At 51.2% G+C, this 65,969-nt stretch overlaps 1 protein-coding gene across 1 annotated transcript; it reads right to left on the bottom strand.

Annotated features, from left to right (window-relative positions):
• Positions 1-11,964: 11,964 nt before the first annotated feature.
• VSTM2L (V-set and transmembrane domain containing 2 like) lies at positions 11,965-51,456 on the bottom strand. Its single transcript, XM_069546952.1, has 4 exons — positions 51,047-51,456; positions 25,272-25,441; positions 23,380-23,430; positions 11,965-13,925 (listed from the first exon to the last, which is right to left on the bottom strand). The coding sequence occupies exons 1-4, from the start codon at positions 51,165-51,167 to the stop codon at positions 13,653-13,655; spliced, it is 615 nt and encodes a 204-aa protein (XP_069403053.1). The 5' UTR covers positions 51,168-51,456; the 3' UTR covers positions 11,965-13,652.
• Between the last annotated feature and the right edge of the window lie 14,513 nt (positions 51,457-65,969).

Here is a 65,969-nt window from a genome sequence, read left to right as displayed (position 1 = left end):
GGATGGGGTGCTAAAGAATGTTATCCATCAAAATTCAAAAAAGAAGAAAAACAATTAAAGTAACCCTATGTGTTCCCCTCCCCCCAAAAGTGTCATGTTAATAGAAAACACACACAAAAATACACTGAAAATAAGATGGTAGAAAATGAGTCTAAATAAGTCAGTAATCACAATAAATGTAAGAGGATTAAAGTGTCTTTACCTATTAAAGACAGAGACTATGAGATTTTTAAAAGAATCAAAATCAAAAAAAAAAAAAAAAAAGAATCAAAATCCAGCATCAGCTTTGTATAAGAAATATACCTAAGACAATGACACAGAAATATCCAAAAAGAAACATATCATAGGCAAATAGTAACCAAAGAAAACTTATCTAAGAACGCTAATATCAGCAAAATAGAATATAATGCAAAAAAGGACTACTAGGGATAAACTGAGTCAGGACATTTATGATAAAATGAAGAATCCCACCAAGAAAGTGAAAACTCATGAACTTTTCCTAGCATTTCAAGGGAGTCTTTTTGCCACTACACTTACTCAAGGATTCATTGTTCATTAAACTAAATCTGCACGCAGGCCTAAGTCCCTTAATGTAAAAAAGGGTGAAGCATGAGGACAAAGGGAGATTGAAAAATAAGGTTGCTTACTAAATTATTAAGTATACAGCTCTGGGCTAAATCAACATAACTGCAAGTAGAACAATAAAGGCCCAGCACATACTAAATCACTTGTGGTACATTTGCATATTAAATTGGAACATTTATGTAGCTGTAGCCTAGAAAATGGCCTTTATTTAAATGTGCCCACAGTTAACACTTTCAGAAGCAAAACTCATATGGCTCCAAATACAACTCAGCAAACCTCCTTCTCTTTGTAGGAAGTGAGGGCAATCAAAGGGCTGAGTTGTAGGTAAAGGAGATATTGGAGGCTCAAGAAACCTGGGGCATTTGACAAAAATCACATTTGACGACCATGTAGACAAGAAAGAGAAATGTGCTAGGTGAGGCAAAATTAGGTAAATTTGTCTTGGGCCCCAAAGGGCAGCTGATTAATTGATGCTGTTAAGCAGGAGAGTTCTTAATTGTAGAGTTCTATAGCCCAGCCTCAAATACTAGGTCCCTCATTTATTTACCAGCTAGGTGATCTCGGGAATTGTTTTTATTTATTTCTCTGAGCATCAGTTGCCCCAAAAGAAATAGCTGCCTGTTTCAAGGGTTGTCGTGAGAATTAAATAACTCCTTAAAGTATTTGGCATACAATAGGCATTCGACAAAGAATAGGGAGAGATTTTAGAAGCCAGACAGTAAAGAATTTGCCTGCAATGCAGGAGACCCAGGTTCGATCCCTGGGTTGGGAAGATTCTCTGGAGAAGGAAATGGCAATCCACTCCAATATTCTTGCCTGGAGAATCCCATGGACAGAGGATCCTTGCAGGCTATAGTTCATGGGGTTGCAAAGAGTCGGACACAACTGAGCAATAACACTCAGTTTCACTTTAGGAGTCAGACAAAAGACACAAGTTTCAGAGTTTTGATGACACAGAGTTCAACAGTATGAAAAAGCAGTTTGTAATTTGGGCTGCAATAATGGGAGTGTGCTACTGGTATTGAGGGAGATAACAGCTCTGCTCTGTTAGCACTAACCACATCCCACCTTGAGTAGCAGTTTCACTTTTGAAAGCCATGTTTTTACAGCAAACTAGATCAGTGGTTCTCAAACTGTGGTCCCCAAGTCCAGCAGCATCAGCATCATCTGGGAATTTTTTAGAAAATGCCAATTATTGGAATCCACTCTAGCCCTACTGAATCTGAAACTCTGGGGAGTGGAAGCTAGAAATGAATGTTTTAGTAAGTTAATGTTCCCTGATGGCTCAGATGGTACAAGAATCTACCTGCAATGCAGGAGACCCGGGTTCATTTCCTAGGTTGGGAAGATACCCTGGAGAAGCACGTGGCTACCCACTCTAGTATTCCTGCCTGGAGAATTCCATGGACAGAGGAGTCTGGTGGGCTATGGGGTAGCAAAGAATTGGACTTGACCGAGCAACTAGCAAACCTCAGAATGATTCCAACACGTGCCAAAGTTTGAGAACCAGTGATCTGGATAGACATACCTGTTAGTGATATATAAAGGTCTCAAAACTACACACATGAGTTCCATTGAAGGACTTGAAGATGTTCAGCCTCGAGGAAAGAAGATCTGACCAGTCTAAAAATAGGGATCAGATGGAATATCTGATCCTCCATGTTACCTCAGTGATGGTTAGGAGCAAGTGTGGGAAACGTGGCGGAACAAAGATAGCATGTAGATTAGAGAACGTGCCCTTATCTGCAAGTAAAGCACAACTAACTGACGCAAGGGCCTGAATCAGGAGGGATTTATTGATTGGTAACAGGAGCCTAGAGGTAGAGGGTTCCTACCTGGCTAATCCCTGGGATCAAAGACCCAGTCTTCTCCCATCAGCCGTTTGCCTCTCAAGTGTATCGGCTGCTCTCCACCTGGCTGCCCAGTGGTGGGACAAGTTCCCAGCTTACATGCTCAGAAGCTAAGTAGCAGAGGAAGAAAGTGTGACTTCTTTGTGTCTCCTCTTAAGAAACCTTTCCACAGAGGGACTTCCCTCTCCCTCCAACAGGTGGCCGCTTGCATCTCATTGTGAATGTGACATACCAGGTCACACGACCCTTCCTAAACTAGTCTCCAGCTCAGATAATGGAACTGCCAGCAATGGCGTAGGCCAGAGTTAATCCACCTCTTCTGTGTCCCTTTGGTGAAACCTAGGGACCCCTTTCCAGAATACTCTACTTAACCTCATAGAATAAAAATGACAGGATTACAAAAGAAATCAATTGTATTGAAATACACTTTTACAAATTATGTTTTTAAAGTGACTTAAGAATAAAACTGCTTCTTTACTAGTGCACTAAATAACAAAATCTAGCAGCAAATCTAATAACAACCATAATTTTTAAGTAGCGATGAAGGTAAACAATTTTCTGAGGTACCTGTAATAACTGTTTTGTGATACGAAAACATTTGTGATTTCCATTGGTGGCAAAGTCACAAGTTACTGCTCTGATACTGCGGTTTGTTGCTTACATTCGTTAATAGAAGGAAATGCTAAATTTCAGTTGGAGTTTAATGCAAAGAAAGACATAGTTTTTTTTCTTTTTTTCCCAGTGCAAGAGTGTGAATCTCAAGCATTCCATCCACAGACGCTTAACAGGAGAGGTCTGTGGACTCCACATTAAGAGTTTGTAGCTTGGATTAAGTAAGAGTTGTATTCTGAGACATGCTCTTGCTGTTGTTCAGTCGCTCAGTCGTGTCCAACCCTTCATGACCCCATGGACTGCAGCACACCAGGCTTCCCTGTCCTTCACTATCTCCCGGAATTTGCTCAAAACTCATGTCCATTGAGTCAATGAAGCCATCCAACCAACTCATCCTCTGTCGCCCCTTTTCCTCCTGCCCTCATCCTTCCCAGCTTCAGGGTTTTTTTTCAATGAGTTGGCTCTTCACATTAGGTAGTCAAAGTATTGGAGCTTCAGCTTCAGCATCAGTCCTTCCAGTGAATATTCAGGGTTGATTTCCTTTAGCATTGACTGGTTTCATCTTATTGCTGTCCAAAGGACTCTCAAGAGTCTTCTTCAGCACCATAATTTGAAAGCATCAATTCTTCAGTGCTCAGCTTTCTTTATGGTCCAACTCCCACATCCATACATGACTACTGGAAAAACCATAGCTTTGACTATAGGGACCTTTGTCGGCAAAATGATGTCTCTACTTTTTACTGAGTCTGGGAATGGGCAAGTCTTTACTGAGAGAAGTGGCTTCAGAGGAGTGTGAATATCTGCACTAAATCTGGAAAAGGGACTTCCCTGGCGGTCCAGGGGTTAAGAATCCACCTTCCAATGCAGGGAACGTGGGTTCAATCCCTGGTTGGGGAACTAAGATTCCACATGCTGCGGAACAACTAAACCCCACATTGCAACTACTGAGCCCGAGTGGCAACTAGGGAAGCTGCCGGGCCTCAGTGAAGATCCGACACAGCCAAATAAATAGGTAAATAGTTTTAAAAATGGAAAATAAACTAAATCAGGACTAACAAGCAAAGAAAAGAAGTGAAAGTAGGAAGAGGGTGGGAGAATAAAGTAGAGGAGTGAGTGTGAACCTGACTCCAGGGTCTGCTCCACGTAGAGTCGGCAAGGGCTTCTTCCGGAAGTATAACACTGGAGGAAGAAATGTTGTCAAGGGGACTCAGATATACTAGGATAGCTGTCAACCTTGACATCTTACATTCCCCTCATTTTATTTACTTTTGTTTCTGGGTCAGTTTTCTTTAAATATTTGTATGTATTTCAAGGTACAGCTATTCAGCCCTCTGGAATATATCCCTTTTATCCCAATCCTTAGAAGTGACCACAGCTCTCAGCTAAGTGGATGTCTTCAGACCACTTGCTACACACACGTGATATCCCACCAGCTTACACATTTTTATTTATTTATTTTTGGCTGCACTGGGTCTTCATTGAGGCCCTCGGGCTTTCTCTAGTTGCAGTATGCAGGCTTCTTATCTCGGCAGCTTCTCTTGTTGCAAAGCACAGGCTCTAGACCCACGGGCTTCAGTAGTTGCAGCGTGTGGGCTCAGTAGCTATGGCGCATGGGCTTTGTTGCTCTGCGGGATGTGGAATGTTTTTGGGCTAGGCACAGAACCTATGTCCCCTGCACTGGCAGGCGGAAAAATCCTTTAGTTTTTAAGCGGTCTTTATAAAAGCAGACAAAAGAAGTCCTAGACAAAATGAGAAGATATTACCAGGGAGAGGAGTATTTTTTTATTATTGTTTTTAAAAAGTTTTTTTTTGATGCGGACCATTTTTAAGCTTTTTGTTGAATTTGTGACAATATTGCTTCTGTTTTCTGTCTTGGTTTTTGGGCAGAGAGGCATGTGGGATCTGGAATTTTAGCTCCTCCACCAGGGAGCCAACCCGCACCCTCTGCATTGGAAGGCAAAGCCCTAACCACTGGACCATCGGGGAAGTCTTGGTGAGGAGAGTTGAGATACTATAGGAAGATGTTGTCATAAAATGTAAGTTCTGGTCATGTTAATTTATAAATTTTCCTGATCCAACTAAAATAACAATCAAATTCTTTTTAACTAGACAAGTTGGTTCTAAAGTTCACATGGAAAAGCAAAGAAGAATCCATGGAAGTTCTAGAAACAAAAATTAAACAAAAAGGGAAGTAGGAAACAGGCTTAGAATATATCAAAATATGTTATAAAGCTATAATAATTGAAACAGTTAAGTATTGACCCATGAATGAGATCAGGGGGTAGAAAAGAAAGTTGTGAAACGGTCCATATATATGTGGGAGTTTGAAATATGATAATGATGGCACTTCAAATTAGTGGAGGAAAAATAGTGTTGAGATAAGTGATAGACATCTAGAGGAAAATAAAACGGGAACCTTACCTCATACTTTGAAGCAATTTGAATTCCTGAAGGGTAAAATTTACATTTATAGACATGAAACAATACAGAAATGACAAAATGATGCTTCATAGATATAAAGATTAATAGACTAATCTTATTAATAGATTGATAAAGATTAACAAATATAAGGTACTTGGCAAATTTTTAAAAATTTTAGTTGAAGAAAAAAACAGTGAGAACAAAGCCAAAAGATAAATAAATAAAGACTGAGAAAAATATTTGCCAATCATCGCACAAAGAACTCCTACAAATCCATAGTATGACAACCAACAAAAAAAAAATAGAAAAATGGGCAAGGATTATGAACTGTCGGTTCACAGAAAGGGAGTACAAATGGTTCTTAAGCAAAAAGATGCTCAGTTTCACTCATAAGGAAAATGAAAATTTAAACCACCATGAGATCCTATTTTAGCCAACAGATTGATCAGGATCAAAATATTTGATAAAAGTGTTGGTGACAGTGGGGGGAATCAGGAAATAGGGCCTCTCTCTCACATATACAGCTTGTGGGTGTGTAAGTTGGCCCAGCTTCTGCAGAGATCAATTTTGCAATATTTACCAAAATTAAAAATGCAGAAACTCTTTGAATCAGCAATTCTAACTTCTAAATATTTATCCTACAGATATATTTGCATATGGATGCACAGATTTATACTCTGGGAAATTCACAATAAACATTGTTTATGATAGCACAAGATTGAAAGCAACCTCAACGTTCCATGCAAGGGGACTGACTACATAAATCATGGTTCATCCACATAATGGGCTATTCTACAGCCAATAAAAAACCCATGTGGAACCGTCTTGAAGGTAGATTGTTAGGTGGAAAAAGCAAGATTCAGAATTGTGTATATCATACTATATCATTCAAGTATTTTAACATACACACATGCACACAGAATATAACTGGAAGGAGAGTAAGAAATTCCTAATGGGGGGACTTCCTTGGAGGTTCAGTGGTTTAGAATCTGCCTTCCAAAGCAGGGGACTCGGATTCCATCCCTGATCAGAGAACTAAGATCCCACATGTCTAGGGGCAACTGAGCCCATGGGCTGAAACTAGAGAAACCCATGAATCGCAATAAAGAGCCCAAGCAATGAAAGATCCCACATGCCACAACTGAGATCCAACTCAGTGAAATAAACAAATATTTTCTTAAAAAAGAGCTTCCTAATGGTAATTGTTCCCAGGAAGAATTGGGAAATGGATAAATGGAAATAGAATGTAATTCCTTATAAATACTCTTGAACTTTTAACATTCATATCATGTGCCCTTATTACTTATTCCCCCCCAAAATTTTTTAAGATAGTCAAGGTTGCTTGGGGGGAGCAATTTGATAGAATATCTGGTGCTAGCAATTTCATGTTTAAGGATTTCCCACACACTCTGAAATACCCTGAGAGTGCCACGCTGTTCACAGGGCCGTACTTGGTTGATCATTACCTGTAATAGTAAATCATTAGAAATAACTTAGATGCCCATCAGGAGGAGAGTGGTCAGGGTAACTGTGGTACATCCTCTGCTGAAATACCCTCCAGCGAGCAGCAAAAATGAGATAGGTCTGTATATAGCATGCGGTCAAGTGAAACAAACCCACCCTTATAAAAAAAAGTATTATTTTTTAAGTTATACATGTTTGTTTCTTTAAAGAATCGTATAGCGGATTACTTCCCCAACTATACTCCTCTGGCCACCTCCATCAGAATCCTGTCGGATGAGGACTTCCCTGGTGGTCCAGTGGTTAAAAATCTGCCTGCCAGTGCAGGGGACTCCAGTTTGATCCTTTGATCCCTGGTCCAGGAAGATCCCACATGCTGCAGGGTGGCTAAGCCCCTGCACCACAGCTACTGAGCCTGTACTCTGGAGCTTGTGAACCGCAACTACTGAAGCTTGTGCTCCATAAGAGAAGCCACGACGATGAGAAGCCCCTGTACCACCCCTGGAGAAAGTCTGCTCCCACCAACGAAGACCCAGCATAGCCAAAAATAAATAACCCCTCCAAACTCTCTGTTGGACATACAGATTCCTGGACTCCACTCTAGAATTACTCACTCCCAATCCTGGATGGTTTACAATCTCCCGTGACTCAGATGGCCCTGGGTTTAGGTGATGTGTGGGCCCCAAGACGGCAGGGCACCTCGCCCATTCTCTGGGTCCCTAACAGGGGTCCTGAGTTCCTTCCTCCTCCCCCTGGACCAGGCCTCCAGCAGGGCTGCCCCCACACTGGTTCTTCACTGAACTGCTCGGATGGTTCTATGAGGTCCCTGGCTGTTTGGTTAGCTGATTTCACAGCCAGCACTTACTAGGGACTCAGAGGGCAGTCAGTCCTGCCCTGTGCTGGGAGGGTCCAATCCCTGGCTGAAATTCACTGAACTCTCTCTAGCCTTCTGAAATGGAGCATCCGTGCCTCCCACTCTGAATCCTGGGGTGAAGGAGCGAGAACTGGGGTCGGGGCACAGAGGCCTGATACTTCGCTGTCAGTTTCTCCCATTCCCACCCAGCAGGGAGCAGAAAGGGAGGTTCTGAAGTAGAGTTGACAGGGGAGCCTGACAGGGTCATCCCTGAGGGCAGCTGGGCAGGCAGGATGTGTGGGGACTGGGCCAGGATTCAGGGCCTCGGAGACCGAGGGAGCTGGGCCAGGGCTAGAGTCGCCCAGGAGCATGAGAACCACCGGGGGCACCAGCCATCATGGTGGGTGCCGTGGATCGGAAGGCCAAGGGGGGTTTGGAGTTCTGAGTTTACAACAAGCACCCACCCCGGGCTACTCTTACACTAGGGAGCAACTAACTTTGGGATGCGAGGGGAAGTTTCTGAGCATTCAGGATAGGGCCTGGGGACCCCGTTTAAGAACTTCTCTCTCCGGACTTCCCCAGTGGCCCACTGGTTAAGAATCCACCTGCCAAAGCAGTCCCTGGTGCGGGAAGATTCCACAGGCCACCGCAACTCCTGAGTCCATGTGCCCTGGAGTTAGTGTTCCACAAGAGAAGCCACTGCGATGAGCAGCTTATGCGCTGCAAGTAGAGAGTAGCCCCCGCTTGCTGGAACTAGAGAAATCAGCAGCAAAGACCCAGCACAGCAGAGGGAAAAAAAAAAAAAACAAAGAAAGAAAACTTCCCTCTCTCAGGCCTGCTGTTTCTCTGCTACCACCGCACCCTGCCCAACCTGAGTTCCAATCCTGGGCTGCAGCTTTCAGCTCTGCTCTGAGGTCAGCACGATTTGGCTGTGGCTTCTACATAAAAAATCACAGCAATATTAACAGAAGCCAGAATTTTCCAAGTGCCTCCCAAGTGTCTGTTGTGGGCACGTGGGTGCTTTGCTATCATTAAGAGGATCCCATTTCCCTCAACAGCTTTATTGAGATGTCATTTACATACCATACAATTCACCCATGGAAAGTGAAAAGTGAAAAAGTGAAAGTGAAAAAGTGAAAGTGAAAGTCACTCAGTCGTGTCCAACTCTTTGTGACCCCATAGACTATACAGTCCAGGGAATTCTCCAGGCCAGAATACTGGAGTGGGTTGCCATTCCCTCCTCCAGGGGGTCTTCCCAAGCCAGAGATCAAACCCAGGTCTCCTGCATTGCAGGCAGATTCTTTACCATCTGAGCCACAAGGGGTGATATATTTTTTTTTCCTTTATTTTAATTTACAATACTGTATTGGTTTTGCCATACATTGACATGAATCCACCACGGGTGTACATGTGTTCCCAAACTTGAACCCCTCACCCACCTCCCTCCCCATAACGTCTCTCTGGGTCATCACCGGTGACGGTGATGACCCAGAGACACAAGGGGTGACATTAAAATTTCATTTTTTTGTTGTTTATTTACAGAGTTGTGTGTCCATGACCCAAATATTTCCATCCCCCCCCAAAATAATCACATACCCAATCAATCCCTACTTTCCTTTCACCCAGCCTGGGCGACCACCAGTCTGCTTTCTGTTTCTATAGACTTTTCTATTCTAGACATTACATAGAAATGGAATTCTACAATATGTAGCTTTTTGTGTCTGGCTTCTTTCACTTAGAGTAACATTTTGATTACCACTTAGAATAATCCATGGTGTAACAGGTGTCAGTACTTGATTCTTTTTTATTGCCAAATCTCAGTAATATTCCACTGTCTGGACACACCACATTCCATTCATCCATTCATCGGTTGCTGGGTATTAAGGTTGTTTCCACTTTGGGGCTAGCATTTATGAATGAATAAATAATATGAGTGAGTATTCACGCACAGGTTTTGGTGTGGACATATGTTTTCAGTTCTCTCGGGTACATACCTAGGTGTAGAATCGCTGGGTCATATGGTAACTCTACTTTTAACATTCTGAGAAACTTCCAGACTGTTTCCCCAAGGAGCTGCATCATTTTATCACCCCACCAGCAGTGTATGAGCGTTCCAGTTTCTCCACAGCTTTGCCAGTGTTTGTTATTCTGTCTTTTTTTATCAGGTATTTTTATTTTTAGCTAATTAATTTTTGTGGCTGTGCTGATCTTTTTTGAGGTATATGGGCTCTTTGTGGTACCACGTGGGGTTTCTCAAACTGCAGCACACAGGCGTTTCTGGTTGTGGCTCAGGCTTAGTTGCCCTGCACCATGTGGGATCTTAGTTCCCCCATCAGGGATCAAGCCTGCATGCCTTGCATTACAAAGCAGATTATTAGCCACTAGACCACCAGGGAGAAGGCAATGGCAACCCACTCCAGTATTCTTGCCTGCAAAATCCCATGGATGGAGGAGCCTGGTGTGCTACAGTTCATGGGGTCGCAAAGAGTCGGACACGACTGAGCAACTTCACTCACTCACTCAGACCACCAGGGAAGTCCTTCTCTGTGTTTTTGATCCTTGCCAGCTTAGCGTGTACCAAGTGGTACTTCATTATGATTTTGATATACACTTCCCTGGGAGTGTTCCCATTTTACAGAAAAGGAAACTGAGACTCAGAGAGGTGAAGAACCTTCCCTGGGGTCCTGAAACAGTCATGGGCAGAGGCAGAATTCTGTCCCAGGCACTATCTCTCCCCTGAGCTGTATTCCCAGCGGAGCAAGAAAAAGCCGTCCAAGGAGGTGGGGATTCCCCTAAAGAGTGAGAGGACGGTAGATGAGACACAGGCTCTTGGGAAGGTAAAATGAGGTCCCGTGAAGCCTCAGGATTTCCTATGGAAAAGTCCTCCCCTGGCACAGTATAGGCACTCAGCTCCTGTAAGAATTGTTACCGCGCTAGCTGGGGGTTGAGCCTGTAACCCTCAGAACCTGCCCAAAGGGACCTGGGCTTTTCAGGCCTGCCTTGCACTTGGGGATTTCTGGAAGGGACCAAGTTCATTGAATAAAGGGACCATGTTCACTGACTGCTGGCCTGACAGGACTATAGGTCACAGACCATCCAGACCAGGGATCCTGCAACCAGTCCGAGCCCTGCCGGCTTCACAGCCTTGTTGATACACATTCTCATCCAACCAGCCATCCTCCAGCCTGCTCTTCTCTGAACTTCAGCTTCCTCATCTCAAAACTGAGGATATGTGCCTCCCTTTGGGACTGCTGTGGCGGTCAGCACAGTGCCCGGAGCATACTTAGTGCTCAGCCAACGTCAGTCATCATTCCAGCAGCTCCCAGACCCTGCCCTTGAGGAAGCTCACTCAGTCTGGCTGGCAGGGGAGCTCGGGGACAGGCAGATGCCCCAAGCTCCGTATGGGTGATGCCAATGGTTTCTGTAGGGGCACAAAGTGGGTGCCATCTGTGCATGCTGGCTACAAAGGCTTGACTGATACACCCCCAGGCAGATTCTCAGCAGGACCGAAGTGGGCAGGACTCTTGGCTGGGATGAGCAAAGGGGAGTCCAGAGCCCAGGGCATGATGGAAGCAACAGTCAAGCTTGGCAAAACAGATTTCAATAGCTTAGCCTCCCTGAGCCCATTTACTCAACTGTAATACGGGAGTGTTGATACCTGGGGAGAAAATGAGATCCCTAAAGGGATGCCTAAACCTCCCAACTGACCAGCCCACATGCTCACATGCAGGGCTATTAATTATGGTGCACCCAAATGGGACCACAGATTCTTGTCAACAGTATTAATGGATGCATACATTGATATGTTGTAGGATAGTCAAACAGGAGAAGGCAATGGCACCCCACTCCAGTACTCTTGCCTGGAAAACCTCACGGATGGAGGAGCCTGGTAGGATACAGTCCATGGGATCACGAAGAGTTGACACGACTGAGCGACTTCACTTTCACTTTTCACTTTCATGCATTGGAGAAGGAAATGGCAACCCACTCCAGTGTTCTTGCCTGGAGAATCCCAGGGACAGCGGAGCCTGGTGGGCTGCCATCTCTGGGGTCGCACAGAGTCGGACATGACTGAAGTGATTTAGCAGTAGCAGCAGTAGCAGGATAGTCAAACAGTAATAAAATGGACACATTATGGACACATGAAACAATCTAGGTGAATCTCACAAACACCAGTGTATGAAAGAGCAGATAGGGTATAATTCCATGCATATAACATTCTAAAAATGTAAACAAAACTCAACTATATTGTTTAAGATGACATACATATAGGTAGTAACACTGTAAAAAAAAAAGAACACAGAATGGGATTACCTTAAAAATTAGAGTGGTGGTTCCCTCTGGGAGTGAGGAGGGGGTAATCTGGAAGACACACGGGCCGGGCAGGGGGGTTCTTTTCTGGGGTTGCCTGGTGAGCTGGTAACTCACCCTTACTTCATTTATAAGTTATTTATTCACAAAATAGTGTAAACATGTTATTGTTCGCTTCTGTATGGGTAATGATCTCAAAATCAGAATAATTCAAGCGCCTGGTAATTGGATTGGTGCTGGACGAGGGCTGGTTTTCTTTCTCCCTGAGCCCCCACTGGAGTTCGTCCTGTGCTTGGGGGGCCGAGAGCGGGGGTGAGAAGGGATTGAGTGAGGCGCGGGTGTGGGCTGGCCTCCCCTTCCCCATTTCACCCTCCCTGGCGGCACCTCCCAGACGTGAATGGTCCAGAAAGACTCTGCCCAGAGGTTTTTTTTAAACCGCTTTATTCAGGTTGGCTGGTAGTCACAGACTGGATCGTGTGTACAGGGTAACCCACACCCTCCCAGGCAAAGCCTAGGCCTCTCCCACATCCCCGACTCCATCGCTGAGGGGTGGCCAGAGGTTCCAGCCAGTTTTGAGGGGGAGTGGGGCTCAATAGAAATATTTACAAATCACCAAGGGGGTGGGTGCCCTCCTGCTCAGGAATTGTGAAAGGATTTGGTATGGGGGGGGGGGGCCCTTGGCTCCCAACAGCCCCAGGCCCTTGCGGGGGGGGTGGGTTGGCATGGGTCCTGGGAGGGGGCTGGGACGGTAGGAACTGGCAGAGGGGGCTCCTGTGGAGCCTCAAAGACCCTCCAAAGGGTCCCGCTGGTGCAAGACTCTGCCTGGGGCCGAGGGGTCAGAGGGGAAAGGCCCTCCTTCTGACTTGCTATGTGAAGGGTCAGATCCGGGGTCCCCTGCCTCCCAGCTGGGTGGGACAAGGGGCTGATTCTTAGTAGGAGGAGGCTGAACATGAAGGACCCACCTGGAGGCAGTGGGAGGGGTCTCCCTGTCCTCCCAGGACCCCTGTGAGCCACTCGGCCAAGGGGTCACGGCTCTTCTGAGCGGCTCTGTGCCTCACTCCTTCACCAGAGGCCCTGGTTCTGCTCAGAAGATTCAAGTCCACATTTGGGAGGGGTCACCGTTCCACACCCCAGGGTCCAAGCAGGGGATGGGAGGAAGGAGGGAGAGTAAGGCTGGGAGGCCCCCGGCTTGGGACAGGATGGGGGACAAGCAAGCAAAGCGAAACACTGGACTCGACTGAAGCTGGTGACAGACGGGGGCGGCTCGGTCCCGGCCTAGTGCCCCAGCCCAGCGTTCCGGGGCGGCTGTCCCCTGGGTGCCCCGGGCCACCTTCTCGGAGCCAGGTCGCGGGGAGGGTCTGAAGGGGGAGGGTTGGGCGGGGCTTACATGCTGAGCTGAGGGGTGGTGGGCGCAGGGCCGAGGAGGGGGCCACGGGCCATCTCGGGGATGGGGAGGAGCTGGACCCGGGCAGCCCCATCCCCAGCGGTCCAGCGGCTCCTCGTGCACTCGATACAGCCGGAGGGGCGCGGGGTGGGCCAGCGGCGAGCTGGGCATCAGTCTAGAGGCTGCAGGCCTCCTCGTCCACCGAGCGCTTCCGCAGCTCCTTGCCGGGCTTGGGGGGCGGCGGGGCGGGAGCGGCAGGTGGAGCCTCGGGCAGGTGCAGGACGGAGTTCTCCCCCGGCTGCACCCGCAGGTAGGCCTTGACCTTGTGGTGCCGGGCCTTGCCGTCGCTGAAGTCGATGACACGGCACTCGTAGGTGCCTTCGTCCGTGGGCTTCACTCGCGACAGGCGCAGCTTGTGGGAGATGTTGCTGCCCACTACCTTGACCACCTGGGGGCGACACAGAGACGGTGACCTTGGCCACTGGTGTCCTGGGCCCGCTCCGCGGGTGGGGCCCCAGGGACACTCCCATCAGGGCATGCGGAGTTCAACAGCAGAAAAGCCAAAGCAACTTAAGTGTCTATCAACAGATCACATAAACAGGCACTGGTCAGTTCATTCAGCGGAATATTGCACAGCAGTGAAAAAGCATGAGCTAGAACTAGCTGTATTAGAGCTCAGGGGTACACGGGGTGAAAAGATCTCATTGCAAGACTCTTGCCCTATGATGCCATTTCTGCAAAGGCACAAAAACACTCTACACTGGTTTTGGTGACTTGTGTGCAGGCAAGTTTGAAAATAGACAGCAGGGAACACAGTGTGGCCTCAAAGCTATGGTTGTTTCTGAAGTGGAGCCCAGGGAATGGCTGCGGTAGACTGCAAAGTGAATGCTTAGCCTTATGTATCAAAATAAAATAAAATAAAGGCTGATCACAAATATATCAGGATGCTAATGATAGCTCACTCCAGGGGAGGTGAGGGGCGGGGGGAGCAAGATTGTGATATTTATCTTCATATTTTGGCTTTTTGCTCATTTACTTATTGGATGGGGTTTTAAAATTTTTACTTAAAATTGAAATATAGTTTATATACAATAAGGCACACACAGCTTAATGAAATTTTACAGGTATGCTGGGTGTGACCACCATCCAGAGCAAGGCATGGGGCGTTTGCAACCTTCTGGAGTGCACCCTAGTGGCCCCTCCTTGTCAATTCCCACCCCCTTAGGTTACCTAGTACTCTGATTTTTATCACCCTAGACTAATTTCCCCTGTTCTTGAACTCATTTGTATGTGTCTTCTTTCACACGACACACTATCAGTGAGATTCCTTTATGTTTCCTGGCTCAATTTGTTCCTGTTTATTGCAGTGTAGTATTTCATCACATGGATATGCCACAGTCTGTTTATCTAGCCCCTTGTTGATGGTATTTGGGTAGCTTTCAGATTAGAGCTCTTAATAAATCTGCCACAACTATAAAGCTGCTGTGAATTTTTTCAATTAAGAGGGAAAAGGCAGTTGGACAGTCATATGAAAAAAATCACTGGGGAAGGTAGATGAGGACAGGGGACTCTGTGATCTCTTCGTAACTTTCTCTGAGTCTGCAATTCAAAATAAAAAGCTGAAATAAAAGAGAAGTTTGGCCTATAAAGTGGGGGTGTTGTAAAAGGGGGCTTCTATCCTTCTTGTCCCCTCTTCCTTAGAGCCAAAAGAAGCCCCTCCTAGAGCCCCCACTCACTCTAGACAGAACAGGGGAGAACAGTCCCTAACAGCCAGCTGCTGACCCCCTGCTCAGTGATGTTATTACCAGCTGGCACTGCAGGCTCGCCAGGGCCAGGATGGAGCTGAGTGAGCTTCAGACTGGTGGCCACAGTCTGGAGCCCAATTCGTCCTTCTCCCCTGGGGGGGGTGGTGATGGGGACAGATACCCAGGCTGCCTGTCCTTGCCACACCCCAAATTCTGTAGGACACCCTTGCTGATCACCCTTGCAGTGAGGAGGCCAGGGTGAGAAAGAGGACCGTGAGGTGGTGTGTTCACCATGCAGCTGGGCCCTCACACATATGACTTCTAATCATCTCATTAATTGTCTCTGGCTTCCCTGGTTCCTTCCTCCTGGATGCCAGGCTCTTTATGACCTCACAGCCTTTGCTGGTTTCTCTGCCAGGATGCTGTCTCCCATCACCTCCTTGAGTTCCATTCATTCTCAAACATCACCTCCTCCAAGAAGCCCTCCATCACATCCTCCTGTCTATTTCTTTCCTAACACTCATCACAACTGGAGAACCATATATTTGTCTGTTTACTTGATTTTTGTTTTTCTGACTAAACTATAAACTCCACAAGGGCAGGAATGATATCTATCTTTTTCATCTCAGTGACCACTGAAGAGCCTAGTACCCTGTAAATAATAATAATAATGAAGAAAGAAAACATATAAGTGTTTAAATGGACTTACTCTAGTTCCTCCTTTCTCCAAAGGAAGTGGTACCCAGATATCATGCTTGTTGATTTGGGGGTCACATATATATGATCATACCCACTTTACAGATGGTGAAGCTAAGTCTCTGAAAGACATGGCTTCCCCATGGGCATCAAGTCAGTGAACCCAGGTTGCCTTTGCACACTCTAACCCTTCAAAGGTGTGATGGGCCCACAGAGGGTTACCCAGAGGTAGCAGGGCCACAGGGCACTTCCCAGGCTCTGGAAGGGAAGAGAGAAGTGGGCAGCTGCTAGGAGCCTGGCTCACCCTCTCTTATTCTGACCTTCCTGGCTGGTCATCATCCCCTACAAAGCAAGAGTACATGGGCTTATGGCACAGCAGGAGGCAGGAGGTGGGACAGAGGCAGAACTGCCCACCTTCCCTGTAGAGCAAGCAGTGGGAGACTCTTCCAGATGCCCCCTTGGGTGTGGGACACCCCCTCCTCCCCAGTACTGTGGCAGGGCCCAGCTGGAGGCCATCAGCCCTGCTGGTTCCATCACCTCTGACCAAGGGCACAGAGAGGTCCTGGGGCCCTGCCACACTCTCAGGCGAGTTAGGAGATGCCGTTGCAAATGCGCAGCGGGGAGTGAATTACCTCAACATCTGTTTCCCTCACGGATATTAATTATCCTTCATTTGTCAACCCTACAAGGCGCTAATGGAGTAATAATGTGAAGCGCTGGGAGGAGCGCTGGGGAGGGAGTACCATGCTTGGCCCACCCCTCCGCCCACCTTTTCCCTTCCCTGGACCAGAAGCCCTGGTCACCGGCTCCCTCCTACCCCGTCACCCCTGTGTGTGACCTCCCCCACTCAAGGAGGAGAAGGGAGACAAGGAGAAGAGCAAACAGTGCTGGGAGGCTGGATCTGACCCTAACCCGTCCCGAGCACCCTGGCCTCAGTTTTCTTGGGCTGGATTCATCCTTCATTCGACAAGACCATGAGCGAGGCCCACTCTGAGCCAGGCGCTGGAGATATGGCTGCAAGCCAGCCAGACCCCTGCGACTCCCACGTAGGCTCCAGCTCTAAGGGAGAACCCAGACCTCACATCAGCAACCAAGCACCTGGGGGAGCTGCCTTATACCAGGACGACGGGAGAGGACACACATCAGTCCTGGGGATCTGCATCTGTAAGCACCACCCATAGAAAGCAAATAATAAACAGAGTAACAACAGTTAACAGCAAAGCTGGTAGCTAATATTTATGGAGCGCTTGATCCCTGGGAGATGATGTGCTAAAGAGTCTACACCTTATTTAAATCCCATAATAAATAACCCCAAGACGTAGGCACTACTCGGATACCAAGATGTAGGCACATTGGGATACCCATTGTATGGGTCAGGAAACAGAGGCTCAGAGAGGTAAGGTGACTTGCCCAAGGCCACCCAGATGGTGACAAGAACCAGGTCCTAATCATATCCCTGGGGATTCTCCCAGGAACAGTAAACAAGTCTGTCTTTCCACCCCCGCCTCCCCTCTCTTTCCCTGGCCCTCCAGCCTTCCATGTCTTTGAGGAGCCTGGCCCCTTCCTCAGAAGCATCTCTTATGGGAGGGAGCCATCATCTTACCCAGGCTTCATGGGGGTGGTGGAGCAGCCTGTTGGATTTCAACATTCACAGACTGGGCAGAAAAATCCTGCAGCCCAGCCCCCCAGCACGGGGCTGTGAGGCAGAGAGACCCCCATGTGGAGGCCTGGCTGTAAATCATAATCGCCTCGGCATGGGCATCGACAGGCCTTAGCAGTGCAATTAAGCACCTAATTATGCTGAAAGAGACAAGGTGGCCAGTCCACGCCATGACCAAGCTCAGCCTCTTTCTTGCCTGCCCACGGCCCAGGCCTCGCTGGACACAGCAGGAGCCCACGGACCATCAGGTGGGTGGGCTGGAATCCTTCTCCCAAGCTGTACCAGGAAGAGTGGATGATGGCAAATTAATCCATGGTGCCAGACCTTTCTTCCGTGTGTCCTCAGCCTAAGAGAGACGTGGTAACCCTGAGAAAGTGCTGGGTGGGGAGCAGGGGGTCAGGAGGTCCCTGCCCCAGGCCTGGCTCTGAGCTCTGCCACTCCCGAGCTTCCATCAGGAACACCCAGCCAATTCACCAGTGCCCAGCTGGTAAAGAATCTGCCTGCAATGTGGGAGACCTGCGTTCGATCCCTGCGTTGGGAAGATCCCCTAGAGAAGGGAATGACTACTCACTCCAGTGTTCTGGCCTGGAGAATTCCATGGACTGTATAGTCCATGGGGTCTCAAAGAGTCAGACACAACAGAGCGACTTTCACTTTCATTTTGGCAAGGCCAGATGCCAACTCAGAGTCTCCCCAAATCTGGGCCCCAGAAGGCCTCACCCATTGCAGCCAGACCCTCCCAAGTCCTGACCCCCATTTCTCCCTTCACACAGGCACAATCTGCCTCTGAATCCCACTGATCTTCCTGCTAAACATCATTGGTCCTCCCCTTCTCTCCAGAACCCAGATCCCCACACACTGGCCAGGGCAATATCCCAGCCTCCCCCAGGGCCTCTCCAAAGCACTTTGGCCCCTTCCAATCCATCCTCCCAAGACAGTCAGACATATCTTTGCAAAATGGCTCCAACTTAGAACCCTTCCTGTGATGGCTCCCCATAGTGGCTGCTGGGGGAATCCTCTCGTTTCCCTCACCCACCAACCTCCAGCAGTTCCTCCAACACACACACACACACACACACACACACACACACACACACTCAGGGAAGTTCCCTCTACTCCAAGTCAACCCCCCTACACTCCAGTGCTCACTTCAAAGAACATCTCCAAATACAGTATTGTAAAGTAAAATGAAGGTTAAAAAAAAAAAAACCACCTCCTCCAGGAAGCCCTCCAGACCCCTCAGACTAGGTCAGGTCCTCTGTGACCGGCTGCACTTCTTCTTATTTTGATAGTCACAGCTGTAGCTTTACGTTTTATCACGTGTGATGGTTGAGTTATCATCCATTTGCCACACTGTCTGGGAAGACCCTGAGAGTGGGGACTGGGTGTGTGTGACCGTGGCCTTCACAGAGTAATCTCTGGGGCCTCAGCCAAAGGCCGGCTGCTCCGTGCCTGTTTCAAGGGATTCCCAAGATGGATGGAGTGATTTCGACTCCACATGAATCTTGCCTCCCTTTCGGACTTCAGAATTCCATGCCCTTTGTATACTGCGGATCACTGTAGGAATTTTCAAGGAAATATAGAAATGTCTACTACAGAAAATAAAGTCGTAGTACACCATGACCCACTGCTTGGCCTGTTAATCCTTCATGAAGAATGCAGAGCTCATGTGCTGCTCTCGTTCCCAGCCCCGACTCCCTGCATCAGGAAACATGCAGTATTCATGTGTATATCACATGTATGGGGCAGGCAGGCAAGGCAGGCATGGGCTTGATCTGACAAATACTGCTGCTGCCTTTTAACCATTTATGCAGATTTGGGGGCCCGGGGTTAGGAGCTGCTGTTTGCTTTCCACAGTTTTAAAAAATTCCAATTACGTCCCAACAGTTAAAAATCAGGGGCTTCCCTTTGCATTACAGGGGACACTGGTTCAATCTCTGGTCCAGGAAGATTCTACATTCCTTGGGGGCTGCAGCGTGCTTTCTGTGGCCTCTTTGGCTGCCCCTCGGATTTAGGGCTTTTAGGAGAGGAGGCAGGGCTTAGGCTAGCAGGGCTGGAGCACAAGGCCACATGTATATTAGGACCCAGGCTACCCATGGCTGTTTTGGACTGAAACAGGTGACATGAATCTACAGTAAAAACAACTGTAATTAGACCAAAGAAGGGACTAACAGTAACAAAGGCAGGTGAGCCTCTTGGGAAGGAGGATGCATGTGGAGAATTTCACCTTATTTTAAAATTCAACAGTTGGGGGCCATCTCCACTTACAAAACTGTTATTTAAAGGGAAATTAATTCCAAAACACAGCACTTCAGTGAACTCAAAAGAAAGACTTTCAGAACTTGAAAATGGACACAGGCAGAATTTATCTGAGCCCCAGGAATGAGGTCCTGATGAGGGAATCCTCAGCATATACAAGCACCCATGCGAGATAATTTTTAAGGCCAGGGGATCCTTCCCCAGGCCTCAAGTTAAATGAGATAAATCACATTGTAAAGTACTCATCATGGTTCCTGACATATGGCAAGCACTCAATAAATGTTAGCTGCCTTGTTATTATTGTTATCAATGCTATTATTACAGGTGCCTGTAATTTAAATGATCTCCTTATGAGATTCTGAGCTCTTTTCATTCCCTCTCCTGTTTTCTGCAAAGCTGGGCCTCCTTTCCCTGCTCCACACCCCTCCACCCCCAATTCTGGGAATAGGAATCATGTGATTTGAAAATTCATATTAAGTTTCCACTCTAGTAACCACTGTCATTTATACGGCCGAATCCAGAGGACTTTACAGTTTCCATAGCACTTTTCATATATTTGTTAGACAGCAGTGAGCGGGGGAAGGGAGGCCCAGGGAGGGGGAAAAACTGGAGCAGGACTCGAGTGGTCCTGGGACATTTGGCGCGGGCCCCACTGTGTCCTCCCTGACCTACCCCTGCACTCAGCGCTGCCATATCTCAACCTCCCCAGGGCCACCATGGTGGACCCAAGGGGTTACAGCACCCACGATGAAGCCCTGCCTCCACCAAACCCCCGGATACTCACTTTACTTCCTACTCTGAACCTGGGGCCCCCAAGGTGCTAACGATGCCCAGCCAGAAGACTGAGCTGTTTGCCCTCCACAGTTTTTCAAAATTCAAATTAGGTCCCAATAGTTAAAAAATCAGGGACTTCCCTGGTGGTTAAGTCATTAAGAATACACCTTGCAATGCAGGGGACCTGGGTTCAATCCCTGATCCGGGAAGATCCCACATGTCTCAGGGCAAGGAAGCCTGTGTGCCACAACTGTTGAGCAGAGCGCATGCTCTGCAACAAGAGAACCCGCCGCAATGAGAAGCAACTAGGGAGTAGCCCCGCTCACTGGAACTAGAGAAAGCCCGCGTGCAGCAACGAAGACCTAGCACAGCCAAAAATAAAATACATTTTTTTTTTAATTGGGAGATACTTCCTGGAATTTGGGATTTTTAGGTGACATGGGACTCCAGGGCCAGCACTCCTGCAGGCTCATCTGGCTCCTGCAGGTACAAGGCCTTCGTTCCCAGGCCCCACCTTCCCACATGACCCCTGTACACATACACGCACAGGCACGATGCATATGGTGTTGGCATGTCTGTGTATCAAAATCTGTGTCTGGCTTTGTGCTGCCATTGGCCTGGGTGTGTGTTTGTGTGTGTGGCAGTCACTTGATAAATATTTATTGGGCGCTGACTACCTGCCAGGCACGGAGCCAGGCTCCGGAAATCAGGCAGGCACAGTCGCAGCCCCACTGTCTTCAGGGAAGACAGGCCTGAAACAGAGGCTCACAAGCAGAGATCAGTACAGACAAAAATGCAGCCAGCAAGGAGAAGGAAGGGGCGTTGGCTGAGTCCCAGGGTCCAGGGAGGCTTGATGAGCTGAGTTCTGCAGGGAGAGAGAGGAACTGTTTTCTAGGCCAAGGGACTGGCCTGTGTAAATGTCAGAAGGTAGGAAGGAATGCGAGGCTGGGAGGCAGCCAGGATTGGGAGGGACAGGAGAACCAGGTCCAGCAGATGAGATGGCCCAGAGGGTGAACAGAGCGAGTTGCACAGAATCTTGAAGGCCATGGAGAAATCTGAGCCTTCTCTTGGGCTGCAGGAACCTGGGGTGTGCTGCTGCTCACAGATGGCCGCTAACTGTGGTCCATGTACTTAAGAACTATCACAGGCAAAATGCTCTCTGCACATGGAAATGGGTCTGTGTTTGTCTGGGAATCTCCTAACCAGAGCCCCAGCTGGTGCAGGAATCGCCAGGGATTGGGGTGGGGGTGGGCACTGCACGATCATGCTGAGTACATTTATTTTATTTAACTAATTAGCATCTTTGCATGCCCCTCACGTGGAGCCCAGCAGCCTTGAATTCTAATCCTCTAAGTCAATTAGGTTATTTTCTCCTTTGCGTTAGATGCTTCTTAAACCCCAAACAAAATCATCAGTGAGAGTTGCCATGAACAGGGTATATTAATGTACACAGAGGTCTCCACCTGGCCAGGCTTAACTGATGGGTGTTTGGGCAAGAAACGAGATGTTACACATGCGCATGCCATTGGCAAAGGATGAGGGTAAGGGGCCAGGGGCGGTGGGCCAGTAGCCGCCCTGAGCCAGAAATGATTTACATTTTCTTAGCTCCGAAAGGCCCCGAGGGTAGATAGCACAAACGATGCTTTGAAGGCCTTTCTTCTATCATCTGCCCATCTCCTGTCTGAGCCTCCGTGGGAGCCTCCCTCCCAGCCTCCCGGCCTCTGTTCTGCCACCTCCAGGGTCTGGCATGGCACCTCTCGCCTCCCGGTGCCCACTCTTTACATTGTGACTTCTGCTTTGGGGGATCCTCTGTGTCTAAGTGGCCTTGGGGACCCCGAGCTCCCCAACAAGTCCTTGATGGGCTTGGGAAGGAGCAGCAGAAAAGAGTGAATCTGGATGTCACTCCCGCCAACACGCATCCACACCCCTGTGGGCACCTGCATCTCCTGGGCGTGTGTCCAGTTGACTCCCAGCCTCCTGCCAGGCTGACCGCGTGCCCCATGCACAAACCCAACCCAGTCCCATGGCCACACGTGTCACCAGGTCACTCCCCTCTCCTCAGCCTCTTCCAGACTCTGCTTGGGGTGCCCTTCTCTACAAAAACTGGCACTGCCTGAGTCCCCTGGGTGCCCTACCTCATGGGGCTCCAGCACAGCCTGGAGACAAAAGCTCAATGCAGCTCAGCCAAGTCATGACCTCCAGCAAGGCTTTGACCCTCTAAGCCTCAGTTGCCCCATCTGTAAAATGGGCAAAAGCTTGCCCTTCCCTCGAGAGATGGAGCAATGATAAAAATGAGTCAGTGCATTAGAAGGCCCAGCCAGCCCTGAAACCCTTCAGCTGTAGCTCCTCTGTCCCGCCTCACGTCCAGAGCCAGATGACCCAAGTGACCGTGAGATGCTGCAGCCGTCATTTGTGATGGGCCAAAAAAAGCCGACTCAGTCTCATTAGTTCCTCGTTGGCTTCCCAAATAAAAAATGCTGCTGAGACAGGCACGAAGCATCAGGGATGCACAGAGCCTTGGCCCCGACAGGAGAGAATGCATCTTCTCTCCCCCTGTCATTTGTTTGTGCCTGTCATTCAATGAACTTGAAAAATCTCTGGCTTTTAAAAAACAGAGCTGGGCCAATTTTCCCCCCTTCTTTTTTTTCTTTTTTCCTTCTCCTCCATCTTGCCAAAGCTCCCTGCTGAACTAGACCAATTTTTTTTTTTTTAAATTACAGCTGTGTCCTCCATTAGAGCCCTTGTAAGAAGTCATTATCAAAACTCACACTTATTTTGGTGGCGTCCTTCCCTGCGTCTTCCTGCTGAGATGCTTTTAGCTGTTGGGAGCGGGAGGGTAGAAAAAGCAGAGATAAGGCGTTAGCATCACGGGATGGGGGTATGGGCCAACAGCTAAGATTCTCGAGACAGCAGGTGATGCTCCAGGGACCGCGGGTCTGGAGGCAGGGCTGTGGGGGAGTCCTTCAGCTCTGTGTCCACTCAGGGATGGAGGTGAGTCAGAGCAAAGGAAGATAAAGGAGGTGTCTATAAAACTGACTGCACATGCGCTCTGCATTCTGATATGGAGGGTACTTGGAGATACACAGGGAGGGTAGGTGTGAACAGGCAAAAACGTAATTCGGGTTTGGTGTGTCTGTAGGATTGTCTGTCTGCACACTCGCATCTCTCTCCATCTGTGGATGCGTCCTGTTTTCAGGTTTGTTTGCACAGATGCTGCCAGAGCCCTGCCCACATACTATTCCCTGCAAACTGACCTCAGAGGCCTCCAACTGCAAAGCCTGCAACTCTGCCTGAGAGCTTTCTCTGACCACTGGAGTCCTCTAAGCCAGTGTGCTGGGAGCGGACACCTCCGGGAGCTAGATGATTTTAATATGTATTTGTGAATATGTTAGAAGCCATTTCATGAAACATACAAGAATGTGTGAGCATGCCTGTGTGTGCATATGAGGGTGTGTCATGTATGTGTTCATATGTGAACAGGTGGGCAGATATATACGTATTTGCATAATACCTATATACACACAAGCGTAAGAATGAGAGTGTCTTAGTTTGCTCCCCCAGAAGCAGACCTTGAGACAAAGATTCAAGTGCAAATGATTTATTTGGGAGGTGATGCCAGGAAACACGAGGAGGTGAGTGAGTGAGCAAGTGATACCAAAGAGCAAAGGAAGTTAAGATTGGGTATGTCCTCAAGCCAGTTACCACTGTGGGCAACTGCAACTTTATCCCTCTGAGCACCTGGGGATGCTCTTCAGTTATCCCAACTGAAGGGCGAGGGAGCTGGGGTATTTACCCTCCAACTGCTGTCACCCGTTGATGGAGGCCTTTTCCAGCCTGCCTTCCCTGCCGGCAGGCTCTGTGGTCCAGAGAAAACCCACAGGCAGTGTTGCAGGGATTGGCAGTGGGGCTGGTGGTAGGTGATAGCGCTGGCCAGGCAGGTGGGCGTGGACACCAGTAGCATATGCCTCCACGGTGTGTGTGTGTGTGTGAGTGTGCACATGTGCCGTGACTGGGCTGCCTCGTGTGTCTGCAGGTATGTGGAAGGGCACGCATACACATGTGTGTGTCTGTGTGACCGAACTGGGCAAAGACTGCCCTTTGTTTAGAGGGCCTGCAAGAATCCGCCTGCAATGCGGGAGACCTGGGTTTGATCCATGGGTTGGGAAGATCCCCTGGAGAAGGGAAAGGCTACCCACTCCAGTATTCTGGCCTGGAGAATTCCATGCACCCCATAGTGCATGGGGTCGCAAAGAGTCAGACAGGACTGAGCGACTTTCACTTTCACTAAAAGCACGTGCCCCCAGGGCTTGGAGAAGGTGAGTCAGGAGACCCGCCTTGCCCAGTAACCTGGAGCCAGCTTCCGTCCCTCTGGCCTCAGTTCCCCCACCTGTACCTGAAGGGGGGGACTCTGCTCCCTGTAGGGCCCTACCAGCTGCAAGCATCCCAAGTACACAGCCTCGCTCCGCTCCCTACTCCGACACCCCCACCAAGCTTCCTTTCCAGGAAGAAGGGAGGGAGACCGCTGGGGGCTGCAGAGGACGAGCCCAGCTGGAGCCGTGCCCCTCAGAGACGGTGAGGGGCAGAGACATATCCCCTCCCCGGGAGTGGGGGGGCCGGGATCCTCCCAACCCCACTTGGATAAGTCTCTCCCGGGTGGTACCTGGTTCGAGGCCCACGCCTGCTTGTCCGTCCAGTCCCTGTGGCTCCGCACGTACCACCACTGGATCTCCAGCGAGTAGGAGGGGGAGCCGCTGCCGCGGAAGGAGCAGGCCATCTCCACGTCCTCGCCCGTCCGCGCTGTCATGTCGTGGGGCGTCTCTGTGAACAGGGCTGTGCGGAGACACCGGGGGAAGGGTAGCCAAGGGCTCAGGAAACCTCAGGGCTGGCGGCGGGGGCGGGGGTGGGGGAGGGGCAGGGGGCGGCGGGGAGGGGCAGGGGTGGAGCAGGGTGGTCTGGCTGCAGTTGGGGCAGTTGGACCAGCTCTGCGAGGCTGGGCGAGAGGGCTGGGCAGTGGCGGCAGGTGGCAAGACTTGGGGATGAAGGAGGAGGTCGGGGGCCCCGAATGACGCACAAGGGCCCGCCCTGGCCCTCCACCCCCGATACGGCGGGCACCAGATTCTCTGGAGAGGGTAGTGACGGATCCGAGGAGGGCTTGGTTGGAAGCCAGAGGCCAGGGAGGAAGCTGCTGCTTTCTCAATTCTTCCCAATTTCTCTGCCCGCCCGCCCTGGGGGGTTCTTCTCAATCCCAGCGCACAGCATTCAGCACTGTCTTTGATAAACCAGACCAGACCTGGGCCTCCACCTCAATCAAGGAACCCTTGCCAGGGTCCCCTCTGCGCAGGTTGGGGGGGGGGGGGCAGGCCACTCCCACCTCCCCCTGGGCTCCATTCTGCCCTGTGAACAGGCCTCATGCTGGTCTCCGCTGTTCCCAGTGCCTGAAATGTGCTTCCCTCGGTGCCTCTTTGGCCAGGCTGGTCACTCAAAGCTCAGCTGAAACCTGGCCCCCTCAGAAAGGCCTTCCCTGACCCACTGGGTCGGTTCCCCTCAACAGCCTGGTCACGCACACTCGCTGACTGCGGGCACTGCCTGTCGCAGCTGCAGCACAGCAGGGGCCAGAGCTCCCTCACTACACATTTCCTGGCACCTGCGAGAGGCCCCGAACAGGTGGTACAGCCTCCATCCTGTCAAGGGCCCCAGGGGGCGGTGGGAGACCCAGGTGCCTCCCGTCACCCGCTCCCCCACCCCTAGCTGGGTCCAGCTCCCCACCAAAGATGGAGCAGCTGGGCCCCCACCCACGGTCACCGCCGCCTCCCTCCCCACCCCCCGCACCCCACCACCCCACGCTGGCAGGTAGATGGCAAAACCAGTCCCCACTCGTTGCAGTCCAGCACTGCTCCCTCCATATGTTCTGTCTCTCCTCCTTCCAAACAAATACTGTCCTGAGACGTAATTAGAATTCTTTCCTCTTCTCAGGACGGATTATCTCTCCCTGGAAAGATGCCTGGCAGCGGGCAGGTCACCCAGGGAATGTTGCCTCCGTCGGTCCCCGCCACCCTATGTCTGTTTTGCTGCTGCCAGGCGACCCCACCCAGAGAGCAGCAAGCCCACCTTGCAGCCCCCGTGGTCCCTCCTGGCACTGCTCACCAGAGCCTGACTGGAAGCTGGGGTCCGCTCTGGGGTCACCTGTCACCACCCCGCTCCCATGATCCCGAGCACATTGGGAGGGTCAGGATTGGTAAAATCCTGCTGTTTCTGCTGTACACACAGGGCTTCCAAATGGAGCTTGACTCCAGCAATGAGCCTGTGGGCTAAGAGAATGTCTGTGACATCCTCGACCTCCAAGGCCATGGGTTCAGGCTGCCCATGTTCTCTGAGGTTTGCAAGGGACTGACTGCCGTTGCGTAACAAAGCCAGTTTAATAAGAACGATGTTGTTTGAGTTACTGAACACGTGTTAAGGGTGGTGTGTCAGCAACTGAGAGCTGGGACTGTCCTTGTTTCCAATGGGCAGGAAACACAATGGGCTCCTGGAGGAAGGTACCTGTCCACCCACCTTTGACCTCCAAGTGCCCCGGCCCCCCAGAACTGTAGGGTCTCCCTTGCCTCCTTTGTTCTTTCTCTTATGCCCCCATTCTGTCTCCAGAACATCTGAATCTAGCCCCTTCTCCCCGCTTTCACTGCCCCAGGCTGGGCCAGCCACCACAACCTCTCACCCATGACAGCGGGCGGGCCACTGGCCTCCCTGCCGCCACCCACCCTCCTCATTAATTTATTTTCAACACAGCAGCCAGAGGAAATTTGGCAAAACACCAATCAGTCCCCCCCCCCCCCAAATCTCCCATGACACCATTGCCCTAAGACGAAAAACCAAAGCCTTTACAGTGGCTGACAAGCCCTCCATGTTCAGGCCAGTCCCCTGTGGAGGAAAAGCTTCTAGTTTTCCCCTTGCTCATTCCATTCCTGACACAATGGCCTCCCTGCTGTTCCTTGGGTGTTCAGCTGAGATCCTGCCTCAGGACCTTTGCACTTGCTGTTCCCACTGCTTAGCACTCTCTTCACCCAGATTATCACCGGGCTCCTTCCTTCCCCTGCATCAGGGCTCTGCTGAAATGTCACCTCTTCAGTGAGGCCTGAGGACTTCCCAGGTGGTGCTAGTGGTAAAGAACCTGCCTGCCAGTGCAGAAGACGTAAGAGATGAGAGTTCAATCCCTGGGTCAGGAAGATCCCCTGGAGAAGGAAATGGTAACCCACACCAGTATTCTTGCCTGGAGAATCCCATGGACAGTGGAGCCTGGAGGGCTACAGTCCATAGGGCCGCATGGAGTCGGACATGACTGAAGCGACTTAGCATAGCATGCACGTGCAGCGAGGTCTACCCTGACCACTTCACTTAAAGCTGCATCCCTGGGAATTTCCTGGTCCAGCGGTTAGGACTCAGTGCTTCCAGTGCCAGGGCCTGGGTTCGATCCCTGTTCAGGGAAATAATATTCAACAAGCTGTGCAGTCAAAACAATTAATTAAAAATTTTTTAAAAAGAAGAGAAATTGCAAAACACAATTTGCACTGGAAAAGAAAACTGCATCTCTTGCCCCAACCCAGAGCTTTGAAACCCTCTTCCCTTCCAACATACTTTCAGTGCTGCCCACTAGAACTTCCTGCAATGAGGAAAATGGTCTGTATCTGAACTAATACAGTGGCCACCAGCCACATGTGTGTCTGTTGAGCACCTGAGATATGACTAGTGTGAATAAGGAACGGAATTTTAAGTTTTACTTCATTTAAATTAATTTAACCTTAAATGTAAGGATTTCTGTGGTGGTCCGGGAGAATCGGCCTGCCAACACAGAGGACACGGGTTTCATCCTTGGTCAGGGAACTAAGATCTCATGTGCCGAGGGGCAACTAAGCTCATGTGCTGCAATCACTGAAGCCCACATGCCCTAGAGCCCATGCTCTTGCGACAAGAGAAGTCACTGCAATGAGAAGCCTGTGCACCACAATCAGATAATAGACCCCGCTTGCTGCAACTAGAGAAAGTCCATGCGAAGCAACAAAGACCCAGCACAGCCAAAAATAAATAGTTAAAAAACTTAAGTGCAGATGGCCACTTGTAGGGGGTTGCTGTCATCCAGTCACGAAGTCGTGTCTGACTCTTTGCAACCCTATGGACTGCAGCACCCCAGGCTTCCCCGTCCTTCACCATCTCCTGGAGTTTGCTCAAACTCATGTCCATTAAATTGTAGATAACAGCTACTGTATTGGACAGCACAGCTAATACACTTATTTTATGTATGTTTATGGTCTGCGTTTTCTTCCAGGAGGCAGGGGTGGTGCCTGTCTTGTCTACTGATACATCCCCATCTCCTAGAACAGTGCTTGGCACATAGTAGGTGCTCACTAAATACTGATGCCGACTCGCCAACTCGGGCAGGACTGAAGGGGGCCACCGAGGACCTGAGCCACCAGGAGGACTGGGAGGTGAGCAGAGTGAGCCACTGGCCCCTGGCCCTGGAGACAGCCGGATTCTGCTTTGATCCACGCCCCTACCTACCCAGCACCTCTGCAAATGGGGGAAAGAGGAGAGCGCTGAGGCCCCCAGTTGGATCCGAGGTAACTGGCAGTGTGACCTTCCTGGCCAAGAGACAGAGGGAGTGACGCTGCTGTTGTAACCCCCTCCAAATGTCCCTGCCTGAGCCATGGGAATCGGAAAGTAACCACCATCTTCCCTCCTGCCAGTGGAGAAAGGGGATCCAGAGCTACTGTGCGGAGAGGGGCTTGCTCCCCCAACCAGGAGCCCCCCCCCCCCCCCCCCCACCGCCTCTCAGGATCACGGAGCTAGGAAGGGCAGAGCCAGCCCTGGAACCAGGGCTGTGTGACTCAGCCATGGCACTTCTCCCAGGGCTGGGTGAGTCCGTCCCACAGGAGGATGGGAAATGGCACGTGTGGGTCTCACGGGTGGAAGGAAGGGCAGCAATGGGTTTCCCCAAGGAAACCCCTTGGGTGGGGTTTCCATCAGGGTGACCTGGGGAGGGGCTGGCCTCCATCTGCCTTCACTCAGCCTCCCTCTGCCCACAGCCCCCCCCCCCCCCCCCACTTACTGAAAACCCTGACCTTGGTCCACCAGCTCTTCTTATTGATGCAGAAGTCTGGCCCAGGGCTACTCGGCAGCCAGGGGTGGGCAAGGTCAGGCCCTCTCCGCACAAGCACAACAGCCCCTCTCCCCCACGCGGATCCCAGTAATCGTCCTCTAGAGGGCGCTGTCCAACAGACACAGAACGCGCGCCCCGCACCAAGACACAGGAAATTTTCAGTTACCTGTGCCGTGTTTTTAAAGTAACCAAAAAAAAAAAAGTTTTTTTTAAGAAATGAAATTAATTTTAATCATTTATTTTATTTGACCCAAGATATCAAAAAATTATTTCAACATGTATAAAATTATTCATGAGAAATTTTACATTCTTTTTTGTGCTAAGTCTTGGAAATCCAGCATGTATTTTACATGATTACAACACATCTCAATTTAGGCCAGGCACCTTCCCAGTGGTCAGTTGTCATGTACGGCGGGCGTCCTGGCAGGTGGTGACTCTGCCAGCCTCAGCTCCCCACTGACTCAGAGGAGGCAGCCCAGGCCCAGTATAGGGCAGTAACCCTTCCAAAGTCACACAGTGGAGCCTGGGTTTGAACCCAGGCCAGGCTTCTCAGATGATGTTAGTGGTTAAGGAACCTGCCTGCTAATGCAGGAGATGCAAGACATGGGTTCAATTCATGGGTCAGGAAGATTCCCTGGAGGAGGGCCTGGCAACCCACTCCAGTATTCTTGCCTGGAGAATCCCATGGATAGAGGAGCCTGGTGGGCTACAGTCCATGGGGTTGCATGGAGTCGGACACGTCTTAGCACACGTGCACACATGCACTGTCTGACTCCCAAGGCTGTGCTCTTTCCCACAGAACTCAAACTCTTTTGGGTGGTAGGACTCTTTCTTAAAAAGGAACAGCCCCAGTGGCCAACCTTGTTCTGGAAAGTCCTGAGGAAGCACCTTCCTATGGGGAGTCTGTTTTATTCTGAGTGTAAAGGCCTAGGCTGATACTGAGGAGGCATTTCACCCAGCCTGAGGCAATCAAGGGAGGCTTCCCAGAGGAGCTGCTGCTCCTCACCAGCCCCAGGTGGGCCAGGTGGTCCTGAGCCAAAGTGGGGAGGGCCCCTGGTTGGGAGGATGGAGGGAGAATCTGCTCTGAGAACTCCTGGGAGCCAGGAGAGTTGGCTGTAGCTGTGGCCACCAGCTCTCCCTCTCCACAGGGGGCTCTGGTCCCTCGCTCTCTTTCTCGCTGATCCCCTCAGACCCTGCCAGGAGGCACATGGTTGGGTGGGTTGAAGGAGGCCCCCTTAGGATCCCATTGGCTCCATCCTCCATGATGAAGGGGGCAATGCATTCTCAGGACAAGTGGGGAAGCTGAGGCTCTAGGCGTTTGATGGCGTATCTGAGTCTCCATATTCCAGAAGCAGCAACATGAGGGTTTGTTTGGGCCCCACCCCAGGGAACCCCCTCCCTGAAGGGAGAAGCCACATGCAGGTGAGTGCCAGGACTTGGAGCCAGGGAGAAGGGACTGAGCCCGTTTCTGCCATCAGCCTTGCTGTGTGACCTTGGGAAAATTCTCCCCCTCTCTGAGCCTTGGTTTGCTCCTCTATACAGTAGGGTTAGTCCTCACAGTCTGAGACCCCCACCAGCTCAGACAAACCTAAGGGAGCCAGGCCCTGGGCACTGGGAAGTGGAGGGGTCCCTTCCACTTGGGGGAAGAGGAGGTGACCTGGCCCTTCAGCTGTGCCCTGAAGGAGGGGTGAATACCAATAAGCAGAGGTGGAGAAGGATAGTGTGGACCCAGGAGGGAGGAGGGGAAACCCACAGAGCTTTGTTTAAATGATAATAATAATCACCCCTTTTAAGGAGCATCTACCAGCATGATGCTGACATTGTCTCTAACAGTTTCTAATCCATTCACTCCCATTTGACAGATGAGGAAAGTGAGGCTCAGAAAGGTGACATCATTTGTCCAAGATATATACAGAGCTGGATTTTGAACTTAGGGTCTGACCAGCAGGCGTGACCAAGACCCTGGGAGTCTATCAGCTCCCATCAGAATTTGGTCTGAATTATCAGGTCAAGTTCAGCCACCAGATTCCACACTTCTGTGTCCCATTTGCACACCTCCAGAGACAGGGAGCTCAGCTCCTCCTGCCTCCACTGAAGGTGGGCGGCTCCAGTTGTCAAGAGGTTCTTGCTCCCTCTGCTAATTCTGTGATGAGGACTCAGCATCAGCACCAGAGACCAGAAGGTGATCCATCTTAATTTTGATGATGACGATGATGATCTCTGACAAATATGGAGTGCTTGTTAGTATTCCATATTTGTTAGAGATCATCGTCTCTAATAAGGCCCTCTGCCAAGCTCTTTACACACCTTTTCTCATGCTCCCATCAGGATGCTACGGGGGAGGTGTGATCATTATCATCCCCATTTTTCAGATGGGGAAACTGAGGCTCAGAAGGGTTGTTAAGTGACTTGCCCAAGGCCCCAGAGTCAGTGGTTGTGTATGAACCCAGCTCTAGAGGACTCAGGAGTGGCAGCCCATAACTTCTAGACCATGCTCCTATAACCCTCTTCCCAGTCCCCTCACCCCACCACCTCCTTCCCTCTAGCCTCTCAGACCCCTCCCCTACCTCAGCATCCTTGCTGAGTTTGGGACATTCTATTCCTCTTTCCTCTTTGACTTCCTCCCACCCCTCCCTGTTCAGGTAACTCCTCCCAGCCAGGGAGGCTGGTATAATCATAGGTGTTTGAGAAGGATAGGATTGTCCTCTCCAGCCCCAGGGCCCTGAGCAGGGCTGGGCTCGCTGGGAAGACAATTAAAACCGCTGTCCACAAATTAGGATTCAGCAGGAGGAGAAAGGGGCTTGATTGAATGCAACATCTCCTTCCTTTCTGCTTTTAATTGGGGGAGCGATGTATTAATTAACCCCAGGCCTGGTTATCGGGCATCATTGGCAGGAAACAGCTTGTGGCTACAGCGGGAGTCACCGAGTTTGGCTTCTGGAAAAGGCAGGAGATGATTTGGAAGGTCTCATCTGCCCTTAAGGAGTGGGACCGTGACCTCCTTCCCAACCTTTCACGCCCTGGTTCAGTACAGACATCTAGCACTTGGCCTCTGGCATGGATCTGAATCCTGTTTCCTTGAGTCCCTCCCTATCTGTTCAACCTGGACAAGCCCCTTTACCTCTCTGAGCTTCCATTTCTTTAGCTGAAAAAAGGGAAGAATGAGAGGATAAAGAGAGGGTTGCACAAGGCAACATATGCCTCATGCCTGGCACGTAGTAGGTGCTTAAGAAAAAGCAATCCCTTCTCTCAGTTTCTAGCTCAAAATCCTACCATCTCCAGGAAGATGTTTAAAGATGCTTCCTTTAGCTTCATCAGATTATGCAGTGGAGGCAACATCTGTATTTCACTCACACCTGGACCATGACACCCCTCATCCATCAGTCCTGTACTCTCCTTCCAACATCCATCCCTGCGAAGCCAGGGGGATTCATGCAGGTCCCAAGGAGGCGTGTTGACCCAGGCAACCCTAGCCCAGTCCCCATGTCCCTCCATCTCTGAGCTCAGGTTCCTCATCCCAGACACTCTGGTCCAGCCCCAGGTCTCCCTCTGCACAACCCTCTCTGCCTTTCCAGTCTTCACGTTTCTGGACTAAGGCTGCCTCTTCCAGAAAGCCTGCAGGGACTGGTCCCCAGCCCACCCATCAATCTTTGCTGGAGCTAGTACTCCCCCGGGAGACTGGTGGCAGGGGCAGCTCCTTGTCAGGGGAACCAAGGCAGAGCTGGAGCTAAAGAGACACGAAGGGGGCAGAGCAGAGAGAACTAGTGCGGCCCCTGGGGTCCTGAGGTCATCTCTGTCCCAGATCCAATCTCCTGCAGGGAAAAATCGGTCCTACTTGCTTAAAACCTCCAGTGATGAATGGATAAGCAGGATGTGGTCCCTCCATACAATGGAATGTTATAGTCTTAAAAGAGGAGATTCTGATATCTGCTCCAACAAGGAAGAACCCTGAGGACATTAGGCTAAGTGAAATGAGCCAGTCATAAGAAGACAAATACTGTATGATTCCACTTCCATGAAATTTCTAGAGTAGTCAGACTCATAGAAAGCAGAATGGTGGCTGTTGGAGCTGGGGGAGGTAGGCTGGGGCATCACTGTTTAATGGCTATAGTTTCACTTTGGGATGATGAAACATTTACGTAAGTGGATAGTGGTGATGGTCACAGTAATCTGAATATATTTGATGCCACTGAACTGTACACTTAGAAATAGTTGAAATGGTAAATTTTACATTTTGACTATTTTACAATTGTTTTTAAAAAAGCCCTACCACCTCCTGTGGCTTCCCAGCTCTGCCACAATGGTTTTCATCAACAAAAATTTCCCTGCGCTTGTGTCTAGAAGACTCCCCTGCCCCCGTATCCATGGGGGCCTCTCACTTCTTTCGTCTTTGCTCAGATGTCACCTCTTGTATTGTCCCTGGCCTCTTCTCCCTCATATTTTTCCTTACTGCTTACTAATATATTCTCACTTAGCATCTCTCATGTACTGTCCCTCTTCCACCCAGGGTGTAAGCCCCTCAAAGGCAGGAGATTTTGGTCTGTTTTGTTGACTGCTGCACCCTGCCAGCTAGAACGATGCCAGACACATAGTAGGTGTTCAATGAACACTCTGCTCTCACACAGAACATATGCAGCAGCTCGGGTGAAAGACCGAGAAAGGAACGCATGTAAGAATTAAAGATTTTAAAATTTAAAAAATAAAAAACTAATAAAAAAAAAATAACCCCCCCCAAAAAATAAAATAAAATCTTTAATTCTTAAATGTATTTGTATTTTTATTCCAAGTGTTTTTCTAATTTTATTTAATCTATAAATCTTGAATGTGAGTAAAATTGGCATGAAAATATAATAAAAAAGTATTTGTTTCAAAAAAAAAAAAAGAAAGACCGAGAAAGGATCCCATCCTCCCTGCCCTGGAGGATGAACAGGGAGCTCCCAAAGGTACTCATGCTTGGGATGCCCCATTGAGAAACTTCCAGCTCTCAGGGTCAAAGTCAGACTCCCAGGTTGAGCACCCAGAAGCCTCTAGCTCTGGCCCCTCCCAGAACCCAGTTCAGCCCCTCCTGCCTTTGGGCCATGTGTGCGTATCTCCCTCGGGGCCCAACCTTGCATGGTTCCTGGAATCCCTGCTCAAAACTGGCCCTCTGCCTGGAGATGCCCTTTCTCCTTGGGCTAGGCAGAAGCCCTCCTTGATGCTCCCGATGGTCTCTGAGTCCTCCATTTGCTGCCCCACTGGCCTGTGTTATATGGCAGGTATTAATCAGGGTGTCAGTGTCTCCCCTAGACTGGAAGCTCCCCCAGGGCAGGGCTCCGTGTTGCCCAGGATAGAGAAGGCACGCAGGCGGTACTGCTGGGCATGTGCTGAATGAAGTGAGAAAGGAAGGTTAGACAAAAACTTAAGAGACTTAAGTTAGAAACTTGAAAGAAAAAAATGAGACGTACATCCCATCATTCACCCACCCAACATTTACTGGGCATCTACTATGTGCCAGATTAGTGTTTGGCGGGATAGCACCCACGAGCACAGATGTATGGACACAGGCAACCAGGGAGGTCCTGAGTCAGGGACCCCCCAGACCCACCCTTCCTCCCACTGGCCCTCATGACCACCAATGCCCAAGCCCAGTCTGGACCACTGGGTCCAGCCAAGGGGCTTCCCAGAAAATTGACAGGCAAGCTGGAGGCTCCCCGTGATGATGCAGCAAGTTGTCATGTGAAATGTGACCAAGAGTGAACAGGCCAATAATGGAAGGCTGAAGCTCCAAGAAGGGCCCTCAGCTCACCTGCCCTTGAGGCCCAAGGACCATCAACCTTGTGGAGTGACCTTCTGACTGGAGGCCCACTAGGAGCCAGAAAGTTGAGATGCATGTTCCCAATAATCCTCACAGCGACCTGCTGGGCAAGGGGTCACTGTCTCTTTATTACAAGTGGGGAAACTGAGGCTCAGATAACCTGGGGGCCACTGGGGACAGTCCCCTGCCCTGGTGTTGAAGGGAACCCCTCTATGTGGCAGACACTGTAAACAGGACCCCACTTCATTCTCCCAGAGAAAAAGGAAAGAAAGATAGCATTAAGTGGTGTCCGACTCTTGCGATCCCATGAACTATACCGCCTGTCAGGCTCCTCCGTCCATGGGATTCTCCAGGCAAGAATACTGGAGTGGGTTGCCATTTCTTTCTCCAGGGGAACTTCCCGACCCAGGAATTGAACCCAAGTCTCCCACATTGCAGGCAGATACTTTACTGACTGAGCTACTTGATGCTATTTATTATCAGCCTCACACAGGGAGCTACCCAGGCTCCACAGCTAAGGATGCAAAGTCAGATTTCAATCCCAAGGCTGACTGTGGAATTTCCCAACCCAAATCTGTGTCCTCTCTCACCCGCTGTCCTCTTGCAGCTCTAGAAAGTGAGAGTCACTGGGGGCCATTTCCAGAAAGCCTGCTTGGTGACCAGCTCAGCAGAGCGCTGGGGCTGAAAGGGCGCGTGACATGGGGTCAGAAAAGCCCAGAGCCTCCTGAACTCCCCACTGGGAGGCAGAACACGGAAAAGGACTGCAGAGGGAATGTTGTTTGGGAAGCTCCATCTCACACGAGACTCTCACGGAGCTCCTGAAATCAGGGGATATAAAATGTCCATAAGAGGAAAACCTAAAGAAGTGGGATGAAAAAGCCTCCAGGGAATAAGAAGCCTGGCAGGGATGGGTGTGAGGTGTCTGCTCTGGGATGGGCCTGGGGTGGGGGGGGCACCCAAGGGTTCCGTTTCCTCCTGGTCAGCCCCCCACCTCGGGCAGGTGGCCTGCAGCAAGAGGGATCGAGGTCACAGAGGCTCTTTCATCTTGGAGTGGACAGGGGTCCTCTTCTCAAGAAGTGGAGAGGCTAGTTCACTGGTAGTCCAGTGGCTAAGAGTTTATGCTCCTCCTTGCTCAGGGACTAGATCTCACAGGCATCAATGAAAAGATCCTTAATGCTGCAACTGAGACTCGGCGCAACCAAATAAATTAATAATAATAATTAAAAGAAGTGACAAGGAGTGCATTTTGTACAAAAGTTTGAGGAACTGAATGTGCCTTCTTGGGATGATGGGGGCCTGGGCATGTGGGAGGGACTCAAGTCCTCCCTGCAGAAGAAATGAGAGATCAGCTTTCATAGATGCCTCCTCTGGGCCAGTCCCTGTGCTGGGCTTCCCAAGATGCTCAGGCCAGGCCCTGATCCTCAAGGGGCACACATTCTGCAGGAGCTACAAACACACAGACCAGTAACTATTGGTTGGGACTGGGTAACTAGAGCTGGGACTGAGCCTGGATCGGCATGTACGGTTGCTCAGGGTGTGCACCATTCACAGAGCCAGGGATCCTAGGGCCCTGCAGAGACGTATGGCACACAAGGTGTGTGCAGAGGCTCTGGATGGAGATGCACGTCCTTGGAGAGGAAAGGCTTCTGGGAGGGAAGAGGGGATAGGATTGGACTTGAACATTGATGGGATTTGCATAGCCAGGGTGCTCAGGGGCCAGAAAAGGTGTAGGAAAGAGAGTTCTGCAAGTCCAACCTTTTGGGGTCTACTTTACCATTTCTGCAGGTTCCCTGTACCACCTGCACTATTATTTACTTAATATTTATTTTCAAAGCAACTGTCTCTTTTTTACTTAAATAAATTCCACTTAAAAGGAGACTTTTATTACTGCCATAAACGGAAAATCAGCATCACTTGCCATAAAGAGAGGGTAACAGTAAAAATAAGCACTATGAAAACCAAACAGCGTTCGTAAATTCTAGCCAGAGAAGGTTGCCTGCTGAAGGCTACGAGCCTCCGTCCCCGTCTCCTCTCATTAACAGGGGAGACGGGTGAGAGATGGGTGTTAAATTCGGAGCGGCTTCGGGAAGAGACTTCCTTCTGGATCAGAAGGGCTTGGGGTGCAGGTCCAGCTGACGTGTGCCCGTCAGTGGGCAGCCACCTCCACCGCTGTCACCAGCTCTGGCTGTTTTGGCCACTGGCCCAGTCCCACGATTCATCTTTAGTTGGCACCTCCGAGACCTTGCCCGCTCTGGCCCATAGACCTGAAAGCTTTCCCACTCACCTATATAGCGCAGCATCTTGTCTGATTTGCCAGAACGTTCCCTGTGTCTTGCATGTGGGGAGGACTAACATCAATTTCAGGAACGAGGAGGACTGAATGCGTGCTCGTGGAAGGAATGACCAAAGAAATGAATGGAGGGCTCCCTTCTGGCTGTACTGAGGCTTTGGAAGTGACTTTCTGAGGCATCAGTTTCCTTCCCACCCCTCCGCTGCCCCCACGAATGGGAACGTTACTTTTGTATTAAAATAAACATGAATATATTATGGCATGGAACACAGAACTCATGCATTTTGGATGAAACAGGAGACATCAAAGAAATGTTGCCCTTGGTGGGGAGCTGTTTACTCTGAGGCATGAGGCGAACCCCTTGTCAAGGACCTCCATCCCATCCAATCGGAGGCTGCCTTCATCTTTGCAGCCTCAGGCTCTTCAGACCATGCTCTGCGCACTGGAGGGCTGATGTGTTGGCAAAAGGGGCAGAGGACCCAGAGGAAAAAGAGGGACTGGGGGCAGGTGAAGTCCAGGATTTACAGATGTAGATGCCTTTTCATCCATATAACAGACCCCTTTTCATGAGTCCAAGCCCAGTGCAGGGCACAATCCATAATCCTCACAACAATCTTATGGTTTTTCACAGGTAAAAAAATCTAACACTCAGGGACAGAGGACTGTGTATCACAAAGCACAGATCCAGTAAATGGTAGGGCAAGGATGTGAACCCAAGTTCCAGGAAACTCCAGAGCCTGTATTATTGCCACACCAGCCCCCCTCCCTAAGATGTGGCTCCACTCTTTCTTGCTGTGTGAGACTGTGTAAGTAGCTTCACTTCTCTGGGCTTTGGTTCCCACGTGTCATTGGTTAAAGGCTTATTTTGAGGATTACATGAACTGTGCAGGTGAAGAGTCTGTTTTGGTGTTCTGGACACTGTAGGGCCTCATCCACTCACTGCTGACTTCTAGGGACACACTAACACATTGACCTAAGTGGGGTCCCTGCCCAGCCCCAGCTGATTGCCCACCCAATAACAATTCAGACTGCTAACAATGTGCCTCGGTTTCCCCATCTGTAAAATGGGGATAATAATAACAACCACTTCAGAGGCTGATGTAAGGATTTTTTAAAATTAATTTTTCTTGTAGTTGCTGATGTGGTTAGTTTCTGCTATACAGCAAAGGGAATCAGCTGTTGTTTACATCTATGCCCTTGTTGTAAGGATTAAATCCATTAGCGTTTTTATAAAGTGAGTGTCTGACTCCAAGTATGTGCTTATAAAAATGTTTCCTTTTTATTTATTTATTTATTTAGCGGTAACTGAAGTGAAATTCAAATAACATAAAATTAACCATTTTAAAGTGTACACGTCAAGGGCATTGAGTACAGTCACCAAGTTGTGAGACCACCATGTCTATTTAGTCCCACAGCATTTTCATCCTCCCACTGAGCAGTCACTCCCCTTCCCCCCAGGCCCTGGCAACCACCAATCTGCCTTCTGTCTCTATGGATTTGCCTATTCTGGATATTTCACATAAATGGAATAATAGAATACGTGGTCTTTGGGGACATGCTTTTTTCACTCAGCATAATGTTTTTGAGGTTTGTCCATATTGTAGCATATTATCAGATTTCATTCCTTTTTATAGAGTTGTTTCTTTAATGAAATATCTCACAGAATCACTAGCACAACCTGGGACGCAGCCACTGTCCGATGAAGAAACTGAAGCACAGAGAGGGTGGGGACTTGCCCAGGTCACCTGCCAGGCAGCCCCCACACAGCAGGGCTGGCAGGCTGGGGGCAGGGTGCCTCCCAAGGCCACCAGCGCATATTGAAGGAGACAGCCATGGAATTACAAATCTGGGGAGATTTGAGGAGAGTGGAAATGTTCTGGCACTTGCAGGATTGTGGAAGTTAAGCAGGTTTCCCCAGTGGAATTCCCGCCTCCTCTTTCCACACATCTAGGCCACAGGGGATGAAAGGGCTTGAGAGGGAGAAACCAAGTGTGGGGACATGCAGGGAGCCAGGGATGGGATGAAGGCTAATGGCTGTGCAGGTACCATTTCTTTCCATGCTCACCTGCACATCCTGCAAAGCTGGTGGGGTGAGCCACCCACTGCACTGATGGCTAGTGAGGCTCAGAGAGGTTGGCGGGGGAGGAGGGGCCAGGATTTGAGCCCGAGTGTCTGAGCTCAAAGTCCAGGCACGTACCCATCCTTAATGCTTGTCACAGATTGCAGGGAGTGTGGATGGAGGAAGCACAGGGAGGCTGCATCAGCCATAGAATGAGAGGTAACCCCAGGGCCCCAGAGAGAAGCTTCCCCAGATCCACCAAGAAGGGGGAAAAAAAAGTCTGGAAGCACCCAGAGTGGAGCGAGAGAGGCCAGGACCAGGCAGGACAGAGCAAGAGAGCGGCAGAGATGGGGGCACCTGAAAGTCAGGTGCAGAGATCAATAGGAGGAGAGAAACTGAGGCAGCACGCCCAGGGACGCTTCGCAGCAGAGCTTCTGGGGATGCCCAGAAGGCAGGGGCAGAGAGCAGAGTGGCTATGCTGCCCCCTCCTCCACGCCCTCTCTGCTGGGGCTGGCCCAGTCAAACTCAGCTCCCCTTGGGACCCAGTTCCTGCCCCCACCCCAGTCCCTGCTACTCCTGCCCAACTGTGAGAAATCCAAGACTGCAGAAGTAAACACGTGGGCTCTGGAGTCAAGCTGACCTGGATTTGAAACCCAAGTGTACTTCCCAGAGGTCAGCCAAACTCTGCCCAGTTTCCTCATCTGTAAAATGGGTATTGTGGGGACTCGAGGGGATCACACATACCTGTAAATGTCTGGCTGCTGCTATTCATGCTGACTCTCTGGGAGTCGGGGGTCTTGCTCCAGCCCCGCCTCCCAAAGGCTCCCACCTCCTTTCCCCTCACCTAGAAGGGTTTTAAGCCCAATGACTATTCTAGGAGCAAATAAGCCCTAGCTGAAAGGGTTCTGCCCTACCCCAGGGCCTTTGTACTTACTGTTCTCGCTGCCTGGGAGGGGATCTAATAGAAAGCAGCAGAGCTGGGATGGGGTTGGGGGCACCCAGTGCCTACGTGGAGTTCTGTGATCACTGCTGCGGTGTCTGGGGGACACGAGGAGACCAGCTGATGAGTCTCGGGGCTCCTGCCCCCAGAGCCCCACCATCAGCCAGCCTGTCCACCCCTCCCTCTCATCTGCCTGCCCGAGACCATCAGCGCCTTTGTTTTGAGCACTATTTCCACTACTGTGCGCTCTGGCCGCCGGGCCTCCATTAGGGACCCTTTCCTGGGGCCGATGACAGGCGGCAAACAGCTCCCCAGCGAGCCAGCTGTAATTGCTGCCGCCTCTAAGGTCGGAAATGATTTTTTTAAAACCTCACAAAGCAAAACAGACACCCTACTGCCTGCTCTCTCCCTCCCTGCCCTCAGCCGGGAACCAAGCCTGAGGTTTCTGAGAAATGGGGGGTGCAGTTAAGATTCCCCTTAGCCCAAGAGACGCCCTTAACATGCCAGGATCAGGGAAACAAAGTTTGGGGCTCTGATCCCTCGCTTTGAACTCGGTGTGAGGCCTCGGACATCTCTCTAAGCTCCCCCCCACCACCCTCCGCCCCACCATTTCCTCCGTCTGGGGTGCCTGCTGGGGTGACCGTGACGGGCTCTGACAGGAGGTTATGGGCCTCTCTGTGAAGCAGAGAACCGCAAGGCAGGAGGGGAAGGAAGAAAGCCTGCCAAAGGGAGAAGATCACTCGGGAAAAGGTTCTGAGGAGGAAGGAGCTCGTGTGTTCAAGAAAGGAAGCCAGCATACTTCTACACACACGTACACACACACCAGACACCCGGCTCCCGTCTCCTTTCAAGCCCATATTCCCAACAATCCGTGGGCACTTAAAAATCAGCCCCCGCATCCTATGAGCCCAGAAACTCAGCCCCTCTCCCATAAACAGCCTCTCCTCCTCCATTAGCCCCTCCAGCCTCCAAGGCCTATTTAACGCCCCCACTTCAACCTGCAGGGCCAGCGACGCCCTGTGCGTTCACCACTCAGAGATCCTCCAGGCCTGCCCCTGCCCTGGAAATCAAAACCAACCCTCCCCAGCCTAGTCTCAGCACCTCCAGCCACAGCCTGCTTTTCCGGGTATTCCCGCAGGCCCCTCCAAATGAAGCCCCTGCCAGACCCAGACAGTTGGGCAGGGCTCCCTGCCGGCCACTAGAGCCTCCTCTCAGCCCCGACAGTCCCTGGACACAGGCAGAGAAGGTGCCCACGGCCCGCAGGAGGTCTTCCCTGACTGCACCAGGACACAGCAACCACTCTCACTGGGAACCCCCCATCCCGAGACCTCCCTCCTCTGTGGCACACCTGCCCTGTTTCTGGGGCTCTCACCTTTGGTTGAATGACCTCCATTATGCCTCCCTAAACTCACCCCCGCGGACACTCACCAACGACCTGCCGGGGAAAGGGAGTGAAGCTTCTTCCGAGGCCACCTCAGGTCACAACACAGAACAGTCCCCGGGGGTAGGAGAAGTACTCCAGAGTCTGGCTCTGCATCACGCCAGCCCTGCATCCTGGGGCCAGCCTGGAACCTCAGTTACCCCCCACCCCCCGCCCCGTGACAGGAAGGCTGCTTCCCCTGAGGACCACAAGTGGGCTTTGGGGGCCCTCAACAAGCCCCCTGACACTGGACCAAACAATGAGGCATTTTTCTGAGGAAACAACCCAGTTTTCATCAACCAGTCCAATTCTCAAGAGGATCGTGACCTCCAAAAAAATTAGGGACCATTAGTCTAGACAAGGCCCAGTGCCCCAGTAGCTTCCCCGTGTGGCCATTCACTCGTTTATTCATTTCGTTCATTCAACCGGCATTTCCTGGGTGCCTGCTCTGTGTGGGTGTCATTGTGATACACAGAATCCGTGCACGTGTAAGCCTGAGATGTCACCTGAAGACAGGAGTGTGTGTGTGTGTGTGTGTGTACAGAGAGACAGAGGGAAAGGGCAGACTGAGGTGGGAAAGATGAGAAGAGGAAGGAAGCAGATGGAGCAGACACAGGGAAAGGGACAAAGAAAGATGGAGAGTGGTCGAAAGACGGAGATAGAGATTGAGAGAGACAAACCCATAGAAAGAGATTCGGAGGGAGAGAAGCAGGTGGGCATGTGGCACCGATGGGCACTGCCAGCCCCCTAATTGATAGCTCTGAGCGAGGGCCCCCTCCTGGCTCTAACCTTCCAGATGCTCCCAGAGCCTCCACACCTCACGTCCCAAGGGCACCTTCCTGGAGGGGGCTGGGGAGGCCGGACCTGATGCAAAGGCAGAGGGTAACTGTCTGGCCCCTTAGGCCAGTCTGATAAAGGACCATCCAAGACCCTTCCTCCCCACTGCCACAGCTCCTCCAGCCACACGTGAACAAATACTCGAGCATTCACTCCAGACTCAGGCTCAGACAAAAACAGTAGCCCCCATAAAATCCAGGCAGGCATGACCCTACTCCCATCGCTCCCCACTGATGATGCCAGACTTGGATCCAGAACCCTAGACTCTCAGCCCTGGGCTCTTTCAGCCAGACTGGGCCTTCTCAGCCTTTTGGCATCACGGACCTTGAGAGAATCCCATGAATCCAGGGCACGCTGTGGAACAAAACACCGGCCCACAAGCCCAGCTGGTTTGGCAACCAGCAGAGGACAGATTGAGTGGGTTAAGAGCTGCAAGCTGGGCTCAGGCCTGGCTCAGCCATCTAACATCTGCATGTCCTCAGGCAAGTCGCATCACTGCCCACCCCCGCAAGCCTCAGTGTCCTGTCTGTAAAATGGGAATGCCCTCTGCACAGGACAGGCGAGGACTGGATGAGAGGAGGTGGGGAAGGGGCAGGCACAGAGAAAATCCCCTGTGAGCCCTGGCTGGTGTTTTGGTTCAGAGCCCGGAAGGCCACTGAGAGCTAAGCTCCAGGTGCCAGATAGAATGCCAGGCCACCATCGGCTCCATCCTCACCTGTTGATGGGAGGACAAAGGACAGCACTTGGGAGGATACAGATGGCGGTGTTCCAGATGCTTAGAGCTTCGGAGAACTCGGCACTGTTCAGGTGAGAAAATGAGGCCCAGAGAGGGGCAAGGACCTGCCAAGCCACCCAGAAGCTCGAGCAGGGGGAAGGTGGATAAAAACCCAGGTTTGACTCCCTGCCCCAATTCTGGCATTTTAAGTGGGAGCAGAACTGTTCAAGGAATCTCTACCCCAACCTCCCAACACTGGGAGGAGTGAAGGCCCCCACCCCCACCGTGTCCCCAGTGTGGGACCAGGCCTCCTTAGTGTTGCGAGCCTTGCCCAACTCAGCCCTTGTCCCAGCCCCATCCCTAAACTGCTCACACCCACTGTCTTCTGCCCACTTCACCCGTCTCTGCTCATTTGGGAAAGAAGGCAGGCTTCTCCTCTGTGATACCCTCAGCTAATAACTGGTCCAGCTTGCATACCTCCTGTGATGGGGAGCTCACTCTTAGTAACTTCACTGCCCTAGGAGGGAGTGCCCTTCTCCAGGCTGAACATCATTCCTGCTCCTTAACTCATCACAATTTACTCTTACATATATTTTACAAGTTTAGTTGTCTGAGCAAGAGCCCTGTCTGTCTTCTTCACTGGTATGTCCCCAGTGGCTAAAAGAGCCTGCTCCATGGTAGGTTCTCAATTATTGAGATATTTGTTGAATGAAGGAAGGAAGGAATGAATGATCTCGCAGCCCCTGTTAGGCCAGCAGTTCCCAGTGTGAGGAATAGGAGTATGAGGTGGGAGGGGGTGCCCCGCAGGCCAGCACCTCCCAAGTATGGTGACCCACACACATGAATGCGTCTGTGTACCACCTGTACCATTACATCCATCCTGCTTTTCTATAAACAAACTATGTTTTAATATCCCTGTTAGGCTCATTCTAAGCAATCATATCTGTGAAATCGCAGTTTTGATGTGCTGGTTATATTTTTCCAATCCACATTAAAATAAATGCATAACTATTAAAATGTAAGAGGTTTGTCTGTGTTCTGCCTAAAACCATCTCTCAGGTAGGACCCAAGCTTGCCGAGAGGGGTCTTCTTGAAGAAGGGGATGGTGGAGCTGAGCCCTCCGCTGGCTTCAAGGAGGGGGAGGGGACACAGCAGTGAACGGGGGGGGACCTGGAGCAGCAGCAGCCCCTCTGCCCACCCCCCCTTCTTCTCAGCAGCAGGTACCAGAGCAATTCTGGGGTCATCAGCTGGTAAAGGAGTGGATTTATCCCCCTAGCAAGACCATGGCCCCCTTTTCCATTGGAAGAATCCCACTGGGGGCTGGGAGAAGAGGCTACATCCTGGGACCCCATTACCCTCAGGGCTGAAGCATCTCACATGCACCCCAAGGGGCTGGGCCTAGGAGTCTACCCACTGCAAGAGGGAATCAGCCTTACTCACCCCAGATGCCCATGTCGTGGTCAGTAAGGATAAGGAGGGGGTTCGGGTTTTGTGATTTTTCTACTAATAACGTGGATTTCTTATGAAATTAAAATTACGTGAATGTTTAAAATGACACTGACTTGGCATGAACAGAAGTTTAAATTCAAACCTTAGACTTCTACCTTATCCTCCCTGCCATCCACTCTGTCACTCCCTACCATCTCCCTGGGCTGGGCATTATGGTGGGCACCAGGACATGAGGGATTCTGACCTGCCCCCACCGTGGAGCCCTGGTCATTACAGTGGGGGTGGTGAGTGCCCAGATGCCAGTCCCCATGTGCCCAGCTGGCCCAAACTCCCTTGGGGCTGAGACACCCTTTCCATAACGCCCTCAACAGCTGGTTCAGTCCCTAAAGTCCAAGGTCATGGCCAAGCACCAGGAGGTAGGCTTGCTTCACATCCCCTTTCCCTTCTTTCTGACACCTACCTCACCCAAGGGCGCCGATGTCACTGTTCACACCATGTGTCCACTCTCCTTACCCATCTGATTTTCTCAGCCTATGACAGAAGCTAGAAAATCATCAAGGCAGGTTCTGGTCTGGGGGTGGCCAGGTTCACTACTCCACAGCTCAGGTGTGGAATGTAGAGGTCATCATTACGGGCCAAGGGCCTCTCCCTCCTCTCTGGGACACAAGAGCATTGCAAACGTGGGCCCCATCTGGGCTCCAATACTTGCTAGGTGACTGACCGTGGGCAAGCCCTTTTAACCTCATAGAATCTCAGGTTCCTCATGAATACAATCAGGCCAGGGGAAGTCCCCTACCCTTAGGATTCTTATGAGGATCAAATGAGACAATGCCGTTTAAAACCCTAACATGACAATATATGTTTGCTTCCATATAATTCTCACTCTTTTTAAAAAAATATTTATTTATTTGGCTGTGCCAGGTCTGAGTTGTGGCATGCGAACCCTTGACTGTGGCATACAAACTCTTGGTTGCAGCAAGCGGGATCTAGTTCCCTGACCAGGGACTGAACTCAGGCCCTCTGCACTGGGAGCTCAGAATCTTAACCTCTGGACCACCAGGGAAGTCCTCTCACTCTCCTTTTGTACAGAGGTGGGTCAGGTGATCCCCAAAGCCAAGCACTAACCTCCCAGGCAATCTGGGCACACACTCTCTTACCCAAGGCCTTGGTTTTCCCCTTTGTGAAATGGGTAGAAGATGGTCCCAAAGGCCCTGCTGGCTTGGCCTGAGCCTCAGTGATTCATTTATTCCACATGCTCCATCTCCTGCCCTGGTGATTGGCAAGGATCACTCTCCCTGCACCCCAGACCCTGCCCACTTACTTGTCACCAAGAGACTTCCCCCAACATGCCTGCTGTCACGGTGGCAGCGAGTTGAATTCCCAGTCCTGCTGGCCGCCTGCGGCTTCCCTTGCTTGGGGAAAAGGCTGAGGGAGCCGCTGATAGGCAAAGTGTCAAAAGCAATTGGTGTGAAGGACTTGGGGAAAACTGTTTGTGAGGGCCAATTCCCCACAGGAGGCCAGGAAACCCTCAGCCCAGGGCGAGTGTTTACGGGCGTAATTGATAGAATAATCACCAACACCCGAGACAACGGTGAACACATTTTTAACATCATAACCTTCGGAAGACAGCACTCAATTTTCTCCATCTCCCAACCACCAAACTAGCCAGCTTATTGATGGGGAGATACCAACAGTTCGGGAAGGAACGCAAGAAAGCCAGGGTCATTTTTCAGTGCACGGGCTGTTTGCCAAATGGCCTGGCAGCCCCCACCCCCTCCCGCAGCATCCTGCTGCACCCTCCTGGCAACAGAGAAAACCTCAGGACAGGGAATCACTCAATGGACAAAGGCCCGGCCAAGCCAGGATCCTTGTCTGCATTGGGGTGTATTAATAATTGAAGGTGCTGGCCTAGGGGTGTGTGTGTGTGTCTGTGGCAGGGCGAGGGCGGGAAGATGGACGTTTGCTGCAGTGAAGGGCTTTCTGGGCTCCTCTGAGGGTCCACATGCCCATTCCAGTAGGGACCTCTTCCTCGCTGGCAATCCAGCAGCCCCCCGCACCAGGCAATTTCCCATCCGTACAAGTCTCATCAGGTTGGGTGAATACTTAAGGCAGTGACTCCAAGACTCTGGGCCTGGGGAGCTTATTAAAATGCAGATTCCAGGGTCCTCTCAACAATCATTTTGGCCAATGGATCTGCATTGTAACAAACTCCCTGGGTGCTAGCAATGCAGGAGATCCACAAAGATCCTCATTAAAGATCCTGCCTCCTGGGGACTTCTCTGGTGATCGAGCGGTTAGGACTCTGTGCTTTCCCTGTAGGGGACATGGGTTTGATCCCTGGTCAGAGAACTAAGATCCTGTGTGTGGTATGGCCAAAAAAAATTAAAAAGATCCTGCCTTCCAGACCCCTCCTGTGAATAAAATCTAGGAAGAGTCCTGGAGAAGAAGTCTAATCCAGCTTCCTGCTTCTAACTTGCACATGGCCTCAGCAAGATCTCATCACCTTTCTGAGCTGCTAGTTCCTCTTGGTGGAACCCACTGCTTTCCCAGTTGTCCGGGGAGCTGGAAGGGAGTCCCTGGGGTAGGGATGAGCAGGGGAAGGAGTTCCATCACACGACTGGCCAAGCCTGCCTCACAGCTGTGCTGGAGGAGGCAGGTTTGGAATTGCCAGACACACTTTCATTGTAGGCTGGCCTTCCCAGCTCTCTGTACAGACTCAGTGACCTTGAGCAAGTCACTGGCCCTCTCTAACCTTTGTTTCCTCCTATGTTGGATGTCAGCCTTAGTGAATAAACACTGGTCAGGGGTTTGGAAGCACCTACCACACAGTAGGAAGTTCATAAATGTCAGCTCCCTTTCCTCCCACCTGCACTGTGCTCAGGGCAATGAGCTAACCCTATCTGATCAGAAAAAATCAAATTAGCTGCCGTTCATTGAATACCTACTCAGCATAAATACTGACAATCACCTTCCTTGCCTCCTGTTTCCCGATGTCTCCCTAAAAGACAGGTACCATCCCCTCCCCATCACTCCTCATGCCTTTAAAAACTCCTCTGCGAAGTGGGCTGAGTGGAGGCAGCCAGGAGGTGGGAAGTGAGACCGATGTCCTTGCAGACCCATCTGACCATGGGCTTTCCCTGTGACAAGCCCCGGGGCGAGCAGGTGGAAGGCATTAGCCTGGTGGCTGGGCTGGGCTGGGCTGGAACTGAGCTGGAGAACAGCCACCAAGCGGTTGGGGTCAGTGGACTCCTCCCCGGGAGCCCCCTCTTCCAGCCTCCCACCCCCACCCGAGGCACAGAGACACCTCCCTAAGCCAGCCACATTTCCTGAATCAGCTGAGGACACGCAGAGCCCAGGAATAATGGAACGATCAGGCTCCAATCTGCTAAACAGCAATTTCTGGGCTTTTTCAGCACACACAGCTTTTATCAAATTGGTATTCTCCTCCTGAACACAAACGGCTTATTAGACATGACCCACTTATCCGCCGCGTCTCACTATCATTAATAACAGTTTCTTTTTGTGATTAAGTGAGTGGCTCTGAGCCCTTCCTGTGGTGTTAGGCGTCTGGCCCGGCAGAGGGGCAACGGTGGGGGCTCCTTGGCATCAACCACTTGGTGACTTTGAACCTGGTAGTGTTGGGAGCCAGCAGTCTGGACCCTGCAGAGCGGTCTAGCCTCCTCGCTTCTTGAGGGACAGAAAGAGCCCTAGAGGGGTGACTCACTTGCCCAGAACTGCACAGTGGGGCAGCAAGAGAAGCCAGGCTCCCCTGCAGCCAGTGCTGTGTCCTTCCTACCCAGCCCCTCCTCTGGGCCCTTGCTGGACCTCCCCAGGGTGCAGTGGGGGCACTACAGCCAGGGGGGCAGAGCTGTGCCCTAAGCACGCCTGGCACCAGGGGGCAGGCGGAGACTGCCACACAGAGGAGAACCCTGCTTGCCGATGAGGGGGCCACCTCGGGGCCTCAGGAATGACAGAGTGGCACCCACAGCCCAGGGATGGGATGATGGTAAACCTCAGAGCCCCACTCCTTGCATCTCTCGGGACCAAAAATTCAGGAAAGCCCTTCTTTGGAACATTCTCCTAGTGTGAGTTCCAACCGTGCCAAGGATCTGAGCGGAGCCAGGAGGGGAGCGGGAGGAGGAATCCCTAGTTTCCCTTGAATGGGAGGGAGCCTGACAGGGAGATGAATGTCCTGGAAAAAGCGCTGTCTTTGCCCGACAGACTCTGGGGCCAGTCTCGGTGCAAACACTCACTCTCTGTGTGACCTTGGGAGAGTCCCTTTACCTCTGAGCCTTGGTTTTCCCATCTGTATACTAAAGATCAAAATAACCCTTCCCCTATTTTAGCACTGCTCCAGCCAGGTCGGTAGAAATTAGATGAGGGATAAGAACGGTGTGCAAATGGTACACAGAGTGGTTACTATTTAACCTGGTCAGGAAGAAGGGTGTAAGGAGTCATAGTTCCTCAAAAGCAGAGACCCTGAGAAGGGCTTACTCTCCCAAGCAATTCCAACTCACACGTCACGCCCCAGTAAAGCCTTCTCTGATCTCTTACCACCACAGCCCTTACTCTTTTCCATCAGAAGAAATCACCCAGTTCTCTGCCCTTTGTGCAAACCTGTCCCCAGTCCTGGGCATACATTGCCCAGCATGGGTGCTGCAGCCTCCCCGGCCAGCTTGGAAACCCTTGTAGGGAAGAGATGGATGGATGAGGCTTCTCCATTTTCATCTGTGCCCTGGTCCTCATACAGGAAGGAGTCCACCTCACCAAGGCAGGGGGAGCCCCTGCAGCTGCCAGCCTCAGACAATCCAACTCTGCTGCCAACTTGGGCTCCTCTGGGGCTGGAAGGAGCTTCTGACACTCTGGCAGCCAGTGCTGGGAATGCTCACTTGCTCCCCAGCTCCCAGGGTGGCTGAGTTGAGAGGTCCCATCTTTCAGTCCTCCGGGGTCAAAGATGAGGATGAGAGGGGACCCTACAGGAGGATGGCAGGGGGCTTCCTGCCCACCCCTAGAGGCAGACAAAAGCTCCAGGCTTCCCTCTTTCCCTTCCACGCCTCCGCCTGGAAGCAGCAATGCCAACTATTCCAGCGTCTTCAAGGGGCTCCCACCAAGCCAAGATGCCACCCACCTGATGGGGTGGCTGCAGCCCAGGCTACCAGTTCTCAAGAAGCAGGGTTCGTCTGTCCCCCAAGACCTTTCCCAGTGGGGCAGGTGGAGAGGGAAGGGACAAGGACAGCTACAGGGTTAAACCCACAAAGGGGAAAGGCAGATGGGCAGAGATGTGTGGGTGAGAAAAGTGTGTTCACAAGTGTGTGTATTTTGCCACTGTGTCTGCAGGAAGGCGGGCAGGCAAGAGTTGTGCTCTGGGGTGCCAGCTGGCAGGGTGTGAGCCCTCCGGACACGCCTGCTGTGTGTCTAGTGGGCACTGAAGTGAGGGCGATCCGAGGTGTCTGGAGATGTATGAGGGTAGGAGTTGTGTGAGAAAGCAGCGAGTGTGGCTGTGTGTCCGTGGCTGGTCGTGAAGGTGTATGTGTCCGCGCGAGTGTAGAGGGTGGGAAAGGAGCCCTCCGCGAGAGTGGCATGGGGGTGCCACCCGGGGTGCACCCTCGTCCGCAGGAGTGGCCAGCAAGCCAGGGCCGGTCCGCAGACCCGGCAGGGGGCGCCCCCCCTCGGACTCCCGCCACCGGCGCCGCGGGCTCGAGTCCGGGGACGGTCAAGTCGGAGCCGCGCTGCCCAGGGTGGGGTTTGGTGGGGAAGTCCGCGGGGGCGGCGACCCAACTCACCGTGGCCGGAGATGTGATTGTCCCAGGGCGCGTGGCCGGCGGGCCGCGTGGCGCCGCCGAGTTGCAGGAAAAGTGCCAGGTAGTGGAGGGCGCCCAGCGCCACGGCGAGCGGGGCCCCCATGGTGCGCGCTCGGGCCGGAGGGGGCGCCGCCGCCTCACATCGGGGCTCAGAAGACCGCAGACCTCGCGCCCTCCGGCCCCTGCCCGGTGCGGCCTGGCTGCCCGGCTGCGGCTGCTGCCCCTTCGCCCGCAGAACCCGGTCGGGCCCCGGTTCCGGCCCCCGCCCGGCTCCGGCCCAGCCCCGGCTGCGGGAAGCGAGCGCACGCCCAGCCGGCCGCCTCCGACTGCGGGACTCTTCCCTTCCGCGGAAGGCCACTCCGCTCGGCGCCAGTGCCGCCGCACCCCCTCCCTCCCGCGCTCCCCCCGCCCGCCCAGAGGAGGAGGCGGCGGCGGCGGAGGGATCTGCCGCTTGATTTATCATCAAAGTTTTGCCCAGGCTCGGATTTTTAAAGCGGTACCCGCAACTTCTCCCGGCCCGAGAGCGCAAGTTGGGGCGAGATGGGGTGGAGGAAGCCACCCTAGGGACCCGATTCCTGCCAAGCTTAACACTACTGGTTTCAGGAACTGAAATGCTCTCCAGTGGGATAAAGAGGAAAACCAATCGACCAGACCCAGCGCGCTCAAAAGGGACTCCTCAACTTTGCTAGCTGGGCGGTGCCGAGGTCAGGGAGGCAGGTGGGGGCGGGTGGGTGGATGGAGGTGAGGGGGAGGTGGGAAGAAAACCTGGGCTGAGGCACTGGAGACCTGGTTAGACCTGCCTGCCGCAGGCTGTGTGATCGTGTCCGAGTGTCTAACCCAGTCTGAGCTTCAAGGTCTTCATCTGAGAAGTGGGAATAAATAGCTGCCTTCAGGGATCCTGGTGAGGATTACAAAATCGTGTGTGTAAAGCGCTAAGCATAAATGCCGCCCTCGTGGTAGAAGCTCAATAGTTATTACTGATGTTGTCCCCCTCTTTGGGACTCAGTTTTCATGTCCGTGTAGTGGGTGTAAGTAAGGCAGGCCAGTTGCTGGGTCTCCTTCTAGCTTAGAGAGGCTGAGCCTTGTGCAGTGGACTGGATCGCCCCCTTCTGGACTGCAGGGCTCCCTCCCTTGGACAGAGGGGCCTAGAGGTGGTGGTGAACGAAGCCACTTTCATTTCCAGGAGCAGGAATCCCAGGAGATCCTCCGATTCCTCCTCTGACTGTTTTACTGGGGCTGTTGAGACATAAGGCGGACCTGTGGCTTCATTTAAAAGAAAACTAAGCACGTTAAATCAGAGACGGAGCTTCTCCGAGGACCTCAGCGAGTCTGGGGCCAAGTTCCTGCCTCCTGGGCAGGATCTCTCCTACTCTCATCCCTTGTGCTTCATCAGGCATTGTTCCGGGCACAGCCCTACCCGCCGCGGTTTCAGCACCTTAAAGGAGGACAGCGTCCACCCCGACACCCATGTTTTCAACCTCACCCACCGCACTTCTCGGACTCTTAGATGGGAGGGTTCAGCACCATGGACAGACCTTCTGATTGCCTCCCTCGCCCCCGCCGAATGAGAGTCAGAGCCAGAGAAGGCCCACAGCCCTCTCCAGAACACACACAGGAGGATCCAGCATTGTGGACATCACCCCAACTTTGAGAATAAGGTTAGAGCCCGAGGGACAGCTTTCCTCCTCGCCCCCGTCTTTAATTTGTTCTCTCATACCCCTTTCCAATAATATGGCGGACAACACACCCGTTGGGGCCTGTGTTCTCCAGCAACAATACAGTTTATTCGAAACCATGGACAGCACCCTGAAGGGTCGCGCAATTACGAATACTGCTTCTACACAACTGACAGCATTCACAGGACCAGTGTCGCGGCGCTGCCTTCAGCACCGCGGACAAACCCCGTCGTCATCTAGCTCCTTCCCGTCCATATTCTCTGGAGTAAGGGCTTTTTTTTTTTTTTTTTGGCCTGATTAACTTACTTATCATTTCCCTCCCACGCAGAGGTAGTATTTATTTAGGCTATCCTGGAATGGCCTGGCGTCTTGGACCCTACGAAAACGTTTCCTCATTCATTAATTCACTTTACCCTCCCTCCAGTGAAATGGTTTCCATTGCCCTCGTTATAAAGATGGCGAATCTTTTGTTGTTTGGCTGCACTGGGTCTTAGCTGTGGCAGACGGGACCTTTGATCTTCATTGCAGTTGTGGCATGTGGAAGCTTTAGTTGCTGTTGGTCCTTGCCCTCCTGCATTTGGAGTGTGAAGTCTTAGCCACTGGACCACCAGGGAAGTCCTGAAGCTGAGAATCTTCAAGATCACATAGCAGCTGGTGCTATGACTGAAACCCAGGACTCTTTTAATCCCAGCCTGGAGCCTCTCCAGGAGAATAGAATGCCAGAAATGGGGCCCAAACCCAGGGGTTTCTCCTCTTAAATTTAAAATTGGAAGGAAGCAGGCAGAGGCAAGGGCACAGGGAGAGAGGAGAGAGAAGAAAGGAGAAAACAAGAGACGCTACTTTCAGACTGCAGAGGAACGAGGTCAGAGTGGGACAGCGGCCCTGCCCTTATCCACTGACTGACCTGCAGGCACCCTTTCTTCTCATAGTCTGTGCTTAGTCGTGTCCGACTCTTCGCAACTCCATGGACAGGCTCCTCTGTCTATGGAGATTCTCTGGGATGGGGTTAGATCTCGTAACCCCTGAAGTTCCTTCAAGGACAGATTTCCAGGGATTTAATGAGTTTGAAAAGGCTGTTGCTGTAATGATTCTGCTCAGAAGCCTCCAATGGCCTTGTCTATTAGAGGAATCTGACATCTCTGGTTTGCATTCAAGGTCTCAGCCTCCCTTCTGCTCCAGGCACCATCCCCCCTCTGCACTGCCTCCCTGCACCCACGCTAGCATCACCGTGTCCTTACCATTCCCTGTGTTTTCCCTCTACACACATGCCTTCCCCTCTGTCTAGCTGAGTCTTCCATTGGCCAAGGTCCCGTCTGAATCCCTCACAGGAAGACATGCCTGCTGGCTTCTCCCAATCTCTGAGCCTCTGTTGGCCCATTACTGTTTACCCAGTGTTGTGCTACAAGTTTACTTATCCAACTTAATCCTCTGTACTACCAAGACATATAGGGTAGAATAGTGTGATTTTAAGTGTGGAATCTAGTTTTTAATCCTGCCACCCACCTACTAGCTGTGTGACTTTAGATAAGTTACTTAGCCTTTCTGTGCCTGAGCTTCCTTATCTGTAAAATAAAGACAATAATGCCTCCATCACAAGGTTATCATAAGGGTCAAATGACTTGCTACATGGAAAGCAGTTAGAACACTGCCTGAAGAAAGTGAAAGTGGAAGTGAAAGTGTGAGTCGCTCAGTCACGTCAGACTCTCTTCAACCCCATGGACTGTAGCTCTCCAGGCTCTTCTGTCCATGGGGTTTTCCAGGCAAGAACACTGGAATGGGTTGCCATTCCCTTCTGCAGGGGATCGTCCCGACCCAGGAATCAAACTTGAGTCTCCTACATTGCAGGCAGATTCTTTACAGTCTGAGCCACCAGGGAAGCTCAGAACACTGCCTGTTATTATTATTCAGTTGCTCAGTCATGTTCAATTCTTTGTCACCCCATGGACTGTAGCCCACCAGGCTTCTCCATCCATGGGACTCTCCAGGCCAGAATAGTGGAGTGGGTTGCCATTTCCTTCTCCAAGAACACTGCCTGGCACAAAGTAAATAGTAACACATAGAAAATACATAGCCATATGCTGCTGCTGCTGCTGCTGCTGCTAAGCCGCTTCAGTCACGTTCGACTCTGTGCGACCCCATAGACCGCAGCCCACGAGGCTCCGCCGTCCCTGGGATCCTCGAGGCAAGAACACTGGAGTGGGTTGCCATTTCCTTCTCCAGTGCATGAAAGGGAAAAGTGAAAGGGAAGTTGCTCAGTCATGTCTGACTCTTCGCGACCCCATGGACTGCAGCCTACCAGGCTCCTCCGCCCATGGGGTTTTCCAGGTAAGAGTACTGGAGTGGGTTGCCATTGCCTTCTCCAACATAGCCATATACATGCTGGCTATTATTATTATTTAAACATAAGTGAACAGGTGTTCAGAGAGGTTAAATATCTTCTCCAATGTCTCACAAGACAATTGCAGAGTGTGGTATTTTGATTCCAGAGCTGATGCTCCTGGCATAATACCTAAGCACATCTAGTTCAATCCACCCAGCTTAGGAAGCTAAGACCCAGAGATGATGAATGAATTCCTCAGAGTCACACAGCCAACCATGGCAGAACTAGATCCTCAGCCCCTTCTGTCTGTCAGCTCAGGGCTCTCCCACAATATCATGCTGTCCGGGCTGCATTTTCTGCAGCACCTAAACTGTACTTTTCAGTTTATAAATCACATTCACACCCATGCTCTCATATAATTTATGCAACAACCCCTGAGGCCACTATTATTACCTTCCTTCTCATTAAAAAATACCTATCTACTCATTTGGCTGTGTTAGGTCTCCGCGGCACATGGAGTCTTTGTTGCATTGTGTAGGCTCTTTCTTTTCAGCGCAGGGACTGTCTCGTTGTGGCACTCAGGCTCTGGAGTGCAGGCTCAGTAGTTGTGGCGTGTGGGCTTAGTTGCTCCCCACCATGTAGGATCTTAGTTCCCCCACCAGAGAATAAACCCAAATTCCCTGCACCACAAGATGGATTCTTAACCACTGGACCACCAGGGAAATCTCTACCTTCCTTCTTTTACAGATAAGGAAACCGAAGCTCAGAGAGTTGAAGTAACCTGTTCAACGTTGCATGCAGAGGCGGGGCAAAGGCTGAATGTGAAAGGACGAATCCTCAGCCCCCTATTCCTCCTCTGTGAGATTTTGCCTCTTATCTGCTTTGCGATCCAAGTGCAGACTGCAGACACTGGAAGCTAAAAGCCTACAGGAGGCCCAAGGTTTACAAAAACCGAAAACCGTTCCAGGAAACAATCTCTAGGAATTCGCTAGGGCGGGTGGCTGTTGTCCCTCGTCTCACTCTGGGAATGCTCCAGGAGACAGTAAGCTTCCCATCCCTGGAGACAATTAAACAAGCATCTAGTGGTCACGTGGATGCCAGAAGGCAAATATCACAGCTATTTCCACCACCCAAATGAGGCTCAGAAGGTGAATATCATGTTAGGTATTTCAGTCAGGAAAGGCACTCTTTTTAAAGTTTGCCCCAAGCAGTGGAACTTGCACTGTCCCCTCCCCCTGATGCAAGCCCACTGGAGAGTCCCTGGCCTCCCCTTAACTCAAGGAGGCCGCCCTCCCCTTCCTCCTTGAGAGGTGTCACTTGAGCACCACGGCTCTGTCAGTGGTAACAGCCGTAAGATTTGTCCTTTTAATCCAGAATCAATAACAAATTTCATTTAAAAATAAATTAAACCAGGCATTGGAAATCATTCACTGTGTGGGACAGGGCCCTCTATAGTGCTGTCTAAATGGCTTCCTTCTGCTCATCTATCAATGCCAAGAGGGGGGAAATACCTAAGCCGCCTGATTCATGGAGAAACTACTTGAATGTATCAGTTCCTAACAATGAGCAATTGAGCCCTGAGTTGCACCTTTTAACACACCAATAACATGTTGAGCACGGCTTCATGAGAGCTTATCGGAGACCCCACGGTCGCTGGCTTGGAGGGAGCCCATTTATAAGGGGGAACAATGGCTTCAGTGTGTAGCCACCTAATTTCCAGAATGCATTACTGAGCTCAGAGGAGCAATGGAATTCTATTAAACTCTTATCTGCCATGGGAGGGTATGAAACCAGAGGGAAAATCCAGACTCGGCAAAGACTTGACCGGAAAGGACTGGGACTGACCCTAGGAGGTGGGTGAGCAAACCCAGAGGGGAAGGGGGGCAGGCGGGGCCCTGGATGGGTAAAAATATGTGCATTAATAGAGCTCTGGTTTCCAGCGATTACGTTTACATCAGCGAATAAAACTTGGCAATAAAACATCGGAGCTGCGTCTCAGACAGCATTTCCTTTTACAGTCTGGTGTATTTCATTCATTATAACAGGAGGCAAGGAACTTGAGGTGTCCCCACTTCTCCCCCTTTAATTAAATTTTTAAATTACTGCCCAAGATTTGGATAAAGGAAAAGACTTATAGCTTTGAAAATCGCCATCCCATCCAATCGCAGCTCCCATCCCATCACAGTGGTGGCCCTGACTGTACCAGAATCCAATATTATTAAAGTGAAATACTGTGGGCATTGCCTGCCTGGGCTCTGGTTTGTAAAAGGAGATGCAAATTTGGGAGAGAAAATGGCTCAAGCTCAGAAAAGAGTCCTGGGTTCTGAGACTGGTTTTTGCCATCACCTCACTGTGTGATCTTGGTCAACTTCCCCTCTCTGAGTTTGACAAGTTCCCTTTTCCCTGCCTGACACATCCATCTGGAGGCTTTTAGAACTGATTAGGGGCTGGGGGTATCCCTCCCACCCAGTGCACACTGGGATATCTTAGGGAGCATTAAAAAAATAAATAATATTCAGTGCACACATGCTAAGTCACTTCAGTCATGTCCAACTCTTTGCCATCCTATGGATTATAGCCTGCCAGGCTCCTCTGTCCATGGGATTCTCCAGGCAATACTGGAGTGGGTTGTCATTTCCTCCTCCAGGGGATCTTCCCAACCCAGGGATCAAACCTGTGTCTCTTAAGTCTCCTGCATTGGTAGGTGCGTTCTTTACCACTAGCACCACCTGGGAAGCCATAACAATGTTTAGATCACACCCCCAAGATTCTGACCCAGCTGGTTTGGTATCCATTTTTTTCAAAATTCCCCAGGTGATACCGGTGTACAGCTGGGGTTGACCACAACTGGCCTAGACACAAAATTATGTAATATTAATTGATTTTAGACTGTCTAGGGAGACTGGTTGTGCCTGCACTGGACCAGGTCCCACTCCTGGGGCAACCCTCCTAGTCTGGCTGGGGGAGATTTCTGGGGATCTGCCGACTCACCAAGCCCCAAGTGTAGCTCGTGCAGGGATCCAGTGGGCCACAGAGAGGACCCCAACAGGATGGGAGGACCGGGGCTCCTCCTCCTCCAGTCTTTGAATTGAGCCCAGTCAGCCTCTTGGGGTGAGGGGGCTACCTGCCCCAGCTCTTATCTGCAGGGTAGTGCTGGGCACTGACTTGTGACCTCCTCCTCCCACGTCTGGGATGCTCCTCTCCTCCGATGACTGATTTATCTGTTCCCCAACAAGCTGGCCTCTGCAGTCAGGCCATGTCCCACTCACATGAGCCTCCAGATTCTGAAACTTCTCAAAGACGGCTGGCCATCTTTGAGGCAGACCCAGGTCCTCCTATCAGCATAAATTCTGAGCCTTCATCTTTATTCTGCCTCCCTCAGAACTGTGGGCCACGTAGGAAGCCCCTAGCTAGGATGAGACCAGGGGCAAGAGGAGATCAACTGGCCTGGCCCCTGTCTTTTCTAGGCTGAGTAAGCCCATGAAGACCCTTGGGACCACTCTGAGGTTTTCCTTCTAGATGGTAGCCTGGGTGGACCATATAGAGTGAAGATATGATCTGACACTCAGAATTTAAAATAGTTCCATTTTTTTTTTAACAGAAAAGGCTCGTCAAGAATCAGGAGGGAGGTTCAAGAGGGAGGAGACCTATGCATACCTAAGGCTGATTCATGTTGATGCATGGCAGAAACCAACACAACACTATAAAGCAATTATCCTCCAATTAAAAAGAAATAAATTTTCAGAAAGAATCAGCCACCATTGCCACCTTGTATAGATGGGGAAGCTGAGACCCAGAGAGGGGTGAAGACAAGCCTAAGGCCTCACACAGAGGAAGTGGCAGAGCCAGACCAAGGACTCAGGGCTCCAGGCTCCAACCAGGGCCTTTCCTCCCCATGTTGTGAGGGGAGGAACCTCTGCAACCAGGCAGCTCCTCCAGAGGCGTTCCCCTCTGGGGGTTCCCAAAGGGGGCGCCTCTCTGAGGTCCAGAGAACCCTCCGCTTAGGCCTTGGCCCTCTGATTTGAACCCAAGCCTGTAAACTGTGCTCTACCAAGGCCAGTAGAACTCACACTAGATGCGTATCTGTGTTGTCCCAGCAAGGAGCCTGATGATAATCCCCATCTAAGGCAATTAATTGCATCAGAAAGACGGGGTTCCTAGGGCCCTTCACCCTGTGAACTGGGTGCTTTATTAAACACGACAGGACAGCAGGGTCTCTGCCAATTTTGAGACTCTGCTTGTGGGAGTGTTTTAAAAATCCTGAAATGACTTTAATGGTGTGGTTAATGCCAGTCTAAATATACCATGGCTGTGAGTAATTAGCTAGACCAACGCTGTCCAGTAGAAATCAAATACGAGCTGCATATGAAATTCCAATCTGGGGGGACTCCCTTGGTGGTCTCGTGGCTAAGACTCCGCACTTTCAGTGCTGCGAACTCAGGTTCAATCCCTTGTTGGGGAGCTAAGATCCCACAAGCTTCATGGTGTGGCAAAAAAAAAATAAAAATAGCGGGTAAAGAACCTATCTGCAAAGCAAGAGACACAGTAGACACAGGTTCGATCCTTGGGTTGGGAAGATCCCCTGGAGAAGGAAATGGCGATCCACTCCAGTATCCTTGCCTGGGAAATCCCATGGACAGAGGAGCCTGGTGGGCTACAGTTTAGTGAGTTGAAAAGAGTGGAACACGACTGAGCACACACATATATACGTGTGTGTGTGTGCCTGCATGCTCAGTCATGTCTGACTCTTTGCAACCCCATGGACTCTAGCCTGCCAGACTCCTCTGTCCGTGAAATTTTCCCAGCAGGAATAGTAGAATGGGTTGCCATTTCCTACTCCAAGGGATCTTCCCGACCCAGGGATCAAACCTGTGTCTCCTGCCCTGGCAGGCAGATTCTTCACCACTGCATCACCTGGGAAGCCACATACATGACAATAAATAAATAAATAAAAACTTCTAGTAGCCACAATACAGAAAAGTAAAAAGAAACATTGCTCAGCGGTAAGGAATCCACCTGCAGTGCAGGAGACTCGCAGGAAATATGGGTTCAGTCCCTGGGTGGGGACGATCCCTTGGAGAAGGAAATGGCAACCCACTCTAGTATTCTTGCCTGGGAAAGCCCATGGACAGAGGAGCCTGGTGGCTGCAGTCCATGGTATTGCAAAGAGTAGGACACGACTGAGCAACTAAACAACAAAAAGAAACAGGTGAAATTAATAAGATATTTCATGTAATACCCAAGTATTATTTCAATGGCAATCAGTATAAAACCTTATTCATGAGCTGCTTTACATTCCCCTGCGCGTAAGCCGTTAGGATCTGGTGCATCTCCCGCACTGATGGCACGCATCTGTTTGGACTGTTCCCATTTCTAGTTTTCAGCAGCCACTTGTAGTTCTAGACTCCCCTAGCAGACAACAGAGAGCTAGACCCCTCCAAGGGGAGGCCTAGGACTTGCATCTCCACAGATCCCACACAGGGGAAGGGAGCAGGCCCCTACTGAGCACCCAGGCCCCGGGATCGATGTCACTAACCACCCCCGACATATCTGGAAAGTAGGTGGTGTTCACCCTATCTTACTACTGGGACAACTGAGGCTCAGAGAGGCAAAAGGACTGGGCTGAAGTCACACAGTGGCTGGGACCAAGGTCCACTACCCCAGGCTTCTGCTGAGGCTCAGCGAGGTGGCCTCACACGAGCCCCGAGCCCTCAGGAGTTATTTCCCTCTCGTCTCCCCTCTGGGTCACAGTGTCTTTTTAAGGTCTCCAGCTGCCGGGCAAAGGGAGCCTGTGGAAGGGGTTTGCCCAGCCTCGTCCTGAGCTCTGGACAGATGCAAGAGCTGGGCTTCCCCTTGGAGTGGTCCAGTTCTCCGTCGTCCTCTAGGGGAGTCTAGAACTGCATGTGGCGAAGGAGATCAGCCCTGGGATTTCTTTGGAAGGAATGATGCTAAAGATGAAGCTCCAGTACTCTGGCCACCTCATGAGAAGAGTTGACTCATTGGAAAAGACTCTGATGCTGGGAGGGATTGGGGGCAGGGGGAGAAGGGGACGACAGAGGATGAGATGGCTGGATGGCATCATGGACTTGATGGACATGAGTCCGAGTGAACTCTGGGAGATGGTGATGGACAGGGAGGCCTGGCGTGCTGCGATTCATGGGGTTGCAAAGAGCTGAGCGACTGAACTGAACTGAACTGCACACCAGAAATGGGGACAGTCCAAACAGACGTGTGCCATCAGTGCCAGAGTGGCAGCAACAGAAGAGCCCTTATCACAATTTTAATTAAGCAGTTAGTTGTGCAATGAGCTGCCTAGGGTCTGTCTCCCCTCCTAGACTGTGCGCTCTTACAAGGCAAAACAATGTCAATCTGATTTTCCACTGTATCCTCAAGACCAAACAGAGCCTGCCCCAGCCAACAGCACCTGTGGGTCTGGGTTCGCTTCTTCTAGAACTTCCTCCATCCCAAGGAGCCTGATAGCTCCAGGGGAGGCCCCTTCCATCTCTGACAGGCGCAGTTTGATTGAAAAGGCAACCCCATTGCCTGGACTCGAGCTCCTACTTGCCCATTTACTTACATGTAGTTTAGAACAAGTCACTTAAGCCTGCTAACTCTCAATTTCCTCAACTCTAAAATGGGAATAAAAGAGCCCATCTCGGGACTTTCCTGATGGCCCAGTGGTTAAGAGTCATCCTGCCATACAGAAGACACAGGTTCAATACTTGGTCCAGGAACTAAGGTCTCACATGCTACAGGGCAACTAAGGCCCTGTGCCACAACTACTGAGCCCACAAGCTGCAACTCCTGAAGCCCTCACACCTACAGCCCATGCCCTGCAATGACAGAGGCCACTGCAACTAGAGAGTAGCCCTTGCTTGCCACATTTAGAGAAAGCTGGCACGTGGCAAGGAAGCCCCAGCGCAGCCAAAATATAAATAAATCAGTGAACAAATAAAATATTGGAAAAAAAAAAAGTGGCCCATTAGAAAAAGAAAAAAAGCCCATCTCCTGGGGTTGTTTTAGGACCAGAGGGAAGGACACCTGGGGAGCCCTTTGTTCTCTGCTGTATCTGTGTTAATTACCGCCAGACTTTATTGATACCCGCGGGGCTTCAGTGGACCCTCTGGGGCAGAGAAGGGGACTCTGTGCCTCTCGGATATTTGAAGACAGGGACCAGGCCCCCATGTTCTCTTGTTTGTGCCCCCAGGTGTCCCCAGCACCCTCCACCGCCTGACTGCCTTTGTTTGCTTTCTTTCCTTCCAAGTGTGTCTGGCGTGCCTACATTGGAGCGAGTCCCAAGGGGTCCCGAGGCCGGGGCCATGCTGGTGACTCTTCACAGCGCTCATCTCCTCACTCAGGCCGAGACCAGGCCACTCACCACACCTCACAGGACACATCAAGACCTGGGCTGGTCACGCACCACCTCTCTGCCCGTATCCTCCCCGTCATTCCCTTCCCTCCCCGGCTCCAGCCACACTGATCTCTTCGCTGCTCCTCAAACATTCCAGGAACACTCCTGCCTCAGGGCCTTTGCCTTTGATGTTTGTGGCCCACCGCGCCCCCCCCCCCACCCCCCGCACCAGAACACAGTTATTTCAGACCTTCCAGTCTCTGATAAAATGTCTCCCCAACCATTTAATATAAATGGTTATTTCAGCCCTCACCCCTCTGAAGCCCCTGACTTTCTGTCTTTCTGAACGGTGACCATCATCTGTCACATTACATGTCTATTTCTTGACTCTTTGCTGCCCTCACTACAGTGAAAACCCCGTGAGAACAAGGGTAGTGGATGTCTTGCTCTCCAGCCTGGGTCCTGGTGCAGAGTGGGTGCTTAAGAACTAATTGCTGAAGGAACACACAAATGTTCTTTTTTTTTTTTTTTGCTTTTATTTATTTATTTTTTTTTAGTTTTTTATTTTTTTAATTTTAAAATCTTTAATTCTTACATGTGTTCCCAAACATGAACCCCCCTCCCACCTCCCTCCCCATAACATCTCTGTGGGTCATCCCCATGCACCAGCCCCAAGCATGCTGTTCTTTTTGAAACTTGTTCGTGCTGGTCTCCCCCACGGACTGGGATGTTCCTGAGGGAGGGGCCAAGCTGCTTTTGCTCATGACTTTGCTCCTGCAGGGCCAAGCACACAGTGGGCCCTCAGCCGCTACTGGCTGAATGGACCTGGACACACCACACCCCGGGAAAGGGTATAACCTCTGTGCTATCATGACCCGCAGCTGTCGTTTGCTGAGGGTCTAGAAGGTGTCAGTTCATATGTCAAGTGCTTACCTGTCTTTCCATCAAATCCTCCTAATGCTGAAAGATAGATATTTCATACCCATTTTGCAAATGAGGAAACTCAAGGCTTGAGAGGTGCTCTAGGTTTTCTAGCTGACAAGTGTGGATCTGGGATCCCGCTCAGCTCTTCCTGATCTCCAAATGGGAAATAACACTCGCTGCGCAGGTCCTGATGGGCATGAACCAGGTCACTCTCTTCCTCGCAGTCACAGAGACCCTGGGAGGTCCCACCACGGACATCTCTGCTTTTATTATTTATTTATTTTTGGCTGTGCTAGGTCTTCGTTGCTGCTCGGGCTTTTCTCTAGTTGCAGCGCGCGGGGTCCACTCTTCACTACGGTCCACGGGCTTCTCATTGCAGTGGCTTCTCTTGTTGCGGAGGACGGGCGCGAGCCAGCTTCGGTAGCTGCAGCACAGCACTTGGGCTCAGTAGTTGCAACACACTGGCTTAGGCGCTCTGCGGCCTGTGCAGTCTTCCTGGACCAAGAATCGAACCTGTGTCCCTTGCACTGGCAGGCGGATTTTTATCCACAGGACCACCAGGAAGTCCTGACATCCCTGCTTAAAGATGAGCAGCCTGAGACTTGGCCATTCCTGCTGCTCTTGGGGTTGGGTCCCCTCCATCAGGGGGACCTGGGAGTCGGGCGTGCCCGGTCTTAGCCAGGCCCTCTTCCCCTGCATTCTAAGTCACCCCTGGCAGCCATCCTCCTCTCTGCACCACAGTCCTTCCCATCTTGAGAGCAGGAGGGTATAATTTGGTCTTCACTACAGAGTCCTTCCAGATCAACACTCTGGAAGGAAATAAGGACTTGTGACTTGACCAAAGCATACATTTCCAACGTAGATTACTTTAGATACCTGGGCTGTTGTTCTCCACACTGAAGGAAATGTCCTTTAAAACCAGAACTCTGGCATTGAACCAAAGGAGTGGCATTCTAATGGTGAAATTTCAGGCAAGAATGGAGGTAGGGACAAGTCTTGGCAAACTTGACCCAGGCTCCTGGGGCTGGGACGGGGCAGAGGGGCTTCCTCGGGGGTCCCTGCCGAAGTGGAAGCCTCACCAGGCATCCCGGGTCTCTCATACCAATGATCTATTGGGAGAACCCGGTGGAGGTGCCGGGTAATTCTATTTAAACGGCTGCAACCGGCTCCAGGGTTTCACGGCACTCGCCAAGGCCTGTAAATCATGCCACAGCAGCTCAGGGAGGGGATAAATTCCCTTCTAATTCAGGAATATCTTTAGCTGTGATCTTGAAGGCAGCTTAGCATCTGGGGGAGGGGGTGCTTTCAGCGCCTGGTAGACAGTGGCTCAGGTTTAGGCAAGGTGGCAGCGAGGCCCAACTTCCCCTGTGGCTGCTCTGGTTTGGTGGATGTTCTCCAGGTGGGCTCAGCTCAGGTGTGGAGAAGCTGAGCGGTGAAGGAAGCTGACGGTCAGGCCTCAAGGCCCTCAGGAGGCTTCCAGCTCCACTGACACCAGAGGTCAGTGGACCAGGCCATGTGGCTGCTGGTAGGGCTGTGAGGAGGGTACAGCCTAGAACAAGGAAGGGGCTGGGCTGCCCTGGTCTGTCCAGCCCTGGTCTCCCCCAGCTCTGCCCTGACTCTTATTCGCCTTTAAAGAGGGACACTAACTCACTGACAGGGAAGAGAGTGTCAAGAGGGGGGCCTGCAGACCACACGTTTTCTCCTGGGTGAGTTCATCAGCCTCTGGGGGACACAAGTCTGGCTCTGTCAGCCCTGACCCAAGCATTTCCCTGCCTACAGCCCATCTCCTCTTGAATGGCTCCCAAGCCCAGCACGTCCCACCTTCGCCAGAATTCCTATCTTCCCCTCAAGTCTGGCCCTCCTCTAAACTTCCTGTCGCAGGAGCAGTCCCCAGCCACACCTCTATCCTGCCTCTGAGATGGGATCGCTCTCCTCCGGGAGATGGGATCCATCCTAGCCCTCCCAGATGGGATCCATCCCCCCAGAGATGGGATCCTTCTCCCCAAGATGGGGAGAATCCTTAGAGGCGGAATCCTTCCCTGAGCCCTGCACCCCGAGTAAACATCTTCTGAACCCCTTCCCCTACTTAAAACTCTAAATCCTTCCCATGCTTAGAATAAAACCCAAACAGCTTTCTTCTGTGACATCACCACCCGTGGGCTCCCCCTCACTCTCCCTCCTAGCCACTTGGCCTTCTGGAGGTTTCTCCCTCCTACCACACTTCCCTCTGCCAGGAACACTTCCACACCTCTCCCAGAGTCTGGGATTAGTGCTACTTCCTGGAGGGGTCCATGGTCCCTCTTGAGGGGTCCTTAGCCCCTCACCCCTCTCCTTTGCAGCCCTGCCACCCCAAACTGGGCTTGAGCACCCAAGGGTGTGGTCTGATTCTCCTCACTCATATTCTCTGAGCCTAGCACTTGGTGAATCTCCTTGGCCGAATAAGTTAGGGAGATAACAGATACATACACAAAGAGCTGACTCTTTAGCTTGGGGAGCCAAAGATGTGGCCAAAGATGAGGCAGGGGGGCCTGATCACTGTAGGGGAGCCTGGGCCTTGCACTGACCCCAGCTCACTGTGTCTCTGAAGTATTGGTCCCTCTCTGTGCCTCAGTTTCCCCAGAAGAATGAGGGAGT

This window comes from Ovis canadensis, chromosome 13, assembly GCF_042477335.2.
Source record: "Ovis canadensis isolate MfBH-ARS-UI-01 breed Bighorn chromosome 13, ARS-UI_OviCan_v2, whole genome shotgun sequence".
Taxonomy (NCBI): domain Eukaryota; kingdom Metazoa; phylum Chordata; class Mammalia; order Artiodactyla; family Bovidae; genus Ovis; species Ovis canadensis.
Note: the sequence above shows the minus strand (reverse complement) of the source record. Positions and strands in the feature narration are given on the sequence as shown.

Bases quoted from the DNA above. Each gene is read 5' to 3' on its own strand.
- VSTM2L (XM_069546952.1), bottom strand. From the start codon at position 51,167: ATGGGGGCCCCGCTCGCCGTGGCGCTGGGCGCCCTCCACTACCTGGCA. The intron at 25,442-51,046 runs GTGAGTTGGGTC...GTCTCCGCACAG, and splicing joins CAATCACATCTCCGGCCACG to CCCTGTTCACAGAGACGCCC. The intron at 23,431-25,271 runs GTACCACCCGGG...CGCTCCCAACAG, and splicing joins AGGCGTGGGCCTCGAACCAG to CTAAAAGCATCTCAGCAGGA.